This window comes from Paramormyrops kingsleyae, chromosome 5 (genome assembly GCF_048594095.1).
Source record: "Paramormyrops kingsleyae isolate MSU_618 chromosome 5, PKINGS_0.4, whole genome shotgun sequence".
Classification (NCBI taxonomy): Eukaryota; Metazoa; Chordata; class Actinopteri; order Osteoglossiformes; family Mormyridae; genus Paramormyrops; species Paramormyrops kingsleyae.
The window spans coordinates 6,055,732-6,127,820 of NC_132801.1; the positions used below are offsets into that span (position 1 = coordinate 6,055,732).

The 72,089-nt window shown below is 42.9% G+C and overlaps 1 protein-coding gene and 1 long non-coding RNA gene across 2 annotated transcripts; one reads left to right on the forward strand and one right to left on the reverse strand.

Annotated features, from left to right (window-relative positions):
* Positions 1-31,602: 31,602 nt before the first annotated feature.
* LOC111842004 (immunoglobulin epsilon heavy chain-like) lies at positions 31,603-44,001 on the forward strand. Its single transcript, XM_072711965.1, has 9 exons — positions 31,603-31,979; positions 36,153-36,479; positions 36,603-36,917; positions 37,713-38,030; positions 38,902-39,219; positions 39,983-40,309; positions 40,426-40,740; positions 41,507-41,833; positions 41,951-44,001. Exons 1-9 carry the CDS (start codon positions 31,637-31,639, stop codon positions 42,292-42,294), a joined length of 2,934 nt encoding a protein of 977 aa, XP_072568066.1. The 5' UTR covers positions 31,603-31,636; the 3' UTR covers positions 42,295-44,001.
* A 4,811-nt stretch (positions 44,002-48,812) lies between these two features.
* Positions 48,813-53,045, reverse strand: LOC140590834 (uncharacterized). The gene is made up of 3 exons (XR_011991681.1): positions 52,970-53,045; positions 51,878-51,999; positions 48,813-49,563 (listed from the first exon to the last, which is right to left on the reverse strand). It is a non-coding gene; the product is annotated as an uncharacterized lncRNA (long non-coding RNA).
* Between the last annotated feature and the right edge of the window lie 19,044 nt (positions 53,046-72,089).

Genomic DNA, 72,089 nt, shown 5'->3' on the forward strand with positions numbered 1-72,089 from the left:
TGTGGTTGAATTTCTCTTCTTCCTAAACACTTCCACTTTGCTGTAATACCACATACAGTTGACTGTGGAATATCTAGCAGGTATGAAATTCACAAACTGACTTATTGCAAAGGTGGCATCCTGTGACAGTATCACGCTTGAATTCACTGAGCTCTTCAGAACATCCCATTCTTTCACAAATGTTTGTAAACCTGACTGTATGACTAGGTGCTGGATTTTATACACCTGTGGCAATGAGCCTGAAGAAAACACCTGAATGATATGATTAAGAGGTCTGTCTCAATACGTCCATATAGTGTATGTCAAATCCTCCATAGCAGCAGATACTATTAATCAGTAATCTGCCGTATAATGAAAATGATGCTGATGTAAAGCTCTGGACCCCCCGCTACCCTGAATTGGACAAGAGGCGACAGGAAGTGGATGGATGGATGGATGTTGATGTATAATATAATTTATGTATAAAAAGACTTATATTTAACAATGATTTTGATGACTGAGGTTCAAAAGTTTTGAAACTCCCTGACATTTCTCTCCTTTCATATCTTTTTAAAGTAATGAGTTTACAGGGTGTGTGAGTCTGAGCGCTTCTGATGAAGCTGCACCCAAGCGGCCAGGACAGGACAAGGCAACACTGATATTATTAATACTTTTACATAATCTTTGATAAAATCATGATGTTTTTAATCCAGATATAATGTGTATAGAGCTGCTCAGTTTAATTTGAATGCCAGGATAAAAAGCTTTAAGTCAATAAGAAAAAGAAATTTATTTCGAAAAGTGTTTAATATAATTTTTGTGTTCTCACTGTTCTGTAGCAGTGGTGATTTATATGGATCAGGGCTGCCACTTTCAGTCAAAGGAAATATGGGATTCAATTCGTATGAAATGTGAAAATAGACTGAAGGGTGTAGAATCGCCTGTGGTCTGTAGAAACAGGTCGATTATCAAACTACAAACAATCACTGCAGTTCCAGCAGGAACCACAAGATGTCTTCAGTGTGACAGTAAATGCAGGCAGCAGAGGGACACTAATATCAGACTGAGACCCATTATTGATAGACTGTAGCAGCTGTATTGCTTTTATAAACTGTTGTAAATCTTGCAATATGATTGTCACATTTTAAAAATCTGAATAGTTTTACACTTGCAGAATATTTCATTGTGTGAAACTGAGTAACTGGCTTGTTAAAGGAATATAAGAAAATAACATTTTAACCTTGCATAAGACAAAATTAAACAAAGTAATTAAATATATACTGTTACACATTAGTGCATTTTAAAACATTTACAATGAGGTCATAGGGAAACTTGATTTTAGATTCTACAAAAATTGTGCGATTATCGCTTGTGGACCCAATTGCACAGAGATAATGTTTGTATAATAAGTCTTTATGTAACAAATAAATCTCTTTATCATGTGACCATTGTCCCCCCCCCGACTCGCCCCACACCCATCAGAGGAGGATCGTGTACAAACCTGCCACAGCTTTTAAAGGAGCCAATGTCAGTGTGTGACAGAGAGCAGCAGTCACTGGGACTCAGTGTGTACTTTACCTCAGTGCTCCTCCCTCTGTCCTGCAGCCATGAAGCTCCTACCAGCCCTGCTCACCCTCACAGCACTGGCTCTCTCAGGTCCCTGTCTCTCTCCTCTCTGACTCTCTTTCTCTCTGCATGTTTCTTTGTGCTCATCTAAAAGTCTGCTCTACCTCTTTATTTACTGGTGTGAAGGCTCAGATTGTACTGACTGAGTCTGAACCAGTGGTGAAGAGACCAGGAGAATCACACAAACTGACATGTACAGCCTCTGGCTTCACATTCAGTAGCTCTTACAGTATATGCACTGGGTCAGACAGGCTCCTGGGAAGGGACTGGAGTGGATTGCATACAACAGCACACAAAGTTCCCCAATCTACTACTCCCAGTCTGTTCAGGGCATATTCATCATCTCCAGAGACGACTCAAACAGCAGGTTGTACCTGCAGATGAATAACCTGACAATAACACTCCCTTTGTGTTTATACTGCAAGTTAATACCACAAGTGTCATTAGGGAATTCCGTCTATAATTATTTAACCCATGCAGTTAACTGCAGAGAAAAATCCCATACAGTTAGCAGTTAGTGTGTCCAGGAAAATATAACATTAGTTTTCATAAAGTAATGACTCATACACATTTTAAGGCAGGAATTATCAGGAATATACAATTTATTGGAACAAATAGAAAACTTAAATCCCCTTCACTGCTCTGAGGTAGGAGATGCATTTAGATACAAGGAAAAGCACAAGAATTGAGGAAAAGTGGATAATAATAGTTAAGAATGTCTATGCACTGCGATGGGCTGGCCCCCTGTCCAGGGTTGTTCCCTGCCTCTTGCCCATTGCTTCTGGGATAGGCTCCGGACCCCATGCGACCCAGTAGGATAAGCGAGTTGGAAAATGGATGGATGGATGTCTATGCAAATATTCATATTCACCTCCATCAATGGCTGCTGGCCATTAATTTTATCAATACATATACTGAAGAGGAGCAGAGGACAATGTTCCCAGTATTATTAAAAAAATAATAATGGGGTACAATAATTTATTTCCAGTATCTCCAGACCAATATCTTTTACCTTATTTATCCACAATTTCTCCTCTTTTAATAAGATGTAGTGGCTGCTGCCAATCATAACCAAAACACCCCCATGTGACATGCTCCACTGTCTCACTCCACCTTGCACTGCATTTTTGGGTGTAGGTTGTCCGTTCTTAAAATATTACCGCATGATTGGCTGGAATTCCTTTCGTTTCTGTAATGTGATAGGCTGATGTGTGCTATCAGTCGGCATTCCTTATTGACAAGCTAGCCAAATTTCGAATTTTCTTATCGTTTAAATTTTATATGAAAACACATTGCTATATGGGTGGCATGGTGGAGCAGTGGTTAGCGCTGCTGCCTCACAGTAAGAAGGTCCTGGGTTTGGTCCCTGGTCCTTTCTGTGTGGAGTTCACACGGTCGCCCCGTTTTTGCTGGGGCCTCTGGTTTCATCCCACAGGGCAGGTTGATGGGTGAGTGTACATTGGCCCTGTACTTGTGAGTGTGTGTGCCCTGTGGTGTGTGTGAGTGTGTGTGCCCTGTGGTGTGTGTGAGTGTGTGTGTGCCCTGTGGGGTGTTGGCAGCTGCCCAGGGTGGGTCCCCAGATAGGCTCCGGTCCCCCCCACAACCCCAGTTGGGATTAAGTGGTTTCAGAAAATGGATGGATGGAAGTTGTTAAATCCTTTTTTAAGCACGTAGCCCCTGGTTGCTGCAAAATGCTATTATGCTTATTATTGGTTTTGCCTACATATGTATAAATATTTATTATTAGTTTGATTGCATCACTGGAAGCGAGTGGTAAGATAAATCACTAATTAGTCCATGTATGAGCGCGCATGATGGCGTCTGTCTGTAGGCTTGTCTCAGACAGGCTAAGTGGGTAGGGGGGGCTTATTGTACTGATGCTCGGGGGTCTGTAGAGGTCTTAATCCAGCCATGAGGCTGCCCATATGGTAGATCCAACCAGGACAGGATTCTATTTAATCATATCAGCTATCAACTGCGTTTTTTTGGAAACCAGTGTACCCAGTGGAAACCAGCATGACAGAGAGAGAACATGCAAACTCCACACAGAAAGAGTAAAAGCAGGATTCAAATGGCTAGCATAGGAGATTTGTGGCACAAGTGCAACCCACTGAGCAGAGAGATATTTTTGTTAATTCCTTTTATGAAGATTTCTTACATCTCGTACTTTATACATACATCTCGTATAAAATAGACATTGAGATCCCACACTGCCCTGACTCTGCCACTAACTTTCAGTGTATCTGCAGACCCAGTGAGGAGGAGTTCATGCAAATCCTGACATCTTCATCCTATATTTATCTCTCTGCACTGAGTGGTGGATCAGAATCTGTCAGTCATGGCATCTTTAACAAGGTTCTCAGTTGCTCTGATGGTTATATGCTTAACGGGTAAATATTCAGCTACAGGTTTATATTTCAATGTCAGATGTCTGTAATTCTCATTTCTTGCTTTTCTTTATTTCTCTAGGTGTTGATACACAGACTCTGACAGAGTCTGAACCAGCAGTTAAAAAGCCGGGAGAATCACACAAACTGACATGTACAGCCTCTGGCTTCACATTCAGTAGCTATGCTATGAGCTGGATCAGACAGGCTCCTGGGAAGGGACTGGAGTGGATCGCGGATATTGGCACATACGGTTACCCAATCTACTACTCCCAGTCTGTTCAGGGCAGATTCACCATCTCCAGAGACGACTCAAACAGCAGGATGTACCTGCAGATGAATAACCTGAAAGCTGAAGACACTGCAGTGTATTACTGTGCTCGACGCTCACAGTGAGAGAAGTCAAGCCTGCACTCTGACAATAACACTCCCTTTGTGTTTATACTGCAAGTTAATACCACAAGTGTCATTAGGGAATTCAGTCTATTTTGACCCCCATGCAGTTATGTGCAGAGAACTATACCATACAGTAGCAGTTACCCTGTTCAAGAAAATAGAACATTTTTCATAAAATAATAATCTGTGCATATTTTAAAGTAGGAATTATCTGGCATATATGATTTCATGGACCAATAAAATCCACTTCATTGCTCTGAGGAAGGAGATTCGTTTGCATACAAGGAGAAGCAAGATATGAGGGAAAGTAGGTAATAGTGAAGAATGTCTATGCAAATATACAACTGCATCAATCTCTGCTGGTCAGGAATTATATACAGCCGTGGAAACAAATAAGAGACGACTCTAATTTTCAAATCCTGGATTAATCATGATTCTGCTGGCAGAAGGTTACACTGAGCAGCAGGATGTTTCCAGGTTCAAAATTTCTAAGACAGCATCACACAAGAACAAGGTGAATCAGGAGACACTGGGAATAATCAGAATCCAGCCAGGTAAAGGGTAGGAGCAACATTCTATTGCCAGAGATGACTGTTAGTTGACTGTCTATTATTAAGAATTCAATTTCTCATGAATTGTAGGATGACATCAGGTGATGTTCAAAAGGAATGGGAAACATTAAGTGCAGGTGTGAAGTGCTCTGCTAGGACAGTTCATATCAGGTTTGTAGAAGCAAGACTGAAGTCCTATGAAGTAAGGAAGAAGCCCTTCATTAATGAGAAACAGGGACGAGCCAGGCTGGAGTTTGTAAATAATAATAATAATTATTATTATTCACAGATGCAGATCAATAAATTGAGAAATGAGTAAAACAAAAATTTTTGCTATGGTCTCCTAAGTATATACTGGTTGTATATACTGAAAATGATTATTATGTGGTACAATAATTTACTCTCAGTATTAAATTTATTAATTCATTCACATTCATTCAGAATTAAAGCAGATAAACTACATTTCATTTTTTTTATTAATAAAAGTGTGTCATCTGTAATGAGCTGAAAAAATGTTGAGTGTTATGGAGTAATGAAGGATCTTATAGGGAGCTGTTTGCTGCTCCTTAAGTTCTTCTCCATAAGGGGGCGCCAGAGCTCCTTATGTAGGGTAATACAGACTTCTGTGTTCAGGATGACTCAGAACAGCGGATTGTAAAGCTTATGACACTGCAGTGTATTACTCTACTCAGGATTCAGTGAGAGACGTCTGACTATAATCCTCTCTCTGTGACCTTCATAACACAGGTATCATTAGGGAATTCATTCTAGATTTGGCCCACAGATTCAGAAAGTTTATTTAAGTTTAACTTATCTAGCAAAGACTTTATTCCAATGCAGCATACGAGTGAAGAAAGCTTGTGGTCAGAGAGCAGAGTCAGCCAGCGTCCCTGGAACAGTCAGAGTTAAGGGCCGTGCTCAAGGGCCCGACAGTGATATAAATACTCAGAGCAGCTGAACCCATGACCTTCCAGACATGGGCACAGAGCCCTACCCTGCTGGGCTGTACACTCTGTCTTAATGTCATTATGTCTTAGAGGCAAATTGTCTTTCTCTGTGAAAGCTGTATTATCTTATATTATTAGCATAAATGTTAATATTATTGTTAAAAACTAGGAGTCTCTCTTATTAAAATATTAATTCTCTAGGTTCACAAAAGTGTATCCCTACTTATCAGATTCATTTCCTGGAATTGTAGGCAGTTGCTATTTTACTACTTATTGAAGTTGAAGTGTCAAATCTGAGAGGTCTATGAGATAATGGTAGCAGGGGTTTATAAAAAGCCAAATTAAATCAAATACATCTACTATACTTACTGCAATGCTGAAAATAGAGATATATCTATATATAAGCATGTATTTAACAAATACCAACGGTAATCTGAGATGATTAGACCATCAGCAGTTCTATAAGCTATTACTGCTGATTCTTCAGCTTGTGTCCATCTCAAACAGCACAGTTATCCATATACAGCAGTGCAGCCGTCTGTCTTTCTGCTTCACTTGATTTCACTCAACAATCCCCAGAGATTCATTTGCTTCTGCTGGACTTTGTATAAAAGCCAGAGTGACACCTTCAAACACACAGACATCAGTCACATTCAAGGACGCCTCTGTAACACAATGGTTGCTACAACCACTTTATTCTTTTTACTGGGTGTTTTCACATGTAAGTCTGTCTGCTGTAGTCAGTTAAACATGAAATTTAAGTGCAGTTCTTGTTAATGGTTTGTTCTGTATTCCTTGAAATACAAAAACACTCTTTTTTCCTTCAGGTGTTTATTGTAATGTTGAACTCACCCAGTCAGAGTCCATCACTGTGAAACCTGGAGGATCTCCAACCATCTCCTGTAAAGTCTCTTACTCAGTAACTAGCGACCACACAGGCTGGATCCGACAACCTGCAGGGAATGAACTGGAGTGAATTGGAATAATATGGAATAATGGGAACACTGCTTACAAAGATTCACTGAAAAATAAATTCAGCATCTCCAGAGACACCTCCAGCAACACAGTGTCCATACAGGGGAAGAGCCTGCAGACTGAAGACACAGCTGTGTACTACTGTGCCAGATACTCACAGTGAGAGAATGATGTGGAACTGAAATGGATGATATGCCTTTCTGTTAAAATTCAAATTTTATTTATTTAATTTTATTTAAATTTGAAATACCTGATGTTGATGGTGGTTCTGAAGTTTCGGCTGTCAAATCTATTCATATTCCCTGATACTTTGTTCCCTTTTACAGTGATACATTAGTGGTGAGTCAGGGTCAGATGCCCTTTGACCCCTGTGGATAAACATCCATCCATCCATCCATCCATCCATCCATTCATCCAACCTTTCATTGTCCCAGGCCTCAGTTCCACTCTGTCTGAAATCCTCCACTATAGTCCCGTTACCAAAAATATCACCCATAACCTGCCTGAATGACTACCGGCCAGTAGCGCTCACCCCAGTGCTGATGAAGTGCTTTGAGAGACTGGTTCGGAGTCATATAATGTCCTTCATCCCTCCCACCTTCAATGTGCACCATTTTGCTTACAGGGCGAATAGGTCTACTGAGGACGCTGTTGCTGTTGCTGTTGCTCTCCATGCTGCTTTGTTCCATCTGGAACTCCAGGGGAGCGATGCATGTCTGCTATTTATTGATTTTAGCTCTGCTTGTAGCACCATCCTCCCTCACAGATTGGTGTGTAAGCTGTTAGCCCTTGGACTTCCATATATCACCTGTCTATGGATTAAAGACTTCCTGACAGAACGCACACAGAGGGTTAGGTTGGGCCCCCACATCTCCTCGGCCATCCGCATCAGTACCGGCTCTCCTCAGGGCTGTGTGCTGAGCCCCCTGCTCTTCCCTCTGTACACACATGACTGAGCCCCCACCCACCACAGCATCACCATTGTCAAATTTGCAGACGACACCACTGTAGTAGTGCTTATCTCTGGGGAGGATGAGTCCGCCTACAGAGACGAAGTAGAGCGGCTGACAGCTTGGTGCACAGATAACAACCTGCTCCTGAACACAATTAAGACCAAGGAGATCGTGATGGATTTCAGGAGAAGGAAAACGGACATTGAACCACTTTACATCAGAGGGGACTGTGTGGAGAGGGTGTCAGACTTCCGCTTTCTGGGAAGGACCTGTCCTGGGGTGTGAACACATCACATCACGGAGGCCCTGTCCTGGGGTGTGAACACATCACGTCATGGAGGACCTGTCCTGGGGTGTGAACACGTCACGGAGAACCTGTCCTGGGGTGTGAACACATCACGTCACGGAGGACCTGTCCTGGGGTGTGAACACATCACGTCACGGAGGACCTGTCTTGGGGTGTGAACACATCACGTCACGGAGGACCTGTCCTGGGGAGTGAACACCGCAGAGATGACAAAGAAGGCTCAGCAGAGGCTTTAGTTCCTATAGCATCCCCCAAAAACTGCAGGTGTCCTTCTATCGCTGTTCCATTGAGAGCATCCTGTGCTACTGCCTGTGTGTGTGGTTTTCCAGCTGCACAATAACACAGAGGAAATCACTCCAGCGGATTGTAACGACTGACCAGGAGATCATCGGCTGCCCTTTACCCTCTCTGGATGAACTGCACAGCTATCGCTGTCTCAGAAAAACGGAAAACATCCTAAAAGACTCCTCACACCCCGCTCATGATTCCAACTGCTTCCATCAGGCAAAAGATACAGGAGAATCAAAACAAGGACTAACAGACTGAACAGTAGTTTCTACCCTGTCACTATCAGGGCGCTGAATGACAACTAATCACCTTCATACAACCTGAGTGCAATAGATACAATCTCGTGCAATATGTCTTTTATATGCAATATGTCTTGTGCAATATGTCTTTTATATGTAATTTATTGTATAATTCTTTGAGGCCGCAAGGACTACACCTGATTTTGTTGTACAGATTATTACAGTAACAATAAAGATATTCTGATATTCTATGGACACCAGTGGGATTCAACACGCAGTATTGGAGGTTTGATTTCAGTTTTTCAGAAGGCTTGGTAGACTTTACACAAGATTAAATGCATTAAAAAGTAAATAAATGCTAAAATTATACTAACTGTCAGTTTATATGAGCAGCTGTACAGCCATGAAGTCCATCAGAATGTGTCTCCATATGATCTCCATCTGAGGGCTCCACACTGATATTGACCAGCTGTGTTTGTGCTTTTCTTGTTCACAACCAAATTCCCCAGAGATTCAATATTTCAGTAGGATGTATGAAAGCAACTGTGATGTCATCAGCTACAAAGTAACTGAGGGCTCTCTTCTGTCAGAATGGTAAATGGACTGCATTTATATAGCGTTTTTCTACTCCTATGAGTACTCAAAGCGCTTTACAATACATGCTTCACATTCACACACCGGTGGCGGAGGCTGCCATGCAAGGCACCAACCTGCACACCGGGAACAATTTGGGGTTTAGTGTCTTGCTCAAGGACACCTTGATGGGGTCAAAAGGAACCAGGGCTCAAACCGGCAACCCACCGGTTGCCGAAGGATGACTCCTGCGCCACCATCTTCCCCAAATGCTTACCGACTAAAGGAGTTTGGTCTAAACTGAACTACTGAGGTGCTTTGGACAACAGGAATGACCTGCCTGATGCGCTATAGACTCAGATGTTATTAGTCTCACTGCCGGTACTCGCTATAGACTCAGATGTTATTAGTCTCACTGCCGGTACTGACTATAGACTCAGATGTTATTAGTCTCACTGCCGGTACTCGCTATAGACTCAGATGTTATTAGTCTCACTGCCGGTACTGACTATAGACTCAGATGTTATTAGTCTCACTGCCGGTACGCGCTATAGACTCAGATGTTATTAGTCTCACTGCCGGTACTCGCTATAGACTCAGATGTTATTAGTCTCACTGCCGGTACTCGCTATAGAATCAGATGTTATTAGTCTCACTGCCGGTACTCGCTATAGACTCAGATGTTATTAGTCTCACTGCCGGTACACGCAATAGACTCAGATGTTATTAGTCTCACTGCCGGTACTCGCTATAGACTCAGATGTTATTAGTCTCACTGCCGGTACTCGCTATAGACTCAGATGTTATTAGTCTCACTGCCTGTACTCGCTATAGACTCAGATGTTATTAGTCTCACTGCTGGTACTCGCTAAAGACTCAGATGTTATTAGTCTCACTGCCGGTACTCGCTATAGACTCAGATGTTATTAGTCTCACTGCCGGTACTCGCTAAAGACTCAGATGTTATTAGTCTCACTGCCGGTACTCGCTATAGAATCAGATGTTATTAGTCTCACTGTAATACGAGCACAACTGCCATGCAGGAACATAACACACAGCTACAGACTAAAGACCTGAGCAGGGGCAGGAACTGTAATACAATACGCAACTGTGACTTTCTCCTCTCTCCATATTTAAGAGCAAAAATACTTAAAAACCGTAACCTCTGCAGCCAAATGACCACAGAGGGTGATACTTTACCCGCTGTGGGGATGATGAGGATGGGCACTGTGACTGTGTCCCAAACCATCACTTCTAATCTCAGGGTCTGTATAATGACTGTCTGAGCTTTGCTCCAGGCTCAGCCATGTTTGGTTTTGTTCTGGACAGGATGGACAGCTGCTATGATCCTCCCTGTAATGTAGGCTAGATTTTTTGGCTCTGAGCTGTAACTCCTAGCCCCTAGTTCACTGGAGCCCCCTTTCCTGGCCTGGTTCCACATTTTTCAGATTCAGATTCTTCATTCTCATTGTACAGAGAACAATGAAATTTTAGCCGCAGTTCAGCCAGTGCATTCACACAAACAGCCCTCTTCACTTGAGTCCTGCCTCACAGAACTTGTTCCACAGCCGTTTGACCCCTCAGAAGCCCAAAGCCTGGTTGGCTGCCTGTTTCCCACAGTGTGGCTTTTGCCAAAGGACTAAGGGACTGTCATTACTGTGCTCGACAGTGACATTGACAGGAGAGACTGCAGGGCTTTACAGAACCTTCAGCTCTGAGGATCCCTCAGGATGTCGGAGGCAGTCTGTGGCTCAGTCGGTTACGACCGTGATCAGATGGTCGCTGGTCTAAATCATGTGATCAGAAGAGTGATGTCACTGAGGGCCCTTGAGCAAGACCCTTAACCCTCCGGTGTCCAGCAATTGTCTGATCCTGCTTTATGAAAAATGTCTTTTGCTTTGGATAAAAGCAGCTGCTAAATAAACCAAGTATAAGTACATCTGTGTCAAAACTTTATTAAATATACATTCAATTGAGGGTGTTTTTTGAAGAATTTCATTCATCATTATTCAGGAAATTGACATTTTCAAGTACAGGTAAATGAACTAAAAAAGATGAATTGTCCAGTTGAACAGTGTTATCAAAATAAAATGTAATCAATGCAGTTCCTGTCGGATCCAATAGATGTCCTCAGAGTGACAGTAAATGCAGACAGCAGAGGGACACAAATATAGTGAGACCCATTTTAGACAGACTGTAGCAACTATGTTACATTTTTCTTGTTAATCATTGCCTGACTTATGATTGTTAAAGTTTAAAATATGAACAGTTTCATACTTATATTTCATTCTATTTGTTGAAAACTGAGTAACTGACAGAATATACGAAAATAATTTTGCACAACACAAAATAACATAAATTAATAAAAAAAAATCTATTCCCTATTAATGACTTTTTAAATGCTTTTAAAAGTAGACACTTCTCTGTAGAATTTTGGATTATACAGTGTTGTTATTATTTGTGGACTGCATGGGACATGAACTATTTGTTGACTTAGGCTTTACATATCAAATTAATCTGATTATCATGTGACCACACCCACTATGCCTGTCAGAGGAGGATCCCTCAAATGGAGCCCTCCCTCAAATGGAGGACTATTCAGTGCAAACCTGCCACAGCTTTTAAAGGAGCCAGTGTCAGTGTGTGACAGAGAGCAGCAGTCACTGGGACTCAGTGTGTACTTTACCTCAGTGCTCCTCCCTCTGTCCTGCAGCCATGAAGCTCCTACCAGCCCTGCTCACCCTCACAGCACTGGCTCTCTCAGGTCCCTGTCTCTCTCCTCTCTGTCTCTCTTTCTCTCTGCATGTTTCTTTGTGCTCATCTAAAAGTCTGCTCTACCTCTTTCTTTACAGGTGTGAAGGCTCAGATTGTACTGACTGAGTCTGAACCAGTGGTGAAGAGACCAGGAGAATCACACAAACTGACATGTACAGCCTCTGGGTTCACATTCAGTAGCTACTGGATGCACTGGATCAGACAGGCTCCTGGGAAGGGACTGGAGTGGTTGGCTATCATACACCCAAGCTCTAGTGAAGTTTACTACTCCCAGTCTGTTCAGGGCAGATTCACCATCTCCAGAGACAACAGCAAGAACCAGCTGTATTTACAGATGAACAGCCTGAAAGCTGAAGACACGGCTGTGTACTACTGTGCCAGAGACTCACAGTGATGGGGGCTGTGGGGAAGCCGTACAAATACTACTTCCTCACAGAGAATAAGGATGACACATTATTATTTATCTTGCTGGATCTTTTTATTTTTAAAATACTGTTGAATAAACATATTAGATCACACAACACATGTTCCATTAGCAGACAGCAAAAGAGATAAAGTCAGCAAAAATGGGTCATTTTAAAACATGTGAATTTAGGCACAACATTCAGTCATGTTTGTTTTGTGAAGTCAAACCTCTTTTGTTGTTTAATAAAAAGGAATATAAACAATAATGAATACTAACAATAAATGTCCTTAAAGATGACGTCTAATCACCCTAAGGGTAACAGCCTGTGACTCCTTGTGTTAATTCACTCATATTCATCATTTCATTGTTGCATTTTACACACAGGTTACCCAGCATGCCTGATCTGAATTATCGGGGACAGTGTTATCTAGGGGGGAATGGAAACGGTAGCATAGCCTGCATTATTCATTGGCTTTGCTTAAAAATATTGAAAATGTAATGGAAAAAGTAATAACAGAAACGTATTGGGACACACCTCTTAATCTAATTAGTCTTACATTCAGACCCATTCCACAGGTGTTTAAAATCAAGCACCCAGCCATGCAATCATGTCTACAAACATTTATGAAAGAATGGGTCTTTAAAAAGAGCGCAGTGAATTCAAGTGTGGTGTTGTCATAGGATGCCATCTTTGCAATATTCAGAATCAGAATCAGCTTTATTAAGTATGTTTTTTCCTTTGCTCTCACTGTACTTACACAGAACAGGCATGTAGCAAAAACATGTATAGCATATGTATGGATGCAGATACACAACAATGAAGTGCAGTATGGACAATAAGAACTTCATGCAACGGACAATAGTGCAGTGGTGCAGCGTGCAAAGATTCTGATTACTGTATATACATGGGGTCAGTGAACTTGACAGTGTATACATATCTACGACATATGGTATATACAACACATACAACATATATTACATCCATCCATCCATCCATCTATCCATCCAATCATCTTACAACCAGTAATTCTGGTCACGTTACATGGGGGCTTGGAGCCCAATCCAGGCAGCATAGGGCACCAGATCAGGGTACATCCTAGACGGGATGTCAGTGGGCAGTTCAGTGACATCATTTAGCCTAAAAGCATGTCTATGGACACCAGAGAACCTATAAGTATAAGTATTTATGAAAATAAACATTTGATTTCAGTTGCAAATCAATCAATCACTCAATCAATCAATCAATCATTTTTTATTGTCACATCACATTACTGGTACACAGGTACAGTACATGTGAGTGAAATTCTTGTGTGCAAGCTTCGCAAGCAGTAGTGGTGTACAAAATATACAAGTACAAAATATAAGAATAAATATTCATATAAATAAATATGTATGTGTATGTATGTGTGTATGTATATATACATATACATATGGATAGAATGTCCGTAAATGAACGTTGTGCCAAAAAATTATGTGCGGTATGGGGAGCCCAAAGTGTTGAAAAAGTGTCAGTGAAGAGTCTATGAAGTACTAGTGGTCAGTGTTCAGCAGTCTGATGGCCTGATGGAAAACGCTGTCCCTCAGCCTGCTGGTTCGGGATCGGATACTGCAATACCTCCTGCCTGATGGAAGCAGTTTAAACAGTTTGTGACTGGGGTGACTGGAGTCTTTGAAGATCCTCCCCACTTTCCTCAGACACCGGTTCCTGTAGATGTCCTGGAGGGAGGGAAGCTCACCTCCAAGTATCCTTCCAGAACACTCCACCACTCCCTGCAGAGCTTTGCGGTTGTGGGCGGTGCTGTTGCCGTACCAGGTAGTGATGCATCCAATGAGGATGCTCTCAATGGCACAGTGGTAGAAGGTCCTGAGGATGCGGGGGCTCATGTCGAATCTCTTCAGTCTCCTGAGAAAGAAGAGGCGCTGTTGCACCTTCTTCACTGTTTTGGCCGCGTGAACTGACCATGTGAGATCCTCCACTAAATGTACGCCTAGGAAACGGAAGCTGCTCACTCTCTACACCGCAGCGCCGTCGATGTTGATGGGGGTATGTGCACCTCTACATCTCCGGAAGTACACTATCAGCTCTTTGGTCTTTGCGACATTGAGGGTGAGATGGTTCTCCTGGCACCAATGTGTCTGGGCACTGACCTCCTCCCTATATGCCGTCTCTTTCCCATTGGTGATAAGACCCACCACTGTTGTGTCATCTGCGAACTGGTTGGAACTGCTAGTGGCCGTGCAGTCGTAGGTGTAGAGTGAGTACAGGAGAGGGATCAGTACACACCCCTGTGGAGCACCAGTGTTCATTGTGATGGGGGATGAGGTGATGCTGCCCAGTCTGACCACCTGGCGCCTGTCTGACAGGAAGTTGAGGATCCAGCTGCAGAGAGAGCTGCTCAATCCTAAATCCTGCAGCTTCCTATTCAGCTTCGAGGGAAAAATGGTATTGAAAGCTGAGCTGTAATCTACAAACAGCATTCTCACATATGTGTCTCGCTTCTTCAGGTGTGAGAGGGCAGTGTGTGATGACTGAGACCCATTTTAGACAGACTGTAGCAGCTGTATTGCTTTTTTAAAATGTTGTAAATCTTGTAATATGATTGTCATATTTTTAAAATATAAATAGTTTTACACCTGCAGCATATTTCATTGTGTTGAAAACTGAGTAACTGACTTGGTAAAGGAATATAAGAAAACATTTTTACCTTGCACAACTCACAATGACACAAATAAGTTAATATATACAGTGGTACCTCGGTTCTCGAACTTAATCCGTTCCGGACTCCGGATCGAATCCTAAAAAGTTTGAGTTCTGATCGAATTTTTCCCATAAGAAATAATGGAAAAACAATTGGTTCCCGGCCCCCCAAAATTACACCTAAGTATTTTTTTTTTTTTAGCATTTAAACACAAAATGACAAAGAAATTTGAGTTCTAGTGAGTTCGATTACCGAGGTACCACTGTACTATTACCTATTAATCGATGCTAAAACATTTACATTGATGTCATAGTGAAACTGTATTTTGAATCATACAAAAAGTGTGTGATTATGACTTGTGGGCTGCATTGCATAGAGATAATGTTTGTATAATAAGTCTCTACATAGCAAATTCATCTCTTTATCATGTGACCATATTCTCCCCACGACCTGCCCCACGCCCATCAGAGGAGGATCCTGTACAAACCTGCCACAGCTTTTAAAGGAGCCAGTGTCAGTGTGTGACAGAGAGCAGCAGTCACTGGGACTCAGTGTGTACTTTACCTCAGTGCTCCTCCCTCTGTCCTGCAGCCATGAAGCTCCTACCAGCCCTGCTCACCCTCACAGCACTGGCTCTCTCAGGTCCCTGTCTCTCTCCTCTCTGTCTCTCTTTCTCTCTGCATGTTTCTTTGTGTTCATCTAAAAGTCTGCTCTACCTCTTTCTTTACAGGTGTGAAGGCTCAGATTGTACTGACTGAGTCTGAACCAGTGGTGAAGAGACCAGGAGAATCACACAAACTGACATGTACAGCATCTGGCTTCACATTCAGTATCTATCAAATGAGCTGGATCAGACAGGCTCCTGGGAAGGGACTGGAGTGGATGGCTTTAATCACCACTGGTAGTAGCACTTACTACTCCCAGTCCTTTCAGAGCAGATTCACCATCTCCAGAGACAACGGCAAGAACCAGCTGTATTTACAGATGAACAGCCTGAAAGCTGAAGACACGGCTGTGTACTACTGTGCCAGAGACTCACAGTGATGGGGGCTGTGGGGAAGCCGTACAAATACTACTTCCTCACAGTGAATATGGAAGACACATTATTGATTCATTTAGGTAGTTTAATAATTAATTTAATAAGTTTATTTTCTTCTTTTATAACATTCAAAAATGTACACAAACGGCTAGTGGCTTCTTGGGGCTGGGGGGGCTGTGGCTGCCGTCCTGTGATGTCTGGGTGTCTGCCCTAGCTGGTGGTGGGGGGGGGGGCTTGGGCGGGTGCTGCTCGGCAGTCATGGGGCGTGGGGTCTGGGGCGCCGGTGGTGGCCGGGGCTGGGCCCTGTGATGGGGGGTTGGCCTCTTCGGTGCGGGCTTGGGTGGGGGGGTCTGGGGCTCTGGTGCCCGGGGCCTGGCCGTTTCCTCGGTGGGTGCCTTCCTGTGCGGGGGTGGCCTGTGCTCCCTCCGGGGCGCTGCCGGGTGGGGTGGGTCGGTCCATGTCTGGGGGGCCAGCCTGCACTATTTGGGGGGTGGCATGTCTTGAGCCCGGGCTGGTCTGCCACTTTTTTTTGTCGTTGAATGAGTGGGTGACTGAGTGCGGGCTGCCCTTCGGGGTGGGGGGGGCTAGCTCTTGGCGTCGGCACTGCTCCGGGGCATTGTCACTGGGGGCCCCGGGTCCGCTCCATCCCGTGCCGCGGTGGGGAGCTGGGGTGCCTAATGAGCCAGCTGGTTAGCTGGCTCTCTTCTGCCAGGGGGTAGTGATCTTCCCCCTGGTATCATGAATCCCAGCCCCTCTCCCCCCTCACTCACATAACATGCCACGCACACATATAGGATCTTGGGGTGGGAATGTGCCGCGCATGCTGCGGTGAGGGGGCCATCCACATGGCCTTACTCACTGTGCTGCACGGCCCTCTGCCTCCCCTTGTTTTAATTGCAGTTTAGTCATCACATATCAGTATACACACAGGGCCTTGGGGTGTGGGGGCACTACTCAGAGGTTGGTGGGTGGGGCCGCTGAGGTGGTCTCACTCACCTCTTCACTGCTGCCCGCCCCTCAATTTTACTTACACCATATACATTGAGGGTCCTGGCGGGGGGGGTGATGGGGAGGAGAGCTGTTTGCAAGCAGCGCTCCTCCTCGCTTCCCCCGTCAATTTTAAATCCATCTTAAGTTTCTCAACAGTCATACTCATCCCTTACACCACATACACTCACAATCACCAACACATGCATCCAACACTTCACCTCTCACACAGGTGCGTGGGGGAGGAGAGTGGGCGGGTCTTCCTACACCCCTGCTCCCTGCCCGCGATGGTGGGGGGGCACTCGGGTAGTCATCTGGCTGGCGGCGCCCTGGGGTTGCGGCTGGCGCTGGGGGGTGGCGTCCGTTCCCCCGCATGGCAGAGGGCGGTCCGGAGTGGATGGGCTTATGTCTTTTGGTCTCTGTGTATGTGTCTGTTGTGTGAGTGGGTGTATGGTCTATGTGTATGGCTGAGAGGTGTGTCTGCGAGGTGTCTGTGTGGGCGGTGTGGGCCTGGGTCCGAGGCTAGCTGCTCCTTCCTGGGCGCGGCTGCCTCCTTGGCATGGTTGCTGTCCCTCCTCCCCGGGTGGTGGCCTGGGGGGGGGGCTTGGGCCTCTGCGGCGCGGGTGGGGCTCTCTGCCGGGGGGCCGGTTGGCTCCCGGCCGCCTGGGGTCCTGGGGCCCTGGCCCTGGCCCGTGCGGGAGCGGCCGTCACCCTCGCGGGGTCGGCTGCCTGTTGCCTCTGGTTCTCTGGGGCTCGTGCCCTTTTGGCTGCGGGGGCTCTGCGCCTGGGTCTTCCCTCCTCCTCCTGCTGGGGTGGGGACCCGAATGTCGTGGGGACGTGGGGCCTTGGCTCTTCCGTGCTCTTGGGGGGCTGCGGACGCCTTGGGTCTCCTGGGCCTGTCTCCGCCGGGGTGTGGTTGCGGCCCCCCACCCTCGCTATCAAGGGCATTCCATGGAGAAATTCACACGCACCCAACACGCATACATGTTCAAACACCTCCCCCAAACAGATGAACACACATGCAAATACACCTCCACGCTCCCTTCCAAGCACATGCTGCAATCTTGTATGTCTGTATATCTGTTTTATTTTCTTTATTTCTGTATTTCTTTGTATTTATCCTTTTTTGGTTGTATTTCAAATGCGTTTTTTTTTTTTTTTGCCTTATGTGTTAATTTCTTAGCCTCTCTGTCCCTGTCACACCCCGCTCCGTCCGATCCTAATGTGTGCCACGCCCCCTCGTTAACCTCATGTGGAATCCCAGTGTTTTACAGCTGTTTCGGATTGTTGTCATTAGTTCAGTGTATTTAGTCCGCGTTTCCGTTTGTATCCCCAGTCCGGTCATTGATGTTGCGGCTTCCCCGGTCCTGCTTCCCGTAATAAATCCACGTTTGACCCTACTTCCTGGCTCCTCTCCCCTGCTTCCCTGCGTGCCGTCAACCCGATCGTGACAGTCCCACTGTTGTCTCCGCCTTTGTTTGTGTTTTTTTGTTTTCTTTCTCCCTCTCTCTTTCCTTCTTTCTCTTTCATTTCTCTCCCTACCCCTTTTCTTCACTCATTTTCCTAATCTATCACTCCCTTCCGGGCAGCACGGCAACTGGAATATTTCACATGTATTAAATAAGATACAATAAATATACAAATAAAAAGAAATTGACCAACATGAAGGGCCTATACAGAGTTTATAGAGTCCCTCATGGTAAAGCAAATATGTCTGACACAGCAGTGCATTCAGACCATTATTCTGCTTGCGAAAGCTGCCGGACAGGACACATTAAAAAAAAAAAAAATACATACACAAAGCTGGGGACCTGAACAGTGACAGAATCCTTGACAGTAAAAGGATATGTGGGGAAATGTTGAATCTCAATATAGTAATGGTATCTTATTTCTAAGCTGTTTGTGTTATGAGGTTTACATTCACACTTTTAAAGTACAAATATGTCTGAAATTTCATTTCTTATACTTTATTAAACAGAAACACGTGCCTGACATCAGTCTGTGTACCACTCTCCTGTGCAGCCGTTCTGTCCCCCCTCCCATCTCCCACACATGGTCCATCGCGGTTCCATAGGGGGGGGCTGCTGTCCCCAGGCTCTGTATGTAATACTGAGTAATCCTTTGGGAGGATGGGGGGGAATCCCATGGGGGACCTCTCTTGTCACGAATGACACATATGAATATTTTTTAAATTGCTTTTAGTTCTACAGACTACCTATATTCTGCAGTATAGTACTATATTTAAATACAGTTTCCCTCAACATATTGTAAGCAGTTTCTTTTCCTACAGGTGCACAGTGTCATACTGAGCTTATTATCCAGCTGCTATGATTGTTAAACCAGGAGAGTCTCTGACCATTTCCTGTAAAGTCTCTGGTTATTCACTCACTGACAGCAGCTACTGTACCAGCTTCATCCGACAGCCGTCAGGAAAAGCACTGGAGAGGTTTGCTGAGGTTTGTGGTGATGGGGACACTTATTACAAGGCCTCACTAAGGAATAAATCCCTCAGTCCTGCAATTAATTAATGTAATATAGATAAAACTGAGCAGTATAAAGTATGCCCTTATTAACGTATGCTCATTTTAACATAAAAATGTAAATCTAAAAACTATTAATCTATCAACACTAATTAATTACCAATACCCTGAAATATGTCAATTAAGAATAAGAACATAAGAACTATACAAACGAGAAGAGGCCATTCGGCCCATCGAGCTCGCTTGGGGAGAACTTAACTAATAGCTCAGAGTTGTTAAAATCTTATTTAGCTCTGATTCAAAGGATTCAGGATTCAGCTTCCACTACATTATCAGGAAGACTATTCCATACTCTGACTACACGCTGTGTAAAGAAGTGCTTCCTTAAATCCAGTTTGAAATGTTCTCCCGCTAATTTCCACCTATGGCCACGAGTTCTTGTATTTGAACTAATGCTGAAGTAACTATTCGGTTGAACAGCATCCAAACCTGTTAGAATCTTATAGACCTGGATCATGTCCCCCCTCAGTCTCCTTTGCTTGAGGCTGAACAGATTTAGCTCAACTAACCTTTCCTCGTATGACATTCCTCTGACATTCCTGCACACAATATTCTAGGTGAGGTCTCACCAAGGAATTGTATAATCTTAGCATTACCTCCCTTGACTTAAACTCCACACACCTGGAGATATACCCCAACATCCTATTGGCCTTTTTTATTGCTTCCCCGCACTGGCGAGAATGAGACATGGAAGCATCAACATACACACCAAGGTCTTTCTCATAATCAGCTACCTTTATTTCAGTAGGTCCCATAAAATACCTGTACTTTATATTTCTGCTCCCTATATGGAGTTCCTTACATTTGTCTATGTTAAATTTCATCTGCCAGGTATCGGCCCAGTCACTAATTAAATCAAGATCCCGCTGTAGCTGCTGAGCCGCTAGTTCAGTATCTGCTACACCACCCACCTTGGTGTCATCTGCAAATTTCACCAGTTTACTGTATATATTGATGTCTATAAAATTGAACCCTGCGGTACCCCACTATGAACGCAGACCCACTGTGACATTGTGCCTCTTATAACTACTCGCTGCTTCCTATCTGTTAACCAGTTATCAATCCAGGTTGCTACAGTTCCTAAAATACCTGTCGCTTTGAGTTTAAGTAAGAGCCTCTTGTGGGGGACAACATCAAAAGCCTTTTGGAAATCTAAGTAGATGACATCATAGGCCTTCTTATCATCAACTTCCTGAGTAGCTTCCTCAAAAAACTCCAACAGATTTGTTAAACAGGATCTACCTCTCCTAAAACCATGCTGGCTATCCCTCAAAATGTTATTTGAGTCCAGGTAATCTACCATTTTCTCTTTGATTTTAGCCTCCATAACTTTACCAGTTATACAAGTTAGACTGATTGGCCTATAGTTTGACAAATTACTTCTATCCCCTTTTTTGAAAAAGGGCGTTGTGTTGGCATGCTTCCAATCAGAAGGTACAACACCTTCAGATAAGGATTTTTGAAACAGTAAAGTTAAGGGTCGGCAAATAATATCCCTCATCTCTTTTAACACTATAGGTAAGATGCCATCAGGGCCCTGTGATTTATTTATTTTGAGCTTAGCTAGGCTTTGCAAAACATCAGCTTCAGTTATATATATTTCAGTTATAGACGATGCCGGACTAGTAATTGTAAGTTACTAGTGTCCTCAACAGTGAATACCCATGCAAAACTATCATTGAACTCATTTACTATATCAATGTCGTTTTCAATTATAAGACCCTTACTATCATGCAGGTTAATAATTTCTGCTTTTAGAACTCTTTTAGAGTTAAAATACTGGAAGAAACTTTTATCGTCATCCTTAGCCTCCAATGCGATCTTCCTTTCGACATTCCTTTTAGCTCGTCTAATGTCATTTTTTAACTCAGCCTGTAGATTTAGATACTCTTGCATTATTCTGTCATCTTCAGTTATTTTCCATTTCTGGAACACAGCCCTTTTCCTCCTTACTTTATACTTTATTTCCCTATTAAACCACCTAGGTTGCAATTTGCTAGATTTATTCTTGCTGGAAACAGGTATGAAGTCCTCTTGCACTTGCAATAATGTGCTTTTAAAAAATTCCCATGCCTCTTCAACAGTTTTGTTATTTAACTCCATCCAGTTCACAGTTTCTAGTTTTAATCTCATACAATTGAAGTTAGCCTTCCTAACATTATATATTTTTGATTTGGACTTTGCTCTTCGGGCACTAAAATTAACCTCAAATTTAGGAATTAACCTGTCTTAGGAATCAAGATAAATATGTAAAGAAATGTCACAAAGTATAAATAATTTCACCCATTTCGTATATGAACGCAACAGACTGCCAGGATACAAAGCTTTATGATGATTCGAACAAGAAATTTCGACAACGTTTAATATAATTCCTGTGTTCTCACTGTTCTGTAGCAAGGTGTTTATATAGATCAGGGCTGCCACTATCAGTCTAAGGAAATATGGGGTCCAATGTGCAAATAGGCTGAAGGGTGTAGAATCGTCTGTGGTCTGTAGAAACAGATCAATTATCAAACTACAAACAATTACTGCAGTTCCAGCAGGAACCACAAGATGTCTACAGAGTGACAGTAAATGCAGGCAGTAGAGGGTACCCATTTTAGATAGACTGTAGCAGATTTTTATTGCTTTTATAAACTGTTGTAAATCTTGTAATATCATTGTCATATTTTAAAAAATGAATAGTTTTACATTTGCAGCATATTTCATTGTGTTGAAAACCGAGTAACTGACTTGGTAAAGGAATATACAAAACATTTTAACCTTGCACAACACACAACAACACAAATTAGTTAACATATATTATTACCTATTAATGCATCTTAACATATTTACATTAATGTCATAGTGAAACTTGATTTTAGATTTTACAAAAATTGTGTGACTATCACTTGTGGACTGAATTGCATAGAGATAATGTTTGTATAGTATAGTATAGTAACTCTACAGATGAATCTCTTTATCATGTGACCATTTCCCCCATTACCTGCCCCACGCCCATCAGAGGAGGATCCTGTACAAACCTGCCACAGCTTTTAAAGGAGCCAGTGTCAGTGTGTGACAGAGAGCAGCAGTCACTGGGACTCAGTGTGTACTTTACCTCAGTGCTCCTCCCTCTGTCCTGCAGCCATGAAGCTCCTACCAGCCCTGCTCACCCTCACAGCACTGGCTCTCTCAGGTCCCTGTCTCTCTCCTCTCTCTCTCTTTCTCTCTGCATGTTTCTTTGTGCTCATCTAAAAATCTGCTCTACCTCTTTATTTACAGGTGTGAAGGCTCAGATTGTACTGACTGAGTCTGAACCAGTGGTGAAGAGACCAGGAGAATCACGCAAACTGACATGTACAGCCTCTGGGTTCACATTCAGTGACTGGTGGATGAGCTGGATCAGACAAGCTCCTGGGAAGGGACTGGAGTGGGTTGCTTTAATCAGCAGTGATGGTAGTAGCACTTACTACTCCCAGTCTGTTCAGGGCAGATTCACCATCTCCAGAGACAACGGCAAGAACCAGCTGTATTTACAGATGAATAGCCTGAAAGCTGAAGACACGGCTGTGTACTACTGTGCCAGAGACTCACAGTGATGGTGGCTGTGGGGAAGCCGTACAAATACTACTTCCTCACAGAGAATCAGGATGTCATATTATTATTTATCCTGCGGCTGGGAGTATCTTGTCCTGTTTGCTACCCACTAAATCAGAGACAACAGCATTTTTATAACTGGAGGCATTTTAATTAGCAAGCACCCACGCGTACATAAGGGAAACGTACACAACTCCTTTCCATCTTGTCCCTCACACATCTCCTCCCGTGATCTGGCGCCGGTATTCATCCACATAATATAGTCCTTGAGCCTGCGCTCACATGACACCTCCCCTCCTTTGAGTCAAAAGCGCAGATGTATGCAGGCTGTAATAAATCCCCTTAAAAAATAAGCTCAGTAAACTCAAGTTTAATACTCACAGTTGAAGTAGCAGTTAACTTTCTTAGGCCCAAAAATCCTAACAGTGTGAAGAAGGTATACAGTGCTTACATAAACAGCATGGGCAATAAGATGCTTCATCAGGGCATTAGTAAGAGACATAAAGGTAAATTGCATAAATACGTACCACCATTTCAAAATTACAACATTATAATACTGCCAACATTACATCGCTCTCCATACAGTAACTGTCAACAACTAGTTATTTCCTTAGGCTCTGTGGTAGACTACTCAGTCACCTTTATAGCTGCCGGAGGTTATTCTGCTCCGCTGTGACGAGCTATATACTAAGTTAAGATAACATCGGTAAGGTAGGTGGATGCCCTTAGAGCCTAACCCTAAACCTAACCCCTAGATGTCACCCGTGTTTGCTCTGGGGGACGTCCATCAGGCTCTGTTGGTGGAATCTCTTTGAAAGGTGGCTTTGGATGCGAGCGATGGGGTAGAAATTGATTTCCGCTCATCTCTGCACTTTCTGTCTCAACCAGCTGTTGAACTGGTAGAGGTACAGGGTGGAGATGAAGCCTGTTCCCACCCAAGATTCCTTAGTCTGTCTGGATTAGGTAGGACATTGGAGCTTTGACACCGTAGTGCACATCGTAGGCGCGTTTGTAGTACTTCTTCACCCTGGGATCAGCTTTACGCACTTTCCTGAAGTCAGGCCACCTGGGAGCCAAAACTTTATCAACGGCAGGCACTGTGGTCTTGATTTTATGACCCAGCATCAACTGCGCAGGACTGGCACCTGTGGCTTGTAACGGTGAGGCTGTACAGTATAACTCATGAGGGCTAGAAAAGGGTCAGTCTGTCGAAGAATCCTTTTTGCAGTCTGCACTGCCTTCTCAGCTTTTGAATTCCTTACTGGTGAATTGTTTCTCGTTGTCTGTGAACAGCTCTAAGGGCAGCCCCACAGGTACACAGGTGGTCTCACTAAATAATAAGTAAAATAGTCAATGGCAATTCAGTAGTTCTCCTTTGTGTACTCACAGATGTCAACCCAAACCCTTTTCCAGGGTCCTTGTGGGAGTGGTGTTGTCAGGGGCTCCTTCCTCTGTGTTGTGTCTTGTCTGCATGCATCTGGGGCACTTTGTTACAAGCTCTTCAATCTCTCTCTCTAGCCCGTGCCATCACACGCCCATGCGTGCTCACTCTCTACACACCGTGATGCCCTGGTGTCCACCGTGCATATGACAGAGAATGTCACCTTTCATACTGTGCGGGATGACTATGCGATCCCCATACACCTCAACCCCTGGCTGGCGATGAAATAATACTGACATTTCTCTTTGAAAAATCTCCGGTGCTCTAGAAACCCCAAAAGGAAGGCGTTTGAAAAAAAACCTACCTATGGGTGTGATAAATGTGGTTGATTTGGCGGTCTCTTCCTCTAGCGGAATTTGCCAAAACCCGCTTGCTGCATCAAGCAGGGAGAACACTTGAGAATCTGCTAGTCGTGGCAAAATATCATCTATGGTTGATAGGATGAATCTCTCTCTCTTCACAGCCATATTCAGATACTTTAGATATGAACCTCCACATTTTTCTTAGGAACTGCGACCATTGGGACGCACCACTCTGTTGGTTCTTTAACCTCTTCTATGACGCCACATCTGACCATCCTGTCCAGCTCTAACTTGACTTTTGGAAGTAACGGGGTGGATACTCTCCACGCAGTGTTAACCCAGTATGGTTTGGCATCCTCTCGCAGGCATATTTTTACATGTTTTACCTTTAAGATGCCCAGATCTGCATCAAAGGTGCTCTGAACTTCCTCAATTCTTTTAACCAGGCCCATAGCCACCGCAACATTACGACCCAGCAGGCTGCTGCCATTAGCTGTCTCAATCACATGAAGGGTGAACTTGTATTTCTGGCCTTTTTGTTTTGTTACTGTGGTGAATGAGCCTACACAGTCAAGCCTACCCCAGGACTGTCGAGGGTCGTACCATTCCTCTCCAGCTGGGGCGGGCACCTGAGATTGTGATCGGTTTCGTTTGATATCACACTGGCGTCTGCCCTATGTCGATCTTGAAAGTTACAGGTGTTTCACAAATGTTCAGCTTTTACAGTCCACAGTGTTTTGGAGCATGGGGTTACACACATTGTTTTAACTTCTCCCAGAAATTGTTCTCCTTCTTGACTGGCCTCTAACGTAGTTAGCTCGTTCACCCTTGCTGAATGGTATGCAACAGCAAAATACCCAATTTCCTGGCAATTTCGGCTCTGTGCATATCTGGCTGCGCAATGTGAATATTTTGAATGAGCTCTACAGCACCTAGAGCATTTCCTCACGTTTCCGCCTCCAGTGCGATGTCTCACTGGATGAAAACTGCTGCTGCTCCGCTGCCTTTCACTTTCTTTGTGCTGCTGTGTAGGAGCCGCAAGCACCACTTCGCTGAGGTGACTAGTGTTAGCGGTGCTAGCCGCAGTCTGCTGGCTAACCTGCCCCTTTACCTGCACCGACTGTCTCACCATCTCCACCATTATTTCCAGTATTAGGTTCGCAGTTAACTGCAGCTTCTCGGACAACTCCTTGACGAGGAGGCATATAACCAGTTATCCCAAATATCCTCTACTTTCGCTGAACCAAACTGGCAGCTCTCGGAGAGCTTGTATAAGCACGCGAATATAATCTTCAGCTGATTCGCCTTATTTCTGTGCTCTCTGGTAAAAATGGGCTCTTTCATGAATAACATTCACTTTAGGGAAAAAAGTAACTAACCTTCCCAACACAATGTCGTAGTTGTTTATGTCTTCATTCTGCCCGAACACAAAAGTACTGAAAACTTTTTCAGCCTCCTTGCCTATTACATACAGCTACGTGTTAACCTGAACATTACCGGTCTCCAGGTTTAATTTGGTAGAAACGCGGTACCTCTGAAATATTTACCGCCACTCCGGCCACTGTTTTCGGGAGGGTTAAACTTTTCCATAGTTGGAGTCCAAGCCTGTCCTTTTTGTTACCCACTAAATTAGAGACAACAGCATTTTTATATCTGGAGGTATTTTACTTAGCAACCACCCATGCGTACACAACTCCTTTCCGTCTTGTCCCTCACACATATCCTCCCGCGACCCAATCACTCAGCACCGGTATCCATCCACGTAATATAGTCCTTGAGCTTGCGCACACATGGCATATCTGGTCATTTTTTGATGTTCAGAGGAAAAAAAATAACTATTAAAAATATAAATTTAAAAAAATGTGGAAAATGTTTTAATTTGTAAAGACCGAGACTATCTCGTATCTCCACATTTAAGAGCAGCAATACTTAAAAACCGTAAACTCTGCAGCCAAATGACCACAGATGGTGATACTTTACTCGCTGTGGGGATGATGAGGATGGGCACTGTGACTGTGTCCCAAACCATCACTTCTAATCTCAGGGTCTGTATAATGCTCCTCCTTGGATTGCCACCTTATCGTGGTGGAGGGGTTTGTGTGCCTCCGTGAACCTGGGGGCTAGGTTGTCGGGGGCAATAGCCCCTGGTAGGGTCTCCCAAGGCAAAAAGGTCCCAGGGGAGGGGCCAGACAAAGAGCAATCCAAAAGAACCCTATGAAAAAGTTACCAATCAAAGTCCCGTTTCCCTCGCCCGGACTAGGGTCACCGGGGCCCCACCCTGGAGCCAGGCCTGGGGGAGGGGCCCGTTGGCGAGCGCCTGGTGGCCGGGCCTTGGCCCGTGGGGCCCGGCCGGGCACAGCCCGAAAGAGGCACGCGGGACTGTCCCCAGGTGGGCCCACCACCCGCAAGGGGAATGTCAGGGGTTCGGTGCATTGTGGATCGGGTGGCGGCCAAGGGAGGCCCTGGCGGTCCGATCCCCGGCTGACAAAACTGGCTTTCGGGACATGGAATGTCACCTCTCTGGTGGGGAAGGAGCCTGAGCTTGTGCGTGAGGTTGAGAGGTATCGACTAGATATAGTCGGGCTCTCCTCAACACATAGCTTGGGTTCTGGAACCAATCTCCTGGAGAGGGGCTGGACGCTCTTTTACTCTGGAGTTGCGGCGGGTGAGCGACGCCGGGCTGGGGTAGGGCTATTGGTGGCCCCACAGCTCGGTGCATTAACATCGGAGTTTACCCCGGTGAACGAGAGGGCTGTTTCCCTGCGCCTTCGGGTCGGGGATAGGTCTCTGACTGTCATCTGCGCTTATGCGCCGAATGTCAGTTCGGAGTACCCGGCCTTCTTGGATTCCCTTAGCGGTATGCTATTTGGTGTGCCGCGGGGGGATCCCATCGTTTTGCTGGGGGACTTCAACGCTCACGTGGGCAATGACAGTGTGACCTGGAAGGGGGTGATTGGGAGGAACGGCCTCCCTGATCTGAATCCGAGTGGTGTTCAGTTATTGGACTTCTGTGCAATGCATGGTTTGTCCATAACGAACACCATGTTCGAGCATAAGGGTGTCCATAAGTGGACATGGTACGAACATGCCCGGGGCTACAGGTCGATGATCGATTTTATAATCGTATCAACTGATCTGCGGCCCTCTGTCTTGGACACTCGGGTAAAGAGAGGGGCAGAGCTGTCAACTGATCACCACCTGGTGATGAGTTGGCTCAGGTGGCGGGGGAGGAAGCCGGTCAGACCTGGTAGGCCCAAGCGTATAGTGAGGGTCTGCTGGGAACGTCTGGCAGAGGCTCCTGTTCGCTGGAGCTTTAACTCGTGCCTCCGGCAGAATTCCGACTGCATGCCGGGGGAGGTAGGGGACATTGAGTCCGAATGGACACTGTTCCGGACCTCCATTGTGGAAGCGGCCGTACGGAGCTGTGGCTGCAGGGTGGTCGGTGCCTGTCGTGGCGGTAACCCCCGTACCCGATGGTGGACACCAGAGGTGAGGGGGGCCGTGAAGCTGAAGAAGGAGGCTTACCGGGAATTATTAGCCCGGGGGTCTCCGGACGCAGCTGACGGGTACCGGCGGGCCAGGCGGAACGCGGCTCGGGCAGTCGCAGAAGCAAAAACCCGGGCGTGGGAGGAGTTCGGTGAGGCCATGGAAAGTGACTTTCGGTCGGCCTCAAAAAGGTTCTGGCAAACCATACGGAGTATCAGGAGGGGGAAGCAGCTCCTGGTTCCTACTATTTATAGTGGGGGGGGGGGCTGTTGACCTCACCTGGGGACATCATCCGGATGTGGAAGGAATACTTTGAGGACCTCCTCAACCCTGCCTCCGATACATCTACGCATACTGCCTTTGAGACATCTGAGGGCGCAGAGCCCGAGGGTGCTGGGGGGGCTTGCCCATCACTGAGGCTGAGGTGGCCGCGGCGGTTAAACAACTCCGTGGTGGCCGGGCCCCGGGGGTGGACGAGATCCGCCCGGAGTACCTGAAGGCTCTAGATGTTGTGGGGCTGTCGTGGCTGACACGCCTTCTCAACAGTGCGTGGAGGTCAGGGACAGTGCCGCTGGATTGGCAGACTGGGGTGGTGGTCCCCTTATTTAAGAAAGGGGACCGGAGGGTGTGTTCCAACTACAGGGGGATCACACTTCTCAGCCTCCCTGGGAAGGTCTATTCCAGGGTACTGGAGAGGAGGGTGAGATCGATAGTCGAATCTCGGATTCAGGAGGAACAATGCGGTTTTCGTCCTGGTCGTGGAACACTGGACCAGCTTTATACCCTTGCAGGGGTACTGGAGGGGGCCTGGGAGTTTGCCTATCCAGTCTACATGTGTTTTGTAGATTTGGAAAAGGCTTACGACCGGGTTCCCCGAGGTGCTCTGTGGGGGGTGCTTCGAGAGTATGGGGTCCGGGGTCCACTGTTGTGGGCGATCCGGTCCCTGTACGAACGGAGCAGAAGCTTGGTCCGCATTGCCGGCAATAAGTCGGACGTGTTCCAGGTGCGTGTTGGGCTCCGCCAGGGCTGCCCTTTTTCATCGGTCCTGTTTATCATATTTATGGACAGGATTTCTAGGCGCAGCCAAGGCGTTGAGGGTGTCCAGTTTGGTGACCTCAGGATTGCCTCGCTGCTTTTTGCAGACGATGTCGTCCTGTTGGCTTCATCTGCTGGGGATCTCCAGCAGGCACTGGGGCGGTTCACAGCCGAGTGCGAAGCGGCTGGGATGAGGATTAGCACCTCCAAGTCCGAGACCATGGTTCTCAGCCGGAAACGGGTGGTTTGCCCTCTTCGGGTTGGGGAAGACGTACTGCCTCAAGTGGAGGAGTTTAAGTATCTCGGGGTCTTGTTCACGAGTGAGGGTAGGCGGGATCGGGAGTTGGATAGACGGATCGGAGCGGCGTCTGCAGTTCTGCAGGCGCTTAACCGGTCCGTCGTGGCTAAGAAAGAACTGAGCCAAAAAGCCAAACTCTCGATCTATTGGTCCATCTTTGTCCCTACCCTCACCTATGGTCATGAGCTATGGGTAATGACCGAAAGAACGAGATCGCGAATACAAGCGGCCGAAATGAGGTTTCTCCGCAGGGTGTCTGGGCTCTCCCTTAGGGATAGGGTGAGAAGTTCGGATATCCGGGAGGGCCTCGGAGTAGAACCGCTGCTTCTTCACGTCGAAAGGAGCCAGTTGAGGTGGTTTGGACATCTGGTGCGGATGCCTCCTGGGCGGGTACCCAGGGAGGTTTTCCATGCCTGTCCTACAGGGAGGAGGCCCCGAGGCAGGCCCAGGAATCGCTGGAGGGATTATATCTCTCGGCTGGCCTGGGAACGCCTCGGTGTCCCCCCCGAGGAGCTGGTGGGGTTAGCTGGGGAGAGGGAGGCCTGGGTGCCTCTACTGAAGCTGCTACCCCCGCGACCCGAACCCCGGACAAGCGGAAGATGATGGATGGATGGATGGATGGGTCTGTATAATGATTGTCTGAGCTTTGCTCCAGGCTCAGTCATGTTTGCTTTTGTTCTGGACAGGATGTACAGCTGCTATGAACCTCCCTGTAATGGATGCTAGATTTTTGGCTCTGAGCTGTATCTCACAACCTCAAGTCCACTGGAGTCTCCTTTCCTGGTCTGGTTCCACACTTCTTCTTGTATCCTGTGACCATCAGCCCTCCTCACTTGAGTCCTGCCTCACAGAACTTGTTCCACAGCCGTTTGACCCCTCAGAAGCCCAAAAATGTCTTTTGCTTTGGATAAAAGCAGCTGCTAAATAAACCAAGTATAAGTACATCTATGTCAAAACTTTATTAAAAATACATTCCATTGAGGGTGTTTTTTGAAGAATGCAGTTTATTGACATTTTCAAGTAAAGGAACTAAAAAAGATGAATTGTCCAGTTGAACAGTGTTATCAAAATAAAATGCAATCAATGCAGTTCCAGCCAGAACCAATAAGTGTCCTCAGAGTGACAGTAAATGCAGGCAGCAGAGGGACACAAATATCATAGTGATACCCATTTTAGACAGACTGTAGCAACTATGTTACATTTTTCTCGAGAATCATTGCCTGACTTATGTAATATGGCTGTTAAAGTTTAAAATATGACCAGTTTCATGCTTATATTTCATTCTATTTGTTGAAAACCGTAACTGATTTAGTAAAAGAATATAAGAAAATAACACTGTGCAACACACACCATAGATTAAATTTAAAAATCTATTCCTTATTGATGAATTTTAAAATGTTTTTAAGATTAGACACTTCTCAGTAGAATTTTGATTTATAAAAAAAGTCTTGTTATTATTTGTGGACTGCACGGGACATGAACTATTTGTTGACTTAGGCTTTACATATCAAATTAATCTGATTGTCATGTGACCACACCCACTATGCCTGTCAGAGGAGGATCCTGTACAAACCTGCCATAGCTTTTAAAGGAGCCAGTGTCAGTGTGTGACAGAGAGCAGCAGTCACTGGGACTCAGTGTGTACTTTACCTCAGTGCTCCTCCTTCTGTCCTGCAGCCATGAAGCTCCTACCAGCCCTGCTCACCCTCACAGCACTGGCTCTCTCAGGTCCCTGTCTCTCTCCTCTCTGTCTCTCTGCATGTTTCTTTGTGCTCATCTAAAACTCTGCTCTACCTCTTTATTTACAGGTGTGAAGGCTCAGATTGTAATGACTGATTCTGAACCAGTGCTGAAGAGACCAGGAGAATCACACAAACTGACATGTACAGCCTCTGGGTTCACATTCAGTAGCTCTTATATGCACTGGGTCAGACAGGCTCCTGGGAAGGGACCGGAGTGCATCGTTTGGATCAGCAATAGTGGTGGTACCACTTACTACTCCCAGTCTGTTCAGGGCAGATTCACCATCTCCAGAGACAACAGCAGGAACCAGCTGTATTTACAGATGAACAGCCTGAAAGCTGAAGACACGGCTGTGTACTACTGTGTCCCCGGCCCACCATATAATTCCGCCTATCGTGGTAAAGGCACGCAAGTCACTGTCACCAACGGTAAGTCCTCACTGTACCTTTATAATTCAATATCTTTTATTTTATTTGTTTCCTATGGATATAGATGGATCAGAGTAGAGCTGGGCGATATGGCCTAAAAATAATTAAAGTTATAAAATAATAAGATTTTTATCGATTTTCCCCTCCCCTACTCAAAATCAAACTACAGATGACAAAAATGGTTCAAAACAAGTTTTAACTTTATTTAGCTTTTTTTTACTTTAGAGTTAAAGTGCAATCTGACAAGCCATAAAAGATGCTTGTAAGTGAGATGGCAGACCACGCCATTGTAAACACTTTTAGAAACTTGTAAAAACTTTTAGAAAGCTTTCTCTATAGCTTATTTTCAAACTGGCAACAACACAATACGCCCTCAAACTTATAAATAAAAGTAATAAGTAATACTGTAATAATAATAGAAAAAAAACACACAATTTTATCATGTCGGCTTGGTATTAAGTAAATACTTTATGCCACTGGGCTTGACATAGTGCAAAAGAAAGCTTTTGAAAAATTGCCAGTGTTAAGAAAAATGAGGCACGTACTTCGGGTCTAAAACTTTTAGCATGTTAATGAATCCCAGCTTTTCCACAGTATGTATGGGCACCATGTCTTTTGCACTATACATCGCGACAGCGTTTGCTATCGTCTTCCATCGTGCCCGATTCTTATCATATGGCACATAGTTCGAAAATGTGTCAGGGACGATTGCTTGCTTAACTTTGTTTGTTGTGCTGGTGCTGCGGCTATTATCATTTCGCTGGGAGCGGCACTCCCACTCCGCTGCGTGCCTCTGCTTTACATGCTGGAATAAATTAGTCGCGTTACTTCCTTTGGTTGCAACAGTTTTTAAAGTCTTTGCAACGAGGACTTGTTTGGTCTGTGTCCGACCTAGCAAAACCGAACCAATTCCATATTACAGATGTACAGTAGCAACACTTTTCTTGTCAGCTTTCCCCCTGTCATTGCCATGTTGTTAGTGAATCTGCTACAGTGTTTGGGTGCGCCGCGCTAATTTACCCGTGAAGAATGGTGCGTCGCATTAGTTCCGCTTTTGGCACTCTTGTGTTAAAAAAGTAATAAAATCGATTTTCATGAAAACACATCGTCCTGAACTGTAAATTCCTATTAATCGATTAAATCGATTTATCGCCCAGCTCTAGATCAGAGTAATTTCTTGTTCTTTGTCAAGTCCCACAAACAGTCTTGGTGTTTGCGGTCTAACGGTCTACTTTGGGGAATAAGTGCAACAAATGTATTACTATTGATTTTATTCTTGTAGGGTTTAAAATAAATCAAATAACAACAGGCTTGTATGCACAGCTATGCCTGATATATGTTTTAAGATGCTTTTTAATGCTACGCTTAGCTGAATTATGTTTAAAATCGCACAAACAATAAAACTTTAAGTACAATAATTTACAGGGATAAATTATTTAAATGTACTGATTAGATTTTATTGCCCAGTTTCTCTCAGAATAACAAATAAAATAAATACTAAACTACACATAAAACAATAACAATAAAGGTGACTATTGATTAAGTACATTTAAAGCTACCTTTAATTTAAAATAAACAGATATTTTAAAGCTTCTAACGAAGGGAACATTTGTCTGATTTAAAAGAACAATAATTCAATAATTCAAGCTGAGAGTGGAAACCCACAGTGCATTTGCCAAACTGTCCAAAGCATCTTGAATTCTGGAAAATGAATAAGCGTTTTTGTTTGTTACCTCATTGAGTTTACCATAGTCCACAAATATATGGTTACAAATTAAGTGGGACCCTGCATTGTGCCATTTTAATAGGGCTAGGGCCACCTGTACCAAACCGGCATGTAGTTAGGTTGGCGCCCTAGATCACATCCCCCATTACTAAATACTGCCGCATTACACTGTTGAAGTGTAATTACAAGTGGAGTCAAAAGACTCTCTGTGGACCAACTGCCATCCACCCCCAGCTCCACCTGCTGCCCCCAGTCTCCTACGCTTTGTTCTGCTTTTACATCAGAGGAGAAGGTACCCAATTTCATGCCCAGTTTTAAGACCCTCAGTTACATTAATGACCCATACAGGTGCCACCCCTGGTCTCACTGCACACACCACCCGTGCCACACCGTTTGTACCACCATGTCTCAGGCAGATATCAATGGTAAGAGCAACATGTGCTAGTCGAATGTATTACTGACCCATACTTGGATAAAAAAAATCAGTATCCAGTTCAATCTCAAATGTAATATCAGCCATTAAAAACTCAGCCACAAGGGCCAAGGAGTCAAACTGACACATTGTCTGCCACTGTCCTACCACATGCACATCACTTCCACTGGCTGCTGAAGTTACCCTTTGGTATCTTATGAAATCTCTCTTCTCTTTTGTTAGCTGCTTCATTTGTTGAAAGAAAAATTAGAGGTTAGAAGGGTTGGGTGAACCATGGGATTGTTGTTTTGTTTTAGGCAAGAAGATGTTGTTGTGGGGATGTTGTTTGTTCTTGTGGACTCTTGAGAGGAACTGTGCTGGAGGGACCAGGCTGTGGAGCACCCTGACCTGGCATGCGTCAGGGGAATGGTCTTAGTAAAAAAGACAGGATACATCTGGTAGCTGAGAAGGGAAGCTGGGGCTTGTGAGGGAAGGTTGCCATGGTAACTGTGAAGCTGGGAGGGGAGAATCCTGTTTGCGATACTTTAAGTCATATTGTGATATCACCGGTACAATTGCATAATCACTATCAGTACAAACAATATAACAATAGAACAATAGGTAATCAGTTAATCAATAATATAATCATAATAAACACACAATAAACAAGGGAGGAGGTCATGAGACCACTGCAAAAAATTGTGTTTCAAATTTAAGATAAACTGCTTCTGTTTCTTGCCTAACTTCTTCTGCTACACCCAACAGTGTCTGCATTTGCTGACCATTGGGTAATTTTGCAGCCACACCTCATACCCTGGAATCCTGAACCACTGCTACACTTTCTAAGCTCCTAATAAACATCAATTCTGAAGCGAGATTAATGGCTTCTTCAAGGGTTTTTGGTTTAGCACTATGGAGGTTTATATGCAATTGTCCCATCGCAACATGCTCAACAGAGTGATCTCTGGGAAACATATCTGGGGCAGCATTATCAGCTAATGGATAAGCTTAAAAAATCAGCCAGTATCATGAACTTCGAATGTCTCTGGCAGCTTCATTCAGCAACCGTCAACGTGATAAAAAATTCTTCTTCACTATTGCATGGTTCAAGACATCTACTCAAGACATCTTTAAACTGGAAATAATTAGTGGGGTCCGTGCACGATAGCCCCACATGAAGTTCCCAGACCTGACCGGACAATAAATGGAACATGATTTTTTTGTTTTAATAGGTCATCCTAAACATTCACTGAACAGCAGCCAAACTGCACAAGCCAATCAGACCATTCAGGGCCACTACCTGCGAAGGTCTCGGCCATATATACTGGATGCGTTGCGGGTGATAAGGGTGCAGGTGTCTGCAGCTGATTCTCTGGAGGCACCACTGTGTTTTCATGGGGCATTATTTGCAATCTCTGGGTCCGACATAATTCACTCGGTCCCACCGGTGCCATCAGTGTTATGAACCCATGAACCCCCCAGTTATAACTGATGAAAGTTTCAACTGCCCCCCCCCCCCCCCTTTTGGTCAGACCAGAGGCTGCACATACACACAGAGGACATGACAGCACAGATGATTTTAAAAATATGCTTTATTAATAAACTACAAACCAGATCCTCCACTACAAAACAGGAGAGTCACAGGAGAATTCCCATGTACTTGTTCAGATACCCCCCTCCCCCCCAGGTCTTGTATCTCAACCGGAACAGTGACCACTGGGTTCACACTGCAGTGACTAAGGGTGGGGCGAATAACCAATTTCCCACACTCATGTATTGAGTCCCTGCAACGATTAACTATCTTCATGGGCTGTAGTTCTACCAACCGCGACCAACTCAACACAACACCAAACCATCCCAATGCCCCACTCCTCTCTCTCCTGAATTAACTCACTCCTCAGGTACACCTCATCACCAAGTACTCCTCCGTCATTCAGTGCGCCAGAGACACCAGCTGTCTGACATTTATCAGTACTTAGTGATGACATTTATCAGTAATCTTATATGTTCCTTCATTTCTCTCTTCCTCTCACAGCCCTGTCCAGTAGGTCCTATTTGGATGTGACCCTGAAGCCCCCAAGAGTAAAAGAGATGTTCATAGAAAACAAGGCTGTGCTGGAATGCATCATCACTGGACAGGATGAAGCAATAAAAGAAGCTGAAGTGACCTGGATGTTGGACAGTGTACAGGTCACAGATAAGATTACACAGACCGGTCCAGAAAAGGCAGATCAGCTCTTCAGAAAGAGCAGCATCCTGACTCTGGCAGCGAAGGACTGGGAAGGTGGCAAAACAGTGAAGTGCAGTGTGCAGCAGAAGGGTGGTCCTACTACCACAAAGACCCTCAGTTTTAGGCAAAAAGGTATATTTCACAATACCTTAATGTTTGACATGTTAAAATCAAAAATAGAAATATTTTTTATTTAAGATGAAATTCAGAGATCCAAAGAAAACTCACCTATATGTTTTTAAAAACTGATTTCAGGTACTATGAGACCTACAGTCTCCATCCAAACACCATCTCCTGAAGACCTTGATGGAAAAAGTGAATTCTTCCTGCTCTGCCTGGTAACAGGCTTCTATCCTAAGGAAATATACATCATGTGGCAAGTAGATGGGGGCCAGTATGAGGAGGGTGTTACTGGAGAGCCATTCTGGACTGGGGATAAATACTCGGTCACCAGTCTGTTTAAGGTATCAAAAGTGGACTGGGACAAAGGCACCAAGTACAACTGCAATGCTAGACACGCATCTCAAAAGGGAACACAGATACGTTCTCATCCTGTCTCCAAATTAACAGGTAATTCACTGGAATGTCCTGTATGACCTGAAGCTATCTATGTAAATGCCACTGCAAAACCATAATGAACAGAGAGCTGCAGCACATCTCCTTATACTCCATAGTCACTGGTGTCCTTATCTCATGTTGACATGAAACGATAAGTGCAGTTTTCAATGGTTAAATACTCTAACATTAGTTACAGACTGACTCAGGAAGTCCACTCTTGTAGGTTTTTTTGTTCACCCAGTATGATAAACCCTGACTTTGCTTACCTTCTGTGTTTTGTTTTTAGTCATTTTGTTACGTTTATTTTTTGAAAAGTCATAAATACAACTCAGAAATACCAAATAGAGCTAAATATCACAAGAAACACTCCTTATTATCTTATGTGTTCTATGAGTTTGACCATCTATCTTAAAAAAACACACTTTTCCAGTTAGATGGTCATGCACTTACAGAGCGTGAACCGGAATCAGACCGAGAGGTGTGAGACTGTAGTCACTGTAATTAATGGCTTAATGTTGGCTAAAACATTCTGGATGGATTTCTGTTATCTTTTGAAGACAGGGGATTATTTCCATTATATTCTGGCAATAAAGTACTTTTGAAGACAGGGGATTATTTCCATTATATTCTGGCAATAAAGTACCTTTAGAATGTCTTTGTACAAGATTTGAAGCTGGTTCTGATTGATATGAATAGTGTCTGAAGATCAGTCTGGCTGAATGACTGAGAACTTGAAACTGGCCTCCATGGCTCCTGTTGCTGCTCGTCTTATATGTTCCTCTGTTTCTCTCTCTCTTCCTCTCCCAGACCTGTCCTGCGGGCCCTGTTTGGATGTGACCCTGAAGCCCCCAAGAGTAAAAGAGATGTTCATAGAAAACAGGGCTGTGCTGCAATGCATCATCTCAGGAGAGGATGAGGCAGTGAAAGAAGCTGAAGTGACCTGGATGCTGGATGATGAACCAATAACAGACAGGAATAAGATACAGAATACAGTTCATTCCTTCAGGAGGAGCAGCATCCTGACTCTGGCAGAGAAGGACTGGGAAGGTGGCAAAACAGTGAAGTGCCGTGTGCAGAATAAGGGTGGTCCTACCATCACTAAGACCCTCAGTCTTGCACAAAAAGGTATATTTCAAAGTACACAGTCAGAGTTAAAATCTTAAACAGAATTACAGACACTCCTCACTTAATCACCGATTTCCGCTCCAACTATAGGTCGTTAAATGAATCGGGCGATAAGCGAGGAGCCGCCCCTTACCGATATTTCAAGCATGTTGTACTTTTCTTTAGGCAATGTTTTAATATAGTTTATTTGATTTTTATTAATAATTAATTTTAATATGTAATATAAATTTAAAGGGTAGTGCACTTCCGGTCCTGCCGCGAGTGTCAACGTTTCCAGTAGTAAAGTATCTGTCCGTCTGTCTATCTGCCGTAATAAACAGTGTGCTGCTACCGCTACGTCTTTCTCCGTAAATGTGACAGGTTAAAATTTATGAGTGAAACTGTAATAAACAAAACACAGGAAGATCTCTCATTTAGCACAGCAAACTTACAACAAGCCGGCCGATAAGAGCTCACGTTAATCATCAACCGAATTACAAACGAATGATATGCTAACATATATTGTCTTGTATCAGAAGTTAGCATCACTGCACTCCGATGAATCGCTGTTTCCTTCCTTTTGCACATTAGCAAACTAAAACAACACATATAAAATAATATCTTGTACATATTGACTAAGGTATGAAACAAGTAAAAACTTACAGCCATTGCTTTCGACGATGTAAAGAAAGTATAAGACACAGGCAAACTTTAACCTTGTGCACGTCTGGAGTTTAGAAACGCCGTGCGCAATACCGAGTGGTCGGAGAGTAAGTCCGGGCGGTCGTTAAACAGACAGGTTGTTAAGTCAGGAGTGTCTGTAATGTTTCTTAAGATTAAATTCATTGATGTAAAGAAAACTCACGAAAGTGTTTTTAACAACTGATTTCAGGATCTACGACACCTACAGTCTCCATCCAAACACCATCTCCTGAAGACCTTAATGGAAAAAGTGAATTCTTCCTGCTCTGCCTGGTAACAGGCTTCTATCCTGAGGAAATATATATCATGTGGGAAGTAAATGGGGGGAAGTATGAGGAGGGTATTACTGGAGAGCTACAGAAGACTGGGGATAAATACTCTGTCACCAGTCTGTTTAGGGTCTCAAAAGTGGACTGGGACAACGGCAACAGGTACAGCTGCAGCGCCAGACACGCATCTCAGGAGAGAAAGCAGATACCTGCAGTGAATCCTGTCTCCAAATTAACAGGTAATTCACTGGAATGTCCTGTATGACCTGAGCCTGTCTGTGTAAATGCCACTGAAAAACCACAATGAACAGAGAGCTGCAGCACATCTCTGTAGATGCCAGTGAATTTCCTTCTCCTGCATAGTCACTGGTGTCCTTATCTCATGTAGACATGAGAAGATCAGTGCAGTTTTCAATGGTTAAATACTCTAACATTAGTTACAGACTGACTCAGGACGTCCACTCCTGTAGGTTTTGTTCACCCAGTATGATAAACCCTGACTTTACTTACCTTCTGTATTTTGTTTTTAGACATTTTGTTACATTTATTTTTTGAAAAGTCATAAATACAACTGAGAAATACCAAACAGATCTAGAGATTACAAGAAATAGTCCTTATCTTATGTGTTCTATGAGTTTGACCATCAATCTTAAAAAGACACACTTTTCCAGTTAGATTGTCATGCACTTACAGAGCGTGAACAGGAATCAGACCTAGAGGTGTGAGACTGTAGTCACTGTAATTAATGGCTTAATGTTGGCTAAAACCAGCCTGGATGGATTTCTGTCATCTTTACAAGCCCAAGGATTATTTCCATTGTATTCTGGCAATAAAGTGCCTTTAGAATGTCTTTGTACAAGATTTGAAGCTGGTTCTGATTGATATGAATAGTGTCTGAAGATCAGTCTGGCTGAATGACTGAGATCATGACCCATGGAGGTCAGTTTCCTGTTACTGCTCATCTTATATGTTCCTCCATTTCTCTTTCTCTTCCTCTCCCAGCCCTGTCCAGTAGATCCAGTTTGGATGTGACACTAAAGCCCCCAAGAGTAAAAGAGATGTTCATAGAAAACAAAGCTGTGCTGGAATGCATCATCACAGGAGAGGATGAGGCAGTGAAAGAAGCTGAAGTGACCTGGATGCTGGACAGTGTACAGGTGACAGATAAGATTACACAGACCGCTCCAGAAAAGGCAGATCATCTCTTCAGAAGGAGCAGCAGACTGACTCTGGCAGTGAAGGACTGGCAAGGTGGCAAAACAGTGAAGTGCAGTGTGCAGAAGAAGGGTGGTCCTACTACCACAAAGACCCTCAGTTTTGGGCAAAAAGGTATATTTCACAATACACTTTCACAGTTAAAATCATAAATAGAAATATTTTTATTTAAGATGAAGTTCAGAGATGCAAAGAAAACTCACCTATATGTTTTTAACAACTGATTTCAGGTACAACGAAACCTACAGTCTCCATCCAAACACCATCTCCTAAAGACCTTGATAGAAAAAGTGAATTCTTCCTGCTCTGCCTGGTAACAGGCTTCAATCCTGAGGAAATATACATCATGTGGCAAGTAAATGAGACGCAGTATGAGGAGGGTATTACTGGAGAGCTACAGAAGACTGGGGATAAATACTCTGTCACCAGTCTGTTTAGGGTCTCAAAAGTGGACTGGGACAACGGCAACAGGTACAGCTGCAACGCCAGACACGCATCTAAAAAGGAAGCACAGATACCTTCTCATCCAGTCTCCAAATTAACAGGTAATTCACTGGAATGTCCTGTATGACCTGAGGCTATCTGTGTAAATGCCACTGAAAAAACACAATGAACAGAGAGCTGCAGCACATCTCTGTAGACACCATTGAGTTTCTTTGTTCTCCATAGTCACTGCTGTCCTTATCTCACGTAGACATGAAAAGATCAGTGCAGTTTTCAATGGTTAAATACTCTAACATTAGTTAGAGACTGACTCAGGAAGTCCACTCCTGTAGGTTTTTTTGTTCACCCAGTATGATAAACCCTGACTTTACTTACCTTCTGTATTTTGTTTTTAGACATTTTGTTACATTTATTTTTTGAAAAGTCATAAATACAACTGAGAAATACCAAACAGATCTAGAGATTACAAGAAATAGTCCTTATCTTATGTGTTCTATGAGTTTGACCATCAATCTTAAAAAGACACACTTTTCCAGTTAGATTGTCATGCACTTACAGAGCGTGAACAGGAATCAGACCTAGAGGTGTGAGACTGTAGTCACTGTAATTAATGGCTTAATGTTGGCTAAAACCAGACTGGATGGATTTCTGTCATCTTTACAAGCCCAAGGATTATTTCCATTGTATTCTGGCAATAAAGTGCCTTTAGAATGTCTTTGTACAAGATTTGAAGCTGGTTCTGATTGATATGAATAGTGTCTGAAGATCAGTCTGGCTGAATGACTGAGATCATGACCCATGGAGGTCAGTTTCCTGTTACTGCTCATCTTATATGTTCCTCCATTTCTCTTTCTCTTCCTCTCCCAGCCCTGTCCAGTAGGTCCAGGTTGGATGTGACCCTGAAGCCCCCAAGAGTAAAAGAGATGTTCATAGATAACAGGGCTGTGCTGGAATGCATCATCTCAGGAGAGGATGAGGCAGTAATAGAAGCTGAAGTGACCTGGATGCTGGACAGTGTACAGCTGACAGATAAGATTACACAGACCGCTCCAGAAAAGGCAGATCATCTCTTCAGAAAGAGCAGCATCCTGACTCTGGCAGCGAAGGACTGGGAAGGTGGCAAAACAGTGAAGTGCAGTGTGCAGCAGAAGGGTGGTCCTACTACCACAAAGACCCTCAGTTTTGGACAAAAAGGTATATTTTACAATACACTTTCACAGTTAAAATTATAAATAGAAATATTTTTTATTTAAGATGAAATTCAGAGATCCAAAGAAAACTCACCTATATGTTTTTAACAACTGATTTCAGGTACAACGAAACCTACAGTCTCAATCCAAACACCATCTCCTGAAGACCTTGATAGAAAAAGTGAATTCTTCCTGGTGTGCCTGGTAACAGGCTTTTATCCTGAGGAAATATACATCATGTGGCAAGTAAATGGGGGGCAGTATGAGGAGGGTATTACTGGAGAGCCACTGGAGACTGGGGATAAATACTCTGTCACCAGTCTGTTTAAGGTATCAAAATTGGACTGGGACAAAGGCAACAGGTACAGCTGCAACACCAGACACGCATCTCAGGAGGGGAAGCCCTACATGCATAATCATTCTGTGTCCAAGTCAGCGGGTAATTCACTGGAATGTCCTGTATGACCTGAGCCTGTCTGTGTAAATGCCACTGAAAAACCACAATGAACAGAAAGCTGCAGCACATCTTTGTAGATGCCACTGAGTTTCCTTATACTCCATAGTCACTGCTGTCCTAATCTCATGTATACATGAAAAGATCAGTGCATTTTTCAATGGTTCTGATATTCTGATATGTTAGACTGCCTCAGGAAGTCCACTGTTGTAATTTTGTGTTCACGCAGTATGATAATCCCCTGCTGTTTGCCTACTGTATTTTTTTTGGTCTTTTAAATTTAATATCTAATACAGTGGTACCTTGGTTTATGAGCATAATTCGTTCCGGAAACATGCTTGTAATCCAAAGCACTCGTATATCAAAGCGAATTTTCCCATTAGAAATAATGGAAACTCATATGATCCGTTCCACAACTCAGAAATATTTAATACAAAATATAAAGTAAAAATACATAAAACAAATTAACCTGCGCTTTACCTTTGAAATGAATCGTGGATGGTGTGAGGGAGATGAGAGAGGAGAAGAGGAGGGTTATTTTGTAGGACGACTTTCACTATAATTAACGGAATCACTGCTATCTGTTGGCTCACTAGAATCTTTTTCTGTTTGTGCGACTTTAACAAGGAACCCATCCAATGACAGCCTCTTTTGCCTCCTTTTCGATTTCGCAAAAATGTGGACATTGCATTGTTGTTAAACAGATTCATCGCTCGCACTGCTACGCCGTTATTCAGGTGGTGCTTTTCTACCAAATTTTGACTATACGAGTGAAACATGCTGACTGAGACTGAGCATGGGAGACGATTACCCACAATTACGTCGCGTGAGAAAGTGAAATACCATTGGTTCATTTGTGAGGACGTGCGCTTGGCGTCAAAACAAGAAGCGCACGCATGCGCTTTCTGTTTTGAAGCCGATCGCACGTAAAAACAAGAAAAACAAGGAGCGCATGTGTGCCATATGATTTTTGATGATACTTGACCCTCGTAAACCAGGGTCTTTTAGACAGTTATTTTCAGCAAACTACTCAAAAAAAGAACAATACAGTGGAACCTCGGATTATGAGCAAAGATGTTTAATAAATTTTGACTTGGAAACCAAGCAAGTCCTGTGGCCTGTACTACGAAGAGGGGTTACTGGCTTATCGGGGTAACTTGTCGGATTTAAGGTAGCACAGTTTAAATGGACTTCATATTCGTTCGCTTACATTTTGCCCAGACTACCTTAAATCCGATAAGGTAGTTTGAAAGGCAAGATTAGCAAAGCATTATTGTTTCTTACAGTTACTGTAAAGCAGATAAGGTAATATCATGTGAAATAATTTTTTTTTTCTGTATGCTTTTACTACAAAATACCCATATATAATATATTGCATATATTGTGTAAGTTTGGAGTTTAAAACAGCCATATCCTTCATTAAATTGGAAAAAAAACTGTGAGCAGGTTTTGTCTAATATCTGTTAATGATATTTATGGTTTCCTGTGATGTCATTCTGTCATATCTGAGTGACATGTTCCTCCTCCTGATGTTCACTGTGTCTGTCTCTGTCCATAATGATGTCATCATTCGTCTGCTCCCAGTGTTACGGCTTATTGTCTCACTGCTTGGAGATGCAAATCTCAGATGGCCTGAAGGTCCTCTTAAACCACCTCATGTCACTGGAATACTGTCAGTCATCTATGTGGCATATAAATAACAGTCACTGCATAAGAGATTACAGACTCAGTCATTTATTCCATTAAGGAGAAGCAGGGGGTTTGACTTAATTTCTTTACGATTGAATGAGGTGGTCAAGATCATTCTTGTTTACTATCAACCTAAACGTAGCATATTAATTCTCCCACGTCAGTATTTTGTACCATACATGCTACACTCAAATCACACAGCAGTTACACTTTTATACTACAACTGAAAATGACTCTATTGTATCATCGTTTCTCAGTTCAGTATTTACATGCTACAGTACCTGCCAGCACACTATAATTCTCAGTCGACCAGGGCTGCCACTGTAACTGTGCTGATGATTTGTTTCATCCTGTCATCTGGTTTTTAATGTCTTCATTTCAAGCTTTCTCTTATTTAGTGACTGGCGATGGGTTGGTGCCCCATCCTGGGTCATTTCCTGCTTTGTGCCCATAGTTTCTGGATCCACATGACCCTGCATAGGACAAGCAGTGATAGAAGATGGATGGATGGATGGATGGATGGATGTAAAACTATTTTGAACCAGCTTGTACAGCATATTTAAACAGTGAAATGTTTCCAGACCCATGTGACCCTGTAGTGAAATATGTAAAAATCCATAATTTACTTTAAATTAAGTACTTCATGTACTTTAAGGGGACTAGGATAATAAAACATTTCTATACAATTTTAGTAGCATGTAAAAGATTAGAAATGATCTTTGCAACATGTTCACCAGCAGACCTTGCCATGTTTACGCTCACGCTGACAGACTGTTCCTCTGCGTCGTCTCTGGCGTGTGGCTCAGTGCCTTAGGACTCATGATCAGAAACTCAGCAGCTCCAAAAGCCTGGCTAACAGAGCGATGCCACTGTTGGGCACCTGGAGCACTTTAATCTCAATTTGGCCCTTAATCCCAATTAGCCCTTTAATCACAATTTAATACTGCACTGTGACCGCAAACTTGCTCTCACCCATCTGTGTGTCTCATGGAAGGAAAAATGAAATGAATAGAGTATATTTATTGTATACACCTAATCATAATAAATGGTAACATATATACTTTGTTTTATATTTGAAACGTCATACAAAAAAAAAAAATTACAGTGGTTATCATTCTTAATAATAGACATAATCTTCATCCATCCATCTTCTTACTGGTTATGCTGGTCAAAGTCTCATGGAGTTTTGTTTTCTTTCTCCAAATTTAAAAGCAGAATTTCTTACATTTACTCTTTATTTGTGAAATTTCTCCCAGTATTTCATCATCAGAGCAGCTTATGAAGGGAAGTATGACCATTTGTGTTTAATAAGCTAAGAGGCTCCTTCAATCCCCGAGAGAGGTAAACAAATTCACCCACCTACCCTTCTTATAAATGTATCTAACACAGAGACTTCACCATCAAATCAGCCAAAGACTTTGTGTTACAATGGAAGCTTTGAGAGTCCTGATACTTGTAATGCCTATATTTTCATGTAAGAGCACTCTACTATACAGATCATACTATACTATACAGATATACTAAACAGACATTTTACATCAAACTTTAATAATTTGATATTTCCTCTGTTCCTATGTACTTTTATATGCTGTTTAACAGCATAGTAGTGTCAAATAATTCAGTATAAAACTGATTTCAGATATTGTAAAAAACACTTTCAAAGAGCCTGCAATAAAATTTGTCATTTAGTCAGAAAATAAGAGAGAAAATAATGAAAACAATTTGTGCAGTTCCAATACGAGCCAGAAGGTGTCCTCAGTTTCAAAGCATAATCAGGCAGTATGAAGACAGAAGACACATTGGGATTACTGGCATGCTGCAATATGTATTACATTCAGAAACTCTTCATCAAAGACAAGTGTAAAAATATATTTTGAATATTATAGATATGTGTTCTTTAATGTCCCATTAGTCTTGTGTGGCTCAGTAGGTGAGGGCACTGCTGCTGTGGTCAGACCAGACCAGCTTCGCATCCCAGATTCATCACAGTGAAGCTATTATTGGAACCTCAAGCAAAGACCCCAAACCCTAATTGCTCCTCAGACTGACTGACCCTGTTTCTCAGTTGTATGTCACTCTGGATAATAGTTTCTGTTAAATATCTGTATTATATGCCTTGTAATCTATTCATTTCTGAGAGAAACAACAAAAAGCACATTTAACATAATTTGATATTAAAACTAATATATAATAATGGTTTTAAAAGGTTCCTTCTATAGTTACACAAACAAACACACACAAACACATTTCATCAGGACAATCAATTTCAATCAATCATATTGTGCAGCGATTTATTTTTAATATTAGTCTGTAATGGTAGTTTCTAAAGATTAATCTGTTTTGCATATAACCATATTCTGCCCCGTCATGCATCCCTCCCCCAAACGCAGGAGTATTCAGTGCAAACCTGCCACAGCTTTTAAAGGAGCCAGTGTCAGTGTGTGACAGAGAGCAGCAGTCACTGGGACTCAGTGTGTACTTTACCTCAGTGCTCCTCCCTCTGTCCTGCAGCCATGAAGCTCCTACCAGCCCTGCTCACCCTCACAGCACTGGCTCTCTCAGGTCCCTGTCTCTCTCCTCTCTGTCTCTCTTTCTCTCTGCATCTTTCTTTGTGCTCATCTAAAAGTCTGCTCTACCTCTTTATTTACAGGTGTGAAGGCTCAGATTGTACTGACTGAGTCTGAACCAGTGGTGAAGAGACCAGGAGAATCACACAAACTGACATGTACAGCCTCTGGGTTCACATTCAGTAGCTATTATATGGGCTGGATCAGACAGGCTCCTGGGAAGGGACTGGAGTGGATCGCGTATATCGGCACTTACAGTTCCCCGATCTACTATTCCCAGTCTGTTCAGGGCAGATTCACCATCTCCAGAGACGACTCAAACAGCAGGATGTACCTGCAGATGAACAGCCTGAAAGCTGAAGACACTGCAGTGTATTACTGTGCTTGAGAGACACAGTGAGAGAAGTCAAGCCTGCACTCTGACAATAACACTCCCTTTGTGTTTATACTGCAAGTTAATACCACAAGTGCCATTAGGGATTTCTGGCTAATTATGGAACCCATGCAGTTATATAAGAACATAAGAACATATGTAGAGAAAGATACAGTAGAAGTTACTGTGTTCAGGATTTTTCAACACAGACATTTAACTTAAACACTTTCCACCTGCATGGACAGAATTGCTTCAGTGTTTGGAAAGACGCGCAGAGGGTGTTTGTGCACCTATATCACCACTAATGGTCTACAAATGCTGCAGTTGTCACAAGCCACTGCTCACCAAACTTTGTAATGTTAAAGTACTGACCTTTCTTATGACTGTGTATTATGGTGTAGAACCATCTCTGAGCAGGAAACTGTATATTCGGGTCTTTTTTATTTTGTATTTTCATTGTTGCTGAGAACCATAGCAACATGCAGACCATCCTCCTCAAATTCTACCAACATGTTCCTACTAGAGGGGAAAGGAAACCGGACATCCCGTTTATTAATGAAACAATGGTGATTATTAAATTTGAAATTCAAAAGAATGAAGGGTGTTTTTAAAATGTGAAAACTAGATAATAAAAGCCAAGGGAAGCATACAGTAAATGGCAGAGCATGAACATATAATAATTACACAAACATCATACACTAATACCTAAAATTGTATCTAACTGTATTTGCATACATAATTATACATAATCAGAAAGAAACCTGTTTTAGAACCTGTTTACAAACAGCCTTTATTATATTTACAGACCTTTTCTCTGTCCACACACAGGGCGCTGTGGCTTGGGGTTATGACTCTGTACCAGTGATTGGAAGGTCACCAGTTAGCTGACAGTCGGTTGGCTGACAGACTGATGCCACCGTTGGGCATCCTGAGCAAAGCTCTTGCTTTCAGTTGCTTCAGAGGTGCTGGACATTGGCCAACCCTGCACTGTCACCCCATACTGGGTCTTACCTGTGTCTGTGTGTCACATGGGGAAAAAGATGAAAACAGTAAAAAATCTTTCTTCTACACACACAATCATATTTAAAGTAAACATACTTATGCAAAGATTCACTGAGCTCCAGTTGTGTCTATTGTGACTGAATAACTGATAGTCAGTTACATTTCTGTAGCATGAACTGCATCATCTGAGATTTATTCTCAGCATTAAAGATTGTGTTCAGTAAGTACAAAAGAGGCATGAAGCACAAGAAAAAGCTCTTCTGATTCAGCTTTGGGGGGGGCTATAGTGCCCCCTCACTAATTTCAGATGAACCCTTAGTGATTTTGTTGTGAACCCGGCACTGAAATGAAATCAAATACTTCAATTTAGCAAACTGAACAAATGAATGAGGTCAGTCCTTATGCTTTGCAGTGCTGGTCACATGAAATCATAAGTTCAAATTTTCACATAATTTTTCAAGCTAAAAAAAAGCAGGAATAGCATTGGTCTTCAATACAGCAGATTGATTTTTAAATATTAGCAAGGAACAGGGGTGTCGCGAGGGCTTTAGCCCCTCTGAAACGCTCTCTAGTCCCCCCCAAATAAATGTACACTAATATGGGCGTGGCTGCAGGTAGGCGTGGCATGAGCAGTGACCACTGAAATGGATCGTTTGCCCACCCAAGAAAGTCAGACTTATTTCCATTTTAATTAAATGACTAAATCACCGCTGCCACCCCCACCAGCCTCTGGTCGCCATCCCCACCCCCCTCTGGTCGCCACCCCCACTCCCCTCTGGTCGCCACCCCCACCCCCCTCTGGTCACCACCCCCACCAGCCTCTAGTCGCCACCCCCACCAGTTTAAGCCGCTGTCATTTCCATCAGGCCCCCATAATAAAGGCTTCGCCTCCTTTTCATAAACCTCCAGTGAAGCTCTGGGCAAGAAACTATGTAAGAAACTTACACTGAAAAGTGTCACAGATTAATTACTTCATGTGGATCATATTTTACATTAATACATTGTTTAACAAGCATTCTGTTGTAAAGCTTAGAAGAAAATCTGACATAGTTCCACAAAAAAGACCATAAATATTTATTCAAATATGTTTATTTAAATATTTATTTATACATAGACTTCAGTGCACTGGTGCATGACAATGTGTCCCAACAGGATGCACCTGTTTGATGAAGAAAAAAAGCCCATTATTTTAGCATTTAGACAAGTTTGCAATGAAGAAAATGTGTCTAACACCATTAGCACTGACTGTAAATGACTTAAATCAGAATTAGGGGCATTTAAATATCTGTTCACCTCCAACACATCAGCTGCTGGAAAATGCTACTCATGCTACTCATCATAGAGAAACTGAGATCCACCCCCCGGCCCCCAAAAAGCTTTTTCATGTACCACTGTTAATTTATGATACATTTTTCGGAAGAACATTACCTTCTCTCTCTCTCTATCTCTCTATCTCTCTCTCTTTGTAGATGTTCTCAAAAAGAGTTTCACTTCTGGCAATTATCTCGGCACTGACCTCAGGAGATTCTCATGCAAATCACACCCACTGCCTACTTATGCCATAGAGATTCCGTCCTGAATCAGGCTGTATCTCCCCACATCAAGGATGGCAGACAAGCTCCCGCTGCTTCTGCTCTTACTTGGTCTCCCTAGTAAGAAGAAATATTTCCTGTTTCACATCAAAAATGTTTGACGTTCCTCATTCAAAAACAATGTGTTCATCTGATTATTGTTTTGCTCTGTGTATTTTTTATAGGTGTAATATGTGAAGGTCTGGAGTCCATTCCATCAAATCCAGTACTACAGGAGCCTGGGACAATTCTCAGTCTCTCCTGTAAGGGGTCTGGATTTAATTTTGGAAGCTATGGCATGCACTGGATAAGACAACCTGCTGGGAAGCCCCTGGAGTGGATGGGGGTTATCTGGTATGATGCCAGTAAAACTGTTTATGCAAAGAGTGTGGAGGGACGGATAGAAATCACCAGGGACAACGGCAACAGCATGGTGTATCTGAAACTGTCTGCTCTGAAAGCTGAAGACACATCTGTGTATTACTGTGCTGGATACACAGTGTCACATGTGTGTGGCTTAGCTGTACAAAAAGATCACGGATTGTTGAAAAGCACTCAGCAAATTTCAGACATTCTGGAGACACTGTGAGCATTAGGCTCAGAACAAGCTGTCATTCCGAACATGTACTCTATGAAATATATTGTTGTACATGTAGCTGAGTGGAGAAACTCTCCCAGTTTCCATATTTAATATATTGGGGTAGTATCCCCAAAACGCTGCTGAATAGGGGCGGCTACTATCACTTTAAGAGCTCTCCAAGCTTTTCGCGTTTCACGCGATAACGCGGGATTTTGGGGCTGAAGAACATGGCGTGGCGCTTCGGCATGCCTACACGGTATAACTCTGGCAGGTGCGCAGGGGTAATCTGGGTCATACAGGGGACGGGAATTAACCAGTTTATAAGAGCTGTTGAGGGATCCCTGGTGGAGATCAAACCACGGACGTATTTATTTTGGGTCGTACTCATGGGCGTAAATCCCGGGGGGGACGGAGGGGACATGTCCCCCCCTATCCGAGGGTTGTCCCCCCAAAAAATATTATAAAAAAAAAAATCGCACTATCTATTGTGAAAAATATATGTATGTATACGTAAAATAATTCTGTAAGTAGAAAGAAGAACAAACGGAAAAAATGCATTTAAGAAACAGTTGAGTTCCCCCTCCCCTTCCTCACAGTGGTTTGGCCAACTGCCTGCTTTCCCAGTTCATCTCACCTACTCTACACACACGAATCAGGTGTGTGGCTGCGGCTCAATTAATGTTGTTCTCCAGTAAGTAGGGTATTTTATTCACTTTAAATAAAGCGATTCTCTTTACTGTAATGTGCAAACTCATTCATAAATTAGTTGCGGCAAAAATGTTGATTACCGATGTAATTTTCCATGAATCTGCTATATTAGCGATTAAAGTATTAATTATCTAGTTAACGTTAGCTTGTTTACAATAGCTTGTTGCATAGTGCACTGCAACTAACACGCCAAAGCCGTTTCCCATGCATTGTTTTATTTGTGACGACTTGGCATAATGTTAACTTAACATTAACGCCCACAATTAGCATATTTAGCTGTGCATTTACTAAATGAGCACTGTGCTACGTCCGAACTGACCCCACTGTATTTTTTTGTATAATCAATTTCTGTTATGCATTTAAACAGTCATGTTTAAATTTTATTGTATGTTGGTGGCTTGACTGTAAACAACATAACAAACAATGCAATAAATAGTTTTGAAGAAAAGTCTGCTTTGTCATTGAACCTGAGAAAAACTTTGAAAATAACCATAATGACGCAGTCTCCATGCTACAATAATAATGATAGAAGCAAAGTTTTTCATTGTGGGGACATAAGAACATAAGAACTATACAAACGAGAGGAGGCCATTCGGCCCATCGAGCTCGCTTGGGGAGAACTTAACTAATAGCTCAGAGTTGTTAAAATCTTATCTAGCTCTGATTTAAAGGAACCCAAGGATTCAGCTTGCACTACGTTATCAGGAAGACTATTCCATACTCTGACTACACGCTGTGTAAAGAAGTGCTTCCTTAAATCCAGTTTGAAATGTTCTCCCGCTAATTTCCACCTACTGTATGGCCACGAGTTCTTGTATTTGAACTAATGCTGAAGTAACTATTCGGTTGAACAGCACCCAAACCTGTTAGAATCTTATAGACCTGGATCATGTCCCCCCTCAGTCTCCTTTGCTTGAGGCTGAACAGATTTAGCTCAACTAACCTTTCCTCGTATGACATTCCACTAAGACCCGGAATCATTCTTGTGGACCTACGCTGCACCTTTTCTAAGGCCGCAATGTCCTTTTTAAGATATGGCGATCAAACCTGCACACAATATTCTAGGTGAGGTCTCACCAAGGAATTGTATAATCTTAGCATTACCTCCCTTGATAAAAGCATTCCTTTAGAAACACAATTGGTGCTGAAAGCCTCGGGTCCAAGTGCCGGTCATCCTTTTCATTGTGTTGGTCTCGGTCGCTGTGTGCGTCTCCATCCATCCCCTACTGAAAAGGGGAAAAAGGCCAGGACAGGAGAATGCAAAACTGATATTTTTATACTTTTACAAAATCTTTGATAAAATCATGACTTTTATAGTCCTGATATAATGTGTATAGAGCTGCTCAGTTTAATTTGAATGCCAGGATAAAAAGCTTTAAGATGATAAGAAAAAGAAATTAATTTCAAAGAGTGTTTAATATAATTCCTGTGGTTTGTAGCAGGGGTGATTCTAGGATTTGGGTTGATATTTTCATCTAACGAAATATGGGATGCCAATTTGTACAAAAAGTGAAAAATAATTTTTCAGATGGGCTGTGCAACAAATAAGCTGAAAGGGGGTAGAATCACCTCTGGTCTGTAGACACAGAACGATTTTCAAAGAAAAAACAGTTACTGCAGTTCCAGCAGAAACCACAAGATATCCTCAGTGTGACAGTAAATGCAGGCAGCAGAGAGACACAAATATCAGACTGAGACCTATTTTAGATAGACTGTAGCAGCTGTATTGCTTTTATAAACCGCTATTGTGAATCATGCCAAAATGATGTAATATATATATATATATATATATATATATATATATATATATATATATATTTATATATTTATTTATATATTTATTTATATATATACTTATCATGAATTTCCTACAAACTCCTTCAAACAACAAACTTTCAATCAAAACAATAAATTCATTAAAAATCTAAAAGCATGTAATGTTCAATCATATACTATTATATCCAGCAGTACACGTTAACATCAATGTATGAATGTAAATAGTTTAACACTTACATTATATTTCATTCTATTAAAATCTGAGTAAATGACTTGGTAAAAAATTAAGAAAATAACATTTTACCTTTGCACAACACACTATAACATAAATTATTCAGTCTACATATATAGACTATATATATATATATATATATATATACACACATACTATTACCTATTAATGCATGCTAAAATACTTACATTAATGTTGTATTTTGGATTCTACAGAAAGTGTGTGATTATCGCTTGTAGACTGAATTGCACAGAGCATGTCCTCAGTTTGTATAATAAGACTTTTCATAGTAAATTCATCTCTTTATCATGTGACCATTTTCCCCCCATTACCCGCCCCACGCCCATCAGAGGAGGATCCTGTACAAACCTGCCACAGCTTTTAAAGGAGCCAGTGTCAGTGTGTGACAGAGAGCAGCAGTCACTGGGACTCAGTGTGTACTTTACCTCAGTGCTCCTCCCTCTGTCCTGCAGCCATGAAGCTCCTACCAGCCCTGCTCACCCTCACAGCACTGGCTCTCTCAGGTCCCTGTCTCTCTCCTCTCTGTCTCTCTTTCTCTCTGCATGTTTCTTTGTGCTCATCTAAAAGTCTGCTCTACCTCTTTATTTACAGGTGTGAAGGCTCAGATTGTACTGACTGAGTCTGAACCAGTGGTGAAGAGACCAGGAGAATCACACAAACTGACATGTACAGCCTCTGGCTTCACATTCAGTAGCTATAGCATGAGCTGGGTCAGACAGGCTCCTGGGATGGGACTGGAGTGGATCGCTTATTTCAGCAGTGATGGTAGTAGCACTTACTACTCCAAGTCCTTTCAGGGCAGATTCACCATCTCCAGAGACAACGGCAAGAACCAGCTGTATTTACAGATGAACAGCCTGAAAGCTGAAGACACAGCTGTGTACTACTGTGCCAGATACTCACAGTGATGGGGGCTGTGGGGAAGCCATACAAATACTACTTCCTCATAGAGAATAAGGATGTCTAATTTTTATATTTTAATCAAATTCACAAGCTTTAATTCTCTTTTCACTTTTAAATATACAAATATAATTTATGAGTAATTCTATCATGTGAAATTCTTTATTCTTTAAGTATAATGGAAGAACTGTTACCCTTGGTCAGACATGAGGAATCAGCATGTGAGATTGGCCAGAAAGAGCTGATCATGTTATCATTGATGTAACTTCCTAGGGTAAATAAGCACCGTAAACAAGAAGCATACAGAAAGAGCCAAGGCAGGTCACCACCTGCTGAGAAACCTGGGAGATACAGGTATTCAGTGCTGATAGTAACTGAGCTTCTGATAAGCAGGGGCTCCACTCCTCAGGTCACACTGTGTGACCCAGGGGCAGAAGGTAGAACACAAACAGGAACCTAGTAAAACAAGCTAAGGAACAAGCAGCAGAAACTAAAGCTTGTTTCTGAACTGAGAGCCAACCTAGACTGCATATATACATCATCTAATGCCTTAGCCTGGTCTGGGTCATGGGGAGACTTGGAGACTCAGGCAGCACAGGATACAGATCAGGGATACATCGTGGACAGGATGCCAGTCCATCACAGAGCACATAGACACACTCACAGTCATGCACTATGGGCAATTGTGAGACGCCAGCTAGCCAAACTGCAACCATAGATGGTACCCATTGAATCTCCATGCTACACAAACTATCTGTTTAGCCTTGAGCAAAGGAGACTAAGGGGGACATGATCCAGGTATATAAGATTCTAACAGGTCTGGATGCTGTTCAGCCAAATGGCTATTTCAGTATTAGTTAAATACTAGAACAAGTGGAAATTATAAGTGGAAATTAGCGGGAGAACATTTTAAAATGAATTTGAGGAAGCACTTTTTTACACAGCATGTAGTTAGAGTATGGAATAGTCTTCCTGTTAGTGTAGCGGAAGCTAAAACCCTGGATTACTTTAAATCAGAGCTAGATAAGATTTTAACAACTCTGAGCTATTAGTCAAGTTCTCCCCAAACGAGCTTGATGGGCCGAATGGCCTCCTCTCGTTTGTAAATTTCTTATGTTCTTATGTTGTAAATTTCTTATGTTCTTAACTCATACAGACACATCTACATCTCAAACTCCTAAGGTACTTTGTTTCTTTTATCCAGAAAGTTTAGTTAATCTGCCTTCCCTGTTTGGAAGGTAAGATATTTACTGCTACAATTTAGCTTAAGAACCAATTGCTACTGGTTATAAAGAATCTTAAAAATCTGATACTGGTGTCCATTGTGCTAGTATTACAATAACTGGTGTGGAAAACAGCATATTTATAGTAAATGAACACAATTTCCTGAAAATGTTTCTTTTTTGCAGACCCTCACCATGTGGGGGCGCCAGAGCCCCTTATGGAGGGAAGTACAGTATGACCATCTGTGTTTATGAAGACACTTCCACACTCCCTCAGCGAGACAAACAAGTGCATCCATCTGAGCTTCATATAAATCAGCTTCCCCTAAACATGCAGGCTTTACCCACAGCTGAATGACAATAGGAGGCCTAATACTTTTAATGCCTTTGTTTTCATATAAGATAACAGTGCTTGCATTTGATTGTTTACATAGAGTTTATTTTGTACTTGAATGCTTCTGATTTCTTAAGTTAAGTAGGTTTATTGCCATTTCAGCCATATACACAGTACACAGTGAAACAAAATATTGTTCCTCCAGGACTGTGGAGCTACAAGAACTACAAAAACAGAAACAACACAAGACTACTTAAGTGCAGGCAGGACAAAATTATACAGTGCAAGGAGAGCAAAGAGAGAGAGAGTGCAAGACAAACACAAGAGCAACGATACAGTATTACAAGAGCAGACAAACATAGCAGCTGACAAAAGCAGTAACTACTAGTTTGAGGTAATGTAGTATCATTACAGACACTGTATTCTAGCATGTATGTGTCTGTAAGTTCCATATAGTGTTACATACTGTGTCTGTTACGGTATTCTGCAGTATTGATATTTTGTAAAATTACAGGTGTACTGTACAATATTATACTAGTGTCAGAGCTTGGTTCGCATGGTCGGCAGAAAGTCGGACTCGTTTCCGGTGAGGGTTGGACTCCATCAGGGCTGCCTTTTGTCACAGATTCTGTTCATAGCTTTTATGGACAGAATTTCTAGGCGCCGCCAGGCGATTGAGGGTGTCCGGTTTGGTGACCTCAGGATTAGGTCTCTGCTTTTTGCAGATGATGTGGTTCTGTTGGCCTCATCGGACCGTGACCTTCGGCTCTCACTGGGACAGTTCGCAGCTGAGTGTGAAGCAGCTGGGATGAGAATCAGCACCTCCAAACCTGAGACCATGGTCTTCAGCCGGAAAAGGGTAGAATGCTCTCTCCGGGTCGGGAGTGGGGTCCTCCCCCAAGTGGAGGAGTTTAAGAATCTCGGGGTCTTGTTCACGAGTGAGGGAAGGATGGAGCGGGAGATCGACAGGCGGATCGGTGCGTGTCCGCATTGATGCGGGCGCTGCATCGGTCTGTCGTGGTGAAGAAGGAGCTGAACCAAAAGGCAAAGCTCTCGATTTACCAGTCGATCTACGTTCCTACCCTCACCTATGGTCACGAGCTGTGGGTAGTGACCGAAAGAACGAGATCGCGAGTGCAAGCGGTCGAAATTAGTTTCCTCCGCAGGGTGGCTGGCTCTCCCTTAGAGACTATGTCTCTCAGCTGGCCTGGGAACACCTCGGGATTCCCCCGGAGGAGCTTGATGAAGTGGCCGGGGAGAGGGAAGTCTGGATTATATCCAGCAGTACACGTTAACATCACGCTGCCCCCGCGACCCGACCTCGGATAAGCAGTAGATAATGGATGGATAGATGGATGGATTAATATTGCCAAAAAACTGCGTCACTCACAAAGTATGTCTGACAACAACATTCTGAGTAAATTTCTTAATCGGCATTAAAAAATACATGGCATAAATGTGACAGAATCTTTGTTGACCAGTGTTATCAAAGTAAAAAGCAATCAGTGCAGTTCCAGCAGGAACCAGAAGATGTCCTCAGTGTGACAGTAACTGCAGGCAGCGCAGGGATTCATAAATATCAGACTCATGCTTATTTTCAATAGACTGTAGCAACTATAAATTGTATATCTTTTGGTGAATCATTACTTAAATTATGTAATATGGTTATTAAAGTTTAAAAATATGAATAATTTTGTATTGTATTCTATCATTCTGTTAAAAACTGAATAACTGGCATTGTAAAAAAATAAGAAATGACCATGTTAAACTTGCACAAGACTGAATAAAAGAAATGTACAACATAGTTTTACGTATTAATGCATTTTAAAAGAGATTTACATTGCAGTAATACTTAAAATGGGATTTTGAATGCAACAAAAAGTGTGATTATTGCTTGTGTGCTCTGTTGCAGAAAGATAATGTTTGAACATATAATACATCTACCTCAATGTTCAGGCAAATTAATCTGTTCATCACCCATCCCCCACCCCGCATGCCTGCCAGAGGAGGATCTATTGCAAACCTGCCACAGCTTTTAAAGGAGCCAGTGTCAGTGTGTGACAGAGAGCAGCAGTCACTGGGACTCAGTGTGTACTTTACCTCAGTGCTCCTCCCTCTGTCCTGCAGACATGAAGCTCCTACCAGCCCTGCTCACCCTCACAGCACTGGCTCTCTCAGGTCCCTGTCTCTCTCCTCTCTGTCTCTTTTTCTCTCTGCATCTTTCTTTGTGCTCATCTAAAAGTCTGCTCTATCTCTTTATTTACAGGTGTGAAGGCTCAGATTGTACTGACTGAGTCTGAACCAGTGGTGAAGAGACCAGGAGAATCACACAAACTGACATGTACAACCTCTGGCTTCACAATCAGTAGCTACTGGATGAGCTGGATCAGACAGGCTCCTGGGAAGGGACTGGAGTGGATCGCTGCCCATGCTAGTGGTAGAACTTACTACTCCCAGTCCTTTCAGGGCAGATTCACCATCTCTGGAGACAACGGCAAGAACCAGCTGTATTTACAGATGAACAGCCTGAAAGCTGAAGACACGGCTGTGTACTACTGTGCCAGAGACTCACAGTGATGAGGGCTGTGGGGAAGCCGTACAAATACTACTTCCTCACAGAGAATAAGGATGTATTCATTTCTAATTAAATAAAATTCAAAAGCTTTCCTGTCCGTTACAGTATTTTTATACCTTATAAATGCACACATTCAATTTATGTGGAATTCAAATATTATGTTAATAAAACCTTTGTTTTATAATGGAGGTATTGACATGCCAGGCTGGGCTCGCGGAAAAACACAAGGTAAGATTGTCTAGAAAAACCTGAGCACTTTGTTCAGTGCGGTAATTACCAGATAGTGTTTTTTCTTTTTAAATAATAATTAAGGCTGGATTCTGAGTAAAATCTCAATCAAGAGTGTAAATGACATTTATTTTACAAATGCTTTTACCCGCAAGCAACATACAGCTGAGAAATCTGGGACAGTCAGTCCGTGGGGCAATTAGAGTCATGGGCCCAACAGTGACATCACACTTCCAACCTTGGGATTGTAACCTGGGACCCTCTGGTCACACAGACAGCATCTTAACCCGATGAACAGCACAGCGCCCCCAGAGCAGCATGTTACTGCTGGTGGTTCTGGTTGTGGGTGGTGGAATGGTGGTGGATCTCAGTAATCAGCAAACCTAGGCTGATACATCTACATATATGCCTGTTATATCTGCTTATCCTGGGTCGGGTCATGGAGGAGACAATCCAGGCAGCATGGGTCACAAGGTGGGGGACTCCCTGCATGGGGTGCCAGTCCTTTGTAACACACACAAACACACACACACATCATACTCTATGAGCAGTTCAGGGACACCGTTTAGCCTGATTGCAGCCGTGGCAAAGAGAGGAAACTGTGGTGCCCAGTGAGCCACCATAAACACATACATGTGAGTCACCATAAACACATACATGTGAGTCACCATAAACACATAAATGTGTTACCATAAACACATACATGTGAGTCACCATAAGCACATACATGTGAGCCACCATAAACACATACATGTGAGTCACCATAAACACATACATGTGAGTCGCCATAAACACATACATGTGAGTCGCCATAAACACATACATGTGAGCCACCATAAACACATACATGTGAGTCACCATAAACACATACATGTGAGCCACCATAACCACATACATGTGAGTCACCATAAACACATACATGTGAGCCACCATAAACACATATACACATACATCACATATAAAGAATCTCATAGACTTTTTTTTAGTTTATTCAGGAATTTCAGTTAATCTGCCTTCCCTGTTTACAAGGGAAAATATTTACTTAAAAAGTTTGGTTGGACAGCAGGATATTCAGCATCTTTACTGGTGGCAACATTGTTAATATTACAATAACTGGTGACTGAATATAATACAGCATATTTAAGCTGTACTGTGTATAGAAAAATGTTTCAGTCTCTACATGTATTTATTTTTGAAGACCCTCCTTCTGTGGAGGGACCTTAGCTGTTTATGAAGAGAAATATGACCATCTGTGTTTATGAAGACGCTCCCACAATCCCCCAGGGACATATGCAAATCCACCCACTTGCCCTTCATATAAATCAACTTGTGGTGAGTGCAGGAGAGACTAACCCTAACCCAAACCCTGTTAAAATATAAGAAACTAAATCATTTTATTTAAAATCAAAGTCCTGATGTTCATGGTGGTTTATAAGTTTGGGCTGTCAAATCTATTCAGATTCCCTGAGACATTAAAACCACTAATTCTGGTCACGTTTCAGGGGGGCTTGGAGCCCAATCCAGGCAGCATAGGGCACCAGGTCAGGGTACATCCTAGATGGGATGTCAGTGGGCAGTTCAGTGACATCATTTAGCCTAAACGCATGTCTATGGAGACCAGAGTCCCCAGTGGAAACCTGCATAACAAATGAAAAAAAGCAGACTCCACACAGAAAGAGCAGAGTATTGGAGGTCTGAGGAAATAAGGGTACCTACAGAGGATTGGATTTTAAATGCAAAATAATGTTTATTATTGACTTTTTAAACTTTTGTTTTGTCACATCTGGTACTAAGGTTGAAGTACACAAAATGGACCTGGGATATTGCTAGGACCTTAAGATATCAAGAGCTCAACAGAGAGACCTGACCTGTCCGAGGGTCATACTGAGTTCTCTCTCTCTCTGAAATTACCAGCACTGCAGCACTGCAGAGGTTTTGGGAAACGCAGCCCTGGACTGGCACTGCAGTGATGTATGAAATTCTCAGAATGAGAGCCTGGGCTTTAAATATCTGAGCTAAACAATCATTCGGGGCTCATTTGGATTCATTTGGGGCTTCAGTCCTGAATCCCACAGGCTTGTGATGCATCTGGAATAGACAATAAGATACGACAGCGACAAATACTGCTCTGGGTTATATGGATTTGGTTTGGGTATAATCATATGTCGCATGAGTCAAACATAATCTAATAAATCTTTGAATCATTAAAAGTATTTATGAAAATAAATATTTGATTTCAGTTGCAAGTGATTTGAAATGATGTTGAAAAACCTGATATATATGAAGTTATGAGTCCCTGTATAATTTTACAGATCCTGTTTCTCATATGAGTCCCTGTATAATAGTACAGATCCTGTTTCTCGTATGAGTCCCTGTATAATAGTACAGATCCTGTTTCTCATATGAGTCCCTGTATAATAGTACAGATCCTGTTTCTCGTATGAGTCCCTGTATAATAGTACAGATCCTGTTTCTCATATGAGTCCCTGCATAATAGTACAGATCCTGTTTCTCGTATGAGTCCCTGTATAATAGTACAGATCCTGTTTCTCGTATGAGTCCCTGTATAATAGTACAGATCCTGTTTCTCATATGAGTCCCTGTATAATAGTACAGATCCTGTTTCTCGTATGAGTCCCTGTATAATAGTACAGATCCTGTTTCTCATATGAGCCCCTGTATAATAGTGCAGATCCTATTTCTCATATGAGTCCCTGTATAATAGTACAGATCCTGTTTCTCATATGAGTCCCTGTATAATAGTACAGATCCTGTTTCTCGTATGAGTCCCTGTATAATAGTACAGCTCCTGTTTCTCATATGAGATCCCACACTGCCCTGACTCTGCCACTTACCTTCAGTATATCTGCCCACACAGTGAGGAGGAGTTCATGCAAATCCTGACATCTTCATCCTACATTTATCTCTCTGCACTGAGAGGTGACTGGATCTGAATCTGTCAGTCATGGCATCTTTAACAAGGTTCCCAGTAGTTCTGATGGTTATATGCTTAACAGGTAAATATTCAGGAACAGGTTTATATTTCAATGTTAGATGTCTGTAATTCTCATTTCTTGCTTTTCTCTATTTCTCTAGGTGTTGATACACAGACTCTGACTGAGTCTGAACCAGCAGTTAAAAAGCCGGGAGAATCACACAAACTGACATGTACAGCCTCTGGGTTCACATTCAGTAGCTATCCTTTGAACTGGATCAGACAGGCTCCTGGGAAGGGACTGGAGTGGGTCGCTTTTATCCACACGGGCAGTAGCCACATATACTACTCCCAGTCTGTTCAGGGCAGATTCACTATCTCCAGAGATGACGGCAAGAACCAGCTGTATTTACAGATGAACAGCCTGAAAGCTGAAGACACAGCTGTGTACTACTGTGCCAGAGAGTCACAGTGATGGGGGCTGTGGGGAAGCCGTACAAAAACTACTTCATCACAGCTTTCTTGTTTTTAGTTTTCTCAATATGTTTGGTAGACTTTTTTTATCCAAAACTATAATGAAATACTGGCATTTTTTAAACTGGCATTTCTTTTACTCACAGGGATTCAGGTTCACAGTAAACTTTAAAGCCATGATGTTAAACATTAATAGATGGGTTAATAATCACACCAATTACAGCATGACAGTTTTCTTTTCTAAATTAAACTTAATAATGAAGCAACATCATGAAAACTGTTAATCTTAGTTATTCAGTAACAAATCAAACCAACTAGTGCTGGCCAAAGAAAGATTCACTTTGCTGGCCCAAGAAAGATCCTTTTAAAATATATATACAAATCTATTTTAGCAGGTAGAATGTGTGTTTGTGTATGTTGTTGCTCAGAATCACCACTGAAACATTATTTCAAGTCTGACATCACTAGTGATGCCCACAGCACCTCTACTCCTGTGTCCCGTTTAGCCGCCTCAGCTTGGTGCCTCACAGTCAGCGGCTCCAGGCCTCTCAGCACTGAGCACTCAGAGGCTCACCTGCTGATGAGCAAAGGGCTGGCAGGCAGAAGACCTGCCATGTGGGTGTGTGCAGGTTGGCTGTGACCTTCTGCCTCTGTCTGTGCACCTTGTCAATGAACTCTTAGGTCACTCAGGGTACAAGGCTGGGAACACAATGGATAGGATGCCAGTCAATCAAAAAGCTTGTGTGTCATAGAGTGAATATTAATATTTTATATCTGATATAAAAAGGACAACATGGTGGATCAGTGGGTAACATTGTTGTTCCATATCCTGAGGATTTGTGGTTTAAAACACCTATGATGTGGAATTTGCAGTATAATAGATTAAAAAATGGAGGAATTGGATGGATTAGAAGGTAAATAAATGCTAAAATTATAATGAATGTAGGTGGATATGATCAGCTGTACAGCCATGAAGTCCATCAGAATGTGTCTCCATATGATCTCCATCTGAGGGCTCCACACTGACTTTGACTGGCTGTGTTTGTGCTTTTCTTGCTCACAACCAAATTCCCCAGAGATTCAATATTTCAGTAGGATGTATGAAAGCAACTGTGATGTCATCAGCTACAAAGTAACTGAGGGCTCTGTTCTGTCAGAATGCTTACAGTAATACAGCTGCAGTGATTATGATGAGATTCCACCGTCTGTTCTGCTTATCTAAATCATTAGTAGTTGTTTATCCATAAGTAAATTAACTGTGTTTAGCATGTGTTCATTTCCATCTCATGTCCGTGGGTTTTATCATATTTTGATTTTATACACATATGTAGTTTTATACAGTGTTTCTGTTTTACTGGTAAAAATATAAAGTGTCCTCATAGTAAAACTTCCTCTTACTATATGTGGCAGGTTTAGTGTGTAAAACTTCAGGAACATCAGCACCTGCACTGTAGTATCACTCCTCCTGTCCTTTAATACTACAAAGGGCATTTCATACTCCACCCCTGTGCAAATGAGTCCCTGTTTCCTTCCTCCCTCCTCATTCAAACAGCACATTGTTGACTCTCTTTAAACCCTCAGTAGTTCCTAAGGAAGACGGTGAAGAGCAGCTCACAGCAGATCATCTTCAGCACCGACCATGTTCTCTGTGTCTCTGCTGCTGCTGGCAGCTGCATCCTGTGAGTCTCTGTTTCTTCAAAAGGAACAAAAATCAACGGAATAACACAAAAGTGAATAACAAAACAGCAGTGATGTATGCAAATAATATTGTACATATATACTTTGGTTTCTTCTTGTTTACAGGTGTTCACTGTAATGTTCAACTCACACAGCCAGGATCTATGACAGTGAGACCAGGAGAGTCTCTGACCATCTCCTGTAAAGTCTCTGGTTATTCACTGACTGACAGCAGCTATGCTACAAACTGGATCCGACAGCCTGCAGGGAAAGGACTGGAATGGGTTGGTGGTATATGGCATGATGGAAGCACTGCTCACAAAGAGTCTCTTAAGAATAAATTCACCATCTCCAGAGACACCTCCAGCAGCACAGTGTCCTTACAGGGGAAGAGCCTGCAGACTGAAGACACAGCTGTATACTACTGTGCACGAGAATCACAGTGAGAGAATGTAATGGGAGAGTGATACAAAAACTGATTTATATGAGATAAGACACAATAATACTGATAAAGCTGAATTAAAATGATGTCACTTTACCCTCAAATGTAATTATTTTACGTGTTTTTAATGTATTACTTTATCACGTCTGCCACTTTGTGGTTGAATTTCTCTTCTTCCTAAACACTTCCACTTTCAATAATACCACATACATTTGACTGGAATATCTAGCAGGGATGAAATTCACAAACTGACTTATTGCAAAGGTGGCATCCTGTGACAGTATCACGCTTGAACTCACTGAGCTCTTCAGAACATCCCATTCTTTCACAAATGTTTCTAAACCTGACTGTATAGCTAGGCGCTTGATTTTATACACCTGTGGTAAAGTGCCTGAAGAAAACACCTGAATTCAGTGATTAAGAGGTCTGTCTCAATACGTCCATATAGAGTATAAGAACATAAGAACATAAGAACTATACAAACGAGAGGAGGCCATTCGGCCCATCGAGCTCGCTTGGGGAGAACTTAACTAATAGCTCAGAGTTGTTAAAATCTTATCTAGCTCTGATTTAAAGGAACCCAAGGATTCAGCTTGCACTACGTTATCAGGAAGACTATTCCATACTCTGACTACACGCTGTGTAAAGAAGTGCTTCCTTAAATCCAGTTTGAAATGTTCTCCCGCTAATTTCCACCTATGGCCACGAGTTCTTGTATTTGAACTAATGCTGAAGTAACTATTCGGTTGAACAGCATCCAAACCTGTTAGAATCTTATAGACCTGGATCATGTCCCCCCTCAGTCTCCTTTGCTTGAGGCTGAACAGATTTAGCTCAAATAACCTTTCCTCGTATGACATTCCTCTAAGACCAGGAATCATTCTTGTGGCCCTACGCTGCACCTTTTCTAAGGCTGCTATGTCCTTTTTAAGATATGGTGACCAAACCTGTACACAATATTCTAGGTGAGGTCTCACCAAGGAATTGTATAATCTTAGCATTACCTCCCTTGACTTAAACTCCACACACCTGGAGATATACCCCAACATCCTATTGGCCTTTTTTATTGCTTCCCCACACTGGCGAGAATGAGACATGGAAGCATCAACATACACACCAAGGTCTTTCTCATAATCAGCTACCTTTATTTCAGTAGGTCCCATAAAATACCTGTACTTTATATTTCTGCTCCCTACATGGAGTACCTTACATTTGTCTATGTTAAATTTCATCTGCCAGGTGTCAGCCCAGTCACTAATTAAATTAAGATCCCGCTGTAGCTGCTGAGCCGCTAGTTCAGTATCTGCTACACCACCCACCTTGGTGTCATCTGCAAATTTCACCAGTTTACTGTATATACTGGTGTCTATATCATTTATGTAAATTAGGAACAAAAGTGGTCCTAAAATTGAACCCTGCGGTACCCCACTATGAACGCAGGCCCACTGTGACATCGAGCCTCTTATAACTACTCGCTGCTTCCTATCCGTTAACCAGTTATCAATCCAAGTCGCTACAGTTCCTAAAATACCTGTCGCTTTGAGTTTAAGTGAGAGCCTCTTGTGGGGAACAACATCAAAAGCCTTTTGGAAATCTAAATAGATGACATCATAGGCCTTCTTATCATCAACTTCCTGAGTAGCTTCCTCAAAGAACTCCAACAGATTTGTTAAACAGGATCTACCTCTCCTAAATCCATGCTGGCTATCCCTCAAAATGTTATTTGAGTCCAGGTAATCTACCATTTTCTCTTTGATTATAGCCTCCATAACTTTACCAGTTATACAAGTTAGACTGATTGGCCTATAGTTTGACAAATTACTACTATCCCCTTTTTTGAAAATGGGCGTTATGTTGGCATGCTTCCAATCAGAAGGTACCACACCTTCAGATAAGGATTTTTGAAACAGTAATGTTAAGGGTCGGCAAATAATATCCCTCATCTCTTTTAACACTATAGGTAAGATGCCATCAGGGCCCTGTGATTTATTTATTTTGAGCTTAGCTAGGCTTTGCAAAACATCAGCTTCAGTTATATATATATTAGTTATAGACGATGTTGGATTAGTAATAAGAACTGGTAAGTTACTAGTGTCCTCGACAGTGAATACCTGTGCAAAACTATCATTGAACTCATTTACTATGTCAATGTCGTTTTCAATTATAAGACCCTTACTATCCTGCAGATTAGTAATTTCAGCTTTTAGAGCTCTTTTAGAGTTAAAATACTGGAAGAAACTTTTAACGTCATCCTTAGCCTCCAATGCGATCTTCCTTTCGACATTCCTTTTAGCTCGTCTAATGTCATTTTTTAATTCAGCCTGTAGATTTAGATACTCTTGCTTTATTATGTCATCATCAGTTATTTTCCATCTCTGGAACAAAGCCCTTTTCCTCCTTACTTTATACTTTATGTCCCTATTAAACCACCTAGGTTGCAATTTCCTAGATTTATTCTTGCTAGAAACAGGTATGAAGTCCTCTTGTACTTGCAATAATGTGCTTTTAAAAAATTCCCATGCCTCTTCAACAGTTTTGTTATTTAACTCCATCCAGTTCACAGTTTCTAGTTTTAATCTCATACAATTGAAGTTAGCCTTCCTAACATTATATATTTTTGATTTGGACTTTGCTCTTCGGGCACTAAACTTAACCTCAAATTTAACCATGTTATGATCGCTACTGTCAAGTGGTTCTAAAACATCTAATTTACCAATCCTGTCCTGGTTATTAGACAAAACAAGATCAAGAATGGCATCTCCCCTGGTAGGGGTGTTAACAAACTGAGTAAAAAAACAATCCTGTACTAATTCCACCATCTCAAGTTCATTTTCAGAAGAGCCAGCAACAATGTCCCACTGCATCCCCGGTAGATTAAAATCACCCATAACTACCACATCATTTTTATTGCTCATAATCCTAATATCACTGTATAACAATCTGCTTTCCTCAGCAGCTACATTGGGTGCTCTGTAACAAACACCGACAATTAGGCTATTTGAGTTTGTAGCATCTAATTTTACCCATATAGCTTCCGTACTTTTACTTATATCAGTAAGCTCCCTTGCCTGCAAGATTTCCTTTACATATACTGCAACACCACCTCCCTTCTTACCTATACGGTCTTTACGGAACAATGTGTAACCATCCATATTATATTCTTGTCCATCCTTATCACTCAACCACGTTTCAGTTATTGCTATAATATCATAAGAGTCCGATGAGATAAGAGCCTCTAAATCATGAATTTTATTCCTAATACTCCTGGCGTTTAAATACAAACAACAAAGGGTAGGCTTATTACAGTGCCTACTTATAATATGATTTTTTTGGGCTTTCCGTTTCCCCCCAGTTACATACTTAACTAACCTCCCTGCCCCCCCAGTCCCTAGTTTAAACATTCCTCAACTACTCTACAAATACGCCTTCCCAGTACACTGGTTCCCCTCCGGTTCAGATGCAACCCATCCGGCTTGAACATTGAACAGGTCCCACCTGTTCCAGAAGGTCCTCCAGTGCCCCATAAACCTAAACCCCTCTTTCCTACATCATCCTTTTAGCCACGCATTTAATCTCCTTATCTCAGCTAACTTAGCCTCACTTGCGCGTGGCACGGGGAGTATTTCGGAAAATACCACCATGGACGTTCTGCTTCTAAGCTTATTGGCGACTTCTATAAATTTATGCTGCAGAACAGCCCTTCTACCCTTGCCTATGTCGTTGGTGCCAACATGCACCAGCTTGTCCACACGATCTGGAAGGTCTCCTACCTGGGCACCAGGCAGGCAAGACACCGTACAGGACCCTCTATCACGCGTGCACACATAACTGTCTACTCCCCTAATAATTGAATCCCCCACTACCACAACCTCCCTCTTTCTGGGGGGAGGGGGCTCCTCAGTGCCCAAGGGCCCACCTGCTTCCCCAGTCCCTTCCGGCTCTAAAGCTGGAAGCACCTGAAACCTGTTAGACACAGACACCTCAGGTGATGCCGCCTCTGTAACGTGTGTACGCCTTTTCCTGCGTCTACGACCTACGGTCACCCAGCTCTCTCGACCTCTCTGCTCTTCATTCTCCCTCCCCCCCGTTAGTGGCGTACACACCGTCTCCCTAAACGGCGTATCAACTAGCTCATCTAACTCACTGTTGCATTGGATGCGAGCCAGTTGCTCCTCAAGGTCGCGAACCTTGACCATGAGTGAGTCCACTAGCTTACATCGCTCGCAGATGAAGTCCGACTGGACACTAACGTCCAGAAGGGCAAACATCTTGCAAACGCAACACTGAGCCGGCCCCATAATTAACTAACTCACTATGACCCCGTACTCCCAGCCCAGTAAATTTATATAGTGTATTTAACTATAAAGATTAATTTGCGTAACAATAAATGCAGTAACGTATGTCAAATCCCCCATAGCAACAGATACTATTAATCAGAAATCTGCTGTATAATAATGAAAATTATGTTGATGTAATGCTCTGGACCCCCTGCTACCCTGAATTGGACAAGACGCTACAGCAAGTGGATGGATGGATGGATGTTTATGTATAATATAATTTATCTCTAAAAAGACTTATATTTAACAATGATTTTGATGACTGAGGCTCAAAAGTTTTGAACCTCCCTGACATTTCTCTCTTTTCATATCTTTTTAAAGTAACGAGTTTACAGGGTGTGTGAGTCTGAGCGCTTCTGATGAAGCTGCACCCAAGCAGCCAGGACAGGACAAGGCAAAACTGATATTTTTTAATGGAAATGGAAAGATGATCACACTAGAAACAATCACTGCAGTTCCAGCAGAAGCCACAAGATGTCCGCAGTGTGACAGTAAATGCAGGCTGCAGAGGGACACAAATATCAGACTGAGACCCATTTTAGATAGACTGTTGCAGCTGTATTGCTTTTATTAAATGTTGTAAATCTTCTAATATGATTGTCATATTTTAAAAATATGAATAGTTTTACACTTGCAGTATATTTCATTTTGTTGAAAACTGCTGGTCAGGAATTTAATTAACATATACACTGAAAAGGTTCATGACAAAGATGCCGTGCAATAATTTACTTTCAATACTAAAAGAGATTTATTGATATGCATTCAAAATTAAAGCATTTTTAGGTGTTCTTTTTTAAACAGAAGTATGGCATGTGTAATAAGTTGAATAAAATATTGATTGTAGTGAAGTAATGAAGGATCTAACAGGGAGCCGTTTGCTGTTCTTCTCCATAAGGGGGCGCCAGAGCTCCTTATGTAGGGTCATACAGACTTCTGTGTTCAGGATGACTCAGAACAGCAGGTTGTAAAGCTTATGACACTGCAGTGTATTACTCTACTCAGGATTCAGTGAGAGACGTCTGACTATAATCCTCTCTCTGTGACCTTCATAACACAGGTATCATTAGGGAATTCATTCTAGGTTTGGCCCTCAGATTATTTAAGTTTAACTTATCTAGCAAAGACTTTATTCCAATGCAGCATAAGAGTGAAGAAAGCTTGTTGTCAGAGAGCAGAGTCAGCCAGCATCCCTGGAACAGTCAGAGTTAAGGGCCGTGCTCAAGGGCCCAACAGTGATATAAATACTCAGAGCAGCTGAACCCATGACCTTCCAGACATGGGCACAGAGCCCTACCCTGCTGGGCTGTACACTCTGTCTTAATGTCATTATGGCTACAGGCATATTTACATTGATTGTGAAAACTATATTCTCATATTATTTGCACAGAATTTATTATTATTATTATTATTGTTAAACAACAACCAGGAGTCTCTCTTATTACAATGTTGATTCCCCAGCCTCATGAGGGTGTTTCCCATCCCTGATTGTCAGGATCCTTTATCTGGAATTGTAGACAGTTGCCATATTACTACTTATTGAAGATGACTGGTCAGTTCTGAGAGGTCTCTGAGATAATGGCAACTGGGGTTTATAAAAAAGGCAAACTAAATCAAACACACCTACTGCAATGTTAAACCAAGGTTTAAACATAATATATTTAACAAATACCAAAGGTAATCTGACATGATGAGACCATCAGCAGTTCTATAAGCCATTACTGCTCATTCTTCAGCTTGTGTCCATCTCAAACAGCACAGTTATCCATATACAGCAGTGCAGCCGTCTGTCTTTCTGCTTCACTTGATTTCACTCAACAATCCCCAGAGATTCATTTGCTTCTGCTGGACTTTGTATAAAAGCCAGAGTGACACCTTCAAACACACAGACATCAGTCACAATCAAGGATGCCTCTGTAACACAATGGTTGCTACAACCACTGTATTCTTTTTACTGGGTGTTTTCACATGTAAGTCTATCTGCTGTAGTCAGTTAAACATGAAATTTAAGTGCAGTTCTTGTTAATGGTTTGTTCTGTATTTTTTTCCCTCAGGTGTTCATTGTAATGTTGAACTCACCCAATCAGAGTCCATCACTGCGAAACCTGGAGGATCTCCAACCATCTCCTGTAAAGTCTCTTACTCAGTAACTAGCGAACACACAGGCTGGATCCGACAGCCTGCAGGGAAAGAACTGGAGTGGATTGGAATAATATGGAATAATGGGAACACTGACTACAAAGATTCACTGAAAAATAAATTCAGCATCTCCAGAGACACCTCCAGCAACACAGTGTCCTTACAAGGGAAGAGCCTGCAGACTGAAGACACAGCTGTGTACTACTGTGCCAGATACTCACAGTGAGAGAATGTAATGGAAGAGTGATACAAAAACTCACTTAGAAACTAATGTGCTGCAGGTCTTTTGGGACACAATAGGAGCATGGCAGGAAATAGCCTAGGGTGGAGTGCCAACTCATCACAGCTTAACTAACTAATTACCAGCCATTGAAAAGTAAATACATAAATAGAAGTTTCTCCTATCAGTAAATCTTCAGTACTGTTTGGTTAAACATGGAAAAAACAGCATTGGTAACTACTGAATGCATCACTATTGCACTACCATAAAGTCGAAATATTGTCAATTGAAACATAGTAGCACGAAGTACGGAGGACCTGTATTATACTTGAGGACCTGTTCTGTCCATCCCTTTGTATGCCCAGCAGGGGTCACTGCTGGTCCTCTGGATCCCTCCTAATTCATCCCAGGTGTGTCTTGTTTGTTATCCCCAATGCTACTGTGCTAACCACCTACATTGTGTCAGCATTTCATCAGTCCTGTATAAGTGCTTTCCAATCCTGGGTTCCCCAGTTTACTCATTGATGTCAGTCCTTGTTACCTGTGCCGTTCCCCATGCTAGTCTTCCCATTTTGACTCCATGCGGTCCTGTTTGGTTCCCTGCTCCTATTTTTTGGTTAATAATGCCCCTTCTTGTTCTCCTGACGCCTGTCCCTGTGTCCTTCATCTCTCATTTTGTGACAATATTAGTGCTACTTCACAAATAGAAAAGAAAAAACATAACATTTATATCACATTAAATATAGATTTTTAATGCCAATGTATCATCATATTTCTATTTGAAACCAAAAAAGTCCTATGGTTCAAAAAAAGTCTGACAAAGTATTGGTCAAAACAGTACCAGCCATACACTGATGAAAGGAACAAAACATTTTCTTCTTTACAGAGCTAACAGACATCAAAGTATTTCTCATCACTTTTGATTTAGTAGTATATTGGATTCTTAGGGACTATGACATGTTTTTAAACTCACCTAGTGATGCAGAATGCCCAAGCGTGTGGGTTCTCGACCCAAAGATGACTGACTATTCAGAACATGAGTTCAGTCACCAGGTGCTTTCCCTGGACAACTCTGCCAGCATGTACACCTACTGAAACCGGCCACACTTACGGCAGCTGTAGAGCAGGCAGAGGAGAGTGAAGAAGTTCTGGGCACAACGCCTCATCCACCTCGAAGCCAAGCCTGCGTCACAGAGAGCGCTGAGGAAGAGGAGATGGATGTACTCCTGCACCTAGAGTGGACCGGCTCAGCACGGCATGTATGTTGACTGCCTGGTGGACGTGACCCTATGGAGAGCCCTGATGGACACGGGGTCCACCATCACCCTGATATGCTTGAACGTGCTGCCAGGCTCTGCCAGGGCTATGCCGGCCGGCTGGGAAGCGACAAAAGTCTGGCTGGCTTCAGTGACGATTGTGCGCACTGCCATAAGGGGGAAAAGGCAGCTGGGAGTCACGCTGGCAGGGAATACGGTGGTGCATGAGGTCTAGCTGGCTGACATCGGCGACCCCTGAATCATTAGTCTAGACTTGCTAGTCCACTAGGGGGCTGCCATGAATGTGCCGGGGCAGCCTTCCACCACAGTAGAGACGTGGTAATCCTCCAGCACATCAGCGGGTGGCAGCACCAGCAGCGGAGAAAGAGAGGAGGGGGAGGCATCTATGAAGGGGGGGAAGAGAGCAGCCCGCAGGTCCGGAGCGATAAGGCCTCCAGCAGCGATGCAGCCGCAAACCCAGCCGGGACCGGCGGGGAACAGCAGCACTGCAGTGGGGCCGCCTCCCGAAAGAGCACAGGCTGCACAGGAG

Coding starts and splice junctions, on each gene's coding strand:
- LOC111842004 (XM_072711965.1), top strand. CDS start 31,637: ATGACTGATTCTGAACCAGTGCTGAAGAGACCAGGAGAATCACACAAA. Junction 39,220..39,982: donor TCCTGTCTCCAAATTAACAG/GTAATTCACTGG, acceptor TTCCTCTCCCAG/CCCTGTCCAGTAGATCCAGT. Junction 40,310..40,425: donor CCTCAGTTTTGGGCAAAAAG/GTATATTTCACA, acceptor AACTGATTTCAG/GTACAACGAAACCTACAGTC.